This window comes from Manis pentadactyla, chromosome 13 (genome assembly GCF_030020395.1).
Source record: "Manis pentadactyla isolate mManPen7 chromosome 13, mManPen7.hap1, whole genome shotgun sequence".
Taxonomy (NCBI): Eukaryota; Metazoa; Chordata; class Mammalia; order Pholidota; family Manidae; genus Manis; species Manis pentadactyla.
In genome coordinates this window covers 75,786,588-75,858,676 of record NC_080031.1, presented here as the reverse complement: position 1 = coordinate 75,858,676, position 72,089 = coordinate 75,786,588, and the positions used below count along the sequence as shown (strand labels likewise).

General features: G+C 36.4%; 2 pseudogenes; both read right to left on the bottom strand.

Moving 5' to 3' along the window:
* Positions 1-28,998: 28,998 nt before the first annotated feature.
* LOC118928701 (olfactory receptor 5F1-like) lies at positions 28,999-34,910 on the bottom strand (annotated as a pseudogene).
* Positions 34,911-48,611: 13,701 nt separating this feature from the next.
* On the bottom strand, positions 48,612-49,525 carry LOC130680482 (olfactory receptor 2T8-like; annotated as a pseudogene).
* Positions 49,526-72,089: the final 22,564 nt, after the last annotated feature.

Sequence of the window (72,089 nt, the reverse complement as noted above, 5' to 3'; positions counted from 1 at the left end):
CCTATGCTTGAAAGAAGGATTTCCGTTTTCCACTATTAGCTAAGATGTTAGGTACAGGGTTTTTTTAATAGAAACTCTTTAAAGGATTAACAAAACCCCGTTCTGTTATAGTTTGTTGAGAGTGTTTTTGCTGTGACTGTTGTTATTGAAACACAAAGCACTGCTGAAATTTTCATATCCTATATGCTTCTTCCTATTGAGACATTCTTTTTCATTTTTAAGACTTATTTTTGTATGGAAAGTAGCACTGTCTGTTTTCAAATGTTAAACCAGCTTCACATTTCTTGAATATATTTCATCTGGTCATGTTGTATTATCTTTGTGTACTTTGGAATATTTGATATGCTTATGTGTCCATGAGTGAATTTATTTCTTCACAAAAGATATTAATGAAGGCTTCTATATTATTTGTTTTTGATAAGTTTATATGACTGTCTGCTCAAAAAAATGATTTTGAAGGATATTTTATTATTTAGTATATTTCCAAAATATGACCGATCAGTTTTTGTATTTCTTATAGAGGAAATTGTCATGATTTGTGTCTGTTAAGATATTTGTAAATGTCATTTATGTTGTTGGAATTATTGGCAGAGCAGGCTGTAATATTTTTATCTTTTTACTGCCTGATATATTTTACTTAATTCCTGATACTGAAAGTGGTTTTTTTTTTCTTGATTAGTTAGGAAAGAGACTTCTATATTTTGATTTTAATATTTTAGTACCAATTTTTAATTTCATTGACATTCTCTATGTTTTCCCTCTGTATTTCATTGATTTCTGTTCTTATAATTATTTTTTATATTACCCTACTTTGCCTTGATCTGTCCTTATTTCTCTAGTTCCTAAAATATAAGATTCATCTTATAAATTTCATGTCCCTCTATCAGCATTTAAAACTGTATTTCTCTTTTGACAATACATTTGACAAATGTACTAAATATTTATTATGTGTCTGTCATTTCTTCATCTTTATTCATTTTTAAATTTTTCAAAGTATTTGAAGATTCTGACATACATTTCTCTTATGATCTCTGATTTGATTCAATTATACCACAGAAAATGCACCACAGGTTGTTATTTGCATTTACTGAATGTTTTGTTTTGGCTTATATATACTGAAAAAAAAACACTGAAAAAAATAATGTTCATGAATATAAACTGGGTAAATATAGAGGATTCCTTATTTCAAGACTTGAATTTTTTTCTTCTAACCATACTTATGACTAAGATTTCAGTGTCACAATACTTAAACTATATATTTTTCTTTTTTTTCTTATTTTTTCAGATTGTTTCATAGCACAAGTAGCTTAACATTAATTTATTTTTAATTAATGACCACTTCAGAATATCTTGAGTATATTTAAAAAATAACTTTATCACCTGTAACTTTTTATTGGTTATAAAACAAGAGGCACCCCTTTTAAAAACTTTCACAGGGGTAACATACAAGTTCAGCAGAAAAACAAAAACTAAAATTATAAGCCACTATGTTCAGTAACACTGAAAAAACAATCAACCCAGCCATTAATTAAACAAAGACAAAGTATGTGTTGTAATATCTAAAAATGAAACACTGGTTTAACTGTTAAAAATAAGCCATTATTATTAATTATATTACATGTTGAAGAAACAAAAATATGCTAAAACTTACACAGTTTATAAAATATAAAATTCATTTATAAAGAGAGAAAACATTAGAAGTTAAAAACTATAATCTTACAATCACATTATTTAAAGCTACAAAAAACCTAAAGTGTGATGTCAGCAAGGTGGCAGACTAAGCATATCCAAGAGATTTTTCCTTTCAGAAATATTGAAAATTGAGCAGAAACTCTCAGACCAAATGTGATCGTAACTGCAGAAAAATGTCCAGCATTTCCCAGCAACTTAAGAAATGCTGAAATTAGGAAAAAAGCAACTTGCACAGAGTAGGATTATGTACGTTATTTTAAAATTCCCTTATCCCAGCCTCCTCCATGGTACAGTGGTGAATTATTAAATCAGCAACAGTCCAAAGCAGTGATAGACCACATTCCCAATAGGTACCCTAATCACTGGTTCGGGAAGGAACAGAGCAGCTCCAACTCACATATTATCTGTGTGTGTGTATGTATTCAAACCAGTGTGGGAACTATCTGAAAGTGAACCATAAGGGGCTTACCTGTTTTTTCTAACATGGAATGCGGACTGGAAGACTGGTAAACGTTACTCAAAAATATTGCAATGGACACTGACAGACCACAGAAAACTAGGAAAATATTACTGGTAAAACAGAATTAACTACTGAAAGCTTGGGCAAGAAAGCTCTGGAAATTCATTGGAAATCTTGGACATTCACAAGTAGTCATGCATACAGGGCACTGTAGAAATCCATATGAGTGGTCATGGCAACATGTGCTGAGAAAAGACTGGAGAAGATGCAAAGCTTTTAACATAGGCTGGTACCTGCAAGCAGTGCAATGCTGGCACACAGTGGAAGGTGTCCAATAGAAAGCCAGTGTGCGTAGACCAGCAGTGTGCAGCTGTGTGTTTTACTTTTCTTCTCTTTTTCTCTTCTTCCTGGAATTCAACAGAATGTCTGTTAAAATGTGTGCTAAACACAAAGAAAAGTATATTACAGGACAGACTTCAGTGACTTCACACAGGGAAAATTGTTTAAAAGTAGATTGGAATGGTTCCTAAACAAATGAACTATTAGAGATTTCAATAATTTTTTAAAATCAGCCATTTTTGAGGGAAGGTGTGAGAATATGACTTCCAGAGTTACCACATCATAATAAGAAAATGTCCAATAGTCATGTAAACACAAACATACACACACACAAACCTAGGAACTAAAAAAAAAAAAAAGGAAATTATGTCCAAAGGAATAAAATAAATAACAAATATCATTGCTGATGAAGCTCAGTGTTTAAAATGACTGAAGAGAGATTTCCAACAAAGGCAAAAATATGCTCAACTTGATAAAAGTAGCCCTAGACCAAAAATAAAGAAAAACAGGAAAATGATGTGTAAACAAAATATTATTAATGAAATTATTGAAAGTATGGAAATGAACCAAACAAAATTCTATAGCTGAAAAACACAACCAGTGAAAAATTTAGTAGGAAAGGTTAACATCAGATATGAGCACAGAAATAAAAGAACAAACAAACTTGAATATACAACAGTTGAAATTATTGAATCTCATAACAAGAAAGAAAAATAAATGAAGAAAAATGACTAGAGCATAAGGATACTCTGCCATTAAGGAGGCCAGTACACAGAGTGCAAGGTTCTAAGAAGAAAAGAGAATGTGACAATATTTTAAGGAATATTGCACAAAATTCCCTATATTTGATGAAAGACACAATTTTACTCATGAAGCTTAAATAACTTTGAATAGGAAAAACTTAAAGAGATTGACAGCTGAGATTACAAGAAAGGGGTTGAAGGCATAAACAGAGACCCCAAGACAAAGGCTGATTCTTGAAGCAGCCAGTACCACACAGATCCTCACAGACGGGATCCTCTGTGGACAGCAGTAAGTTGCTCATCAGAAAGCAGACAGACGGGATGGAAGGTGGATGATATTTTCAAAATGCTGAAGGAAAGAAAATACTGTCAAACTAGAATTTTATGTCCAGTAACACTGTTCTTTAAACATGAGGAGAAAATAAGCCATTCACAGAAAAATAAAACATGAGAGATGTCACTTGTTGGCTTGTCCTATAAGAAATGCTAAAGTGAATAATTCCAACTGAAATGAAAGGAAACTACAGAATAAATCAATGCCCTGTGAAGAAATTAAAGATTTGATAGTGTTAAATATATGGGAAAAATGTAAATTCAGAATTATTCTTTCTTTAGAGAGTAATTGCATTGTAATTTTCTACATGATTTCAAAAACAAATGCTAAAAATTAATGTCAATGTCCTCACAACTTAAAAAGATGTAATTTGCAACAGCAATAACACAGAAACAGAGCATATAAACAGCTTTATGTTATTGAAATTAAGTTCTCATAAGTTCAAATTTGATTGCTGTAAATTTATAATGGGAAAAATAAACTTCAATGTAACAGTAAATATGTATTACAATATCCAAAAAAAAAGATATAGCAAAGGGAAATAAAACAATTCATTACAAAGTGAATAGAAATTGAATCAGTGTTGGAGGATATAAAAAGTAAAAAAGACATACAAAAAGAATAGCAATTGTCAGGCCTAAGTCCTTTATCAATAATCACTAAAAGTGTAAGTGGTAAACTAATCAAACGTCAAAATTAGTAGAATAAGTGAAACAACGTGATCCTGTTATGGGTCGTCCATTGGATACTTGTTTTAGATACAAATTGACTGAAAATGAAAGGACAGAAAAATACATTTAATGCAAATGGTAACCAACATGGAGTTAGGTTTACTAAACTAACCTTGGAAAAAATAAGCTTATAAGACAAAAAAGTTCAAAAAGTGAAAAACATCTTTATGTTTTGATAGAGTATTAATTCATGAAGATGTAGCAATTATATAAATATTTGAACTACACAACAGAACCCCAAAATGTATAATGCAACTTTTGCCAGAATTGAGAAATAGTCTTATAGTATATTTGGTAAATTAAATATTTCATTTTCAATAGTATATAGAAGATCTAACCATAAAATATTACAGGGCTTGTATAGCACAATAAAACAGATACCTTATAAACATATATAGTGCAGTCTAGCAACAGTGATATAATTCATATTCCTCTCTAGTTCACATGGAATATTCCCTAGGAAAACTATGTGGTAAACACAAAACAAGCCTCAATATATTGAAAATTTTCTGGTATTACATTAATACTTTCTCCAGCCAAAAAGGAATGAAGATGGAAATTTAAAACAGAAGGAAACCAGAAAATACACAAATACATGGAAATTTAACAACACATTCTAAAAAACCATATTGTAAAAAAAAGAAACACAAGGGAAATTATGAGATATTTAGGGGTGAATAAATGAAAACAGAGCATCTCAAAACTTACAGGACACAGTGAAGGCAGTCTTCAGTGGGAAATACATAGCTGTCAATGCCTACGTCAAGACGAAAGATCTCAAATCAACATCATCTATGTCCTCAAATAGAGGATGTTTTTCATCTTCCCTTCAATATGGATTACTTTGCCTTATTTTGTCTTGACTGCTCTACGTCTTTTGGATTCATGTAGCTATAGTACTTATGCTAAAGTTCATTTACAACATCCACTGTTTGCCCACAACGAAACTGAACCTTTAACTTCTTAAGAATTTTTCTAATTTAGTTACCTTTGCTGCTTTTCTTCTCATAAAAGACATTAAATAATAATAGAAATACAATTAATATGCATAAATATACTTGATGGGAATAAATTACATTTGATGACACTAATACATATAAGGCTGTACTATGTAGTATTCAATATCAATTCATAAAACAGAATTAGTAAATAACAGATATTTCCCTATTTTAATTATAGAACCTCAATTTCCAAATGTGAATATTTTTCACATATTTTACCATTCCTTAAAATGAACAGAAAATAGAAAATTAAAAATAGCATAATGTATCCCAATTTCTTTAAAAGGCTGACTACCTTAAGAAGAATGGTAAGCTTTTGAGAGGTGGAAGGATGCCAAATGCAATAATCTAGCACTTTGATCCCTCACACCAGTCCAGTACTTACAGGGGTTTTCCCAAAACTTCTTTCAATAAGATGGCAAATTCCTTCTAATATTTAACAAAACCTCCAAGTCTGGAAATAAATCACAGAGAGTGAACACTTTGACATGATTATTTGGCTTTTGGCTACCAATGAATAATCACCTTGCACTTTTCCCTTGTCCTATCACTCACAGTATTTAAGGTACAGGACCCTAACTGCAGTGCTCAGAAATCACCAAAAATCCAAGATTTCGAGTTGCTTTCCTCTCTGCTTAGAATACCATTCCTCAGACTTTTCCCTGCTTAACATAGCAGTAATTAAATAAATAATTGTGGGAGGGATAGCAGGAGGGAAGAATGGAACGAAGCATGCTTATCAAAATGCTAATAAAATAGAAGCATCCTAGTAACTGTTTGAAATTCAGTTTATGAATATGTTTTGTAATTTGGAAAATATCAATAAAGCTATTCACAAGAAAAAGTGATCCTTTGCGATCACGATTCATAAATGGTCCAAACCAGACAATTAATCATAATTGCTGATTTGTTGAATTTCTTGGGAGTAAATCTCTGGAGCACTTGTTTTCATGTGACATAATCTGCTTTCCAGGGTGAGGCCCGTGCCTACTCTGGTAAGGGAGGGATCTGGCAAACCTTTAAAAGCTGCTGGAGGAACAAAGAGGTGATCTAATACATTACTTTGGACATATTACCCAGAAGAAAAGAGGAAAGTATATGTCTTTCGAATTGAATTTCTTCTCAGTCAACAGTGGATTTCATCATTCATGTAGTAGCTTAACCAAAATTGGTGGGCAAGTTTATCAAGTGAGTTTTTCCTTTTCTCAAGTAAAAGTAAAGCCTTGAAGAAAATAGCCAGAACAAATCACAAGCCTGCCAAGTTGCAAGTTATTCACTCTAAGTTCTCTGAGAATTTATTATAACATTAAGTGTTAATTAAGTTTACTATATTGATATTTGAGGTAATACTCATATTCCTGAATTAACAAGCTTGAAACAATTTCAGGGATAAAATACCATAGACATTGTGTAAGACCACTTATTTACAGGAAAACATGGTGATGATACATTTTATAGAAAATTACTATTTTGACATACTACTAATAAATGCTAATTTTAGTATTGACATCAAAAAAGTGTAAGATTATTTAGTTTTGGGAAAAAAAACACAGTGTACCTTATTTCTGTCTGTCTTATATGAAAGGGAGAATGTGAAGTAATATGTGAAGGCATAATGGAAAGTAAGATATTCTAAAGAATTTGAAATGTGTCAGACTTCAAGAAAATTTTCATGATGGAATTTCTGAGAAATGAATAAGGATGTGTAAGGTGTAGAACACCCCATACTAAAAAGTAAAATGAAGAAATTTAGACTTGATGAAGTAAGTAACAGTCACTTAATGGCCGAGATAAGTTGTATTATCAGGCTATCAGAAATTCTAGAGGTAATTGTGAATATGGCAACTCCTGGAAAGGGAAATGTTTTAAGATTACAGAATATGTTAATGACAGAACTTCATTAAAGCATGATTTACTGCAGCAATAACAGAAACATAATGCTATTATACTCTCAAATTATTCCCATTTCCCATTTTTCTATCTATAAGAGTTGACTTACTATGTTTTGCTAAATATTAATTTGAATGTTCACAAAATTAATTAAATATTCTAGGAAGAGTAGATATATCCCGTAATGAAATATCTCAGTTATTTTATAGAAATTGAACTAAGTTTGCTTTAGAAAAACTCACTTTTGCTCTTATTCATCCTTATTACCTCTTTGATATTTCAGGCTGCCTTTAAATGATAGCTTCATTTTGACTTATTCTGTTGCTCTACCTTATAATCATTATATAGAGAATTGATCCATAACTAGAGTTCAGATGATAACACTGACATTATTTTAATGTGGCCCAAGATTGTATAATCTTGTTGCATATTTTATGACATTGTTCTTTCACAGCGTTTAGTTCATTCTCACTGCATATGTCATATTCTCAACATATATTGAATTCTAATAGCCCCAACATCTTACCCTCAAAAACATGTATGTAAATAAATTTTTAAAAGTAACTATTGAGCAAAAAAGACAGAAAAGAAAATATTAGTCATCATGATACCTATTTCCATGTCATTATGTGAGTTATATATTAAGCAAAAATGAAATGAGCCTTAACTAGTAATGCAATACCCTTTAATTAAGCCTAAATAGGTGAAATAAATTTGGCCATGAGACTCCAATTCATAGGACTGATCCTTTGGGCTCTTTGTTTTCTTAGGACTTTTATCTTAGTGAATTTACTATCCTAATTCTGCAAAACTCACAAACAGACCAGTGGCTTACTACCTGAGATCCGTATACCACCCAGACTGTCATTGATCATATTTGTAAATAAACTGGTTATCATTCTTGTTCACTGTAATTAAGTACAAGGAAATGTAAGGCAAACAGCTGAATCCAAGTAAAAAGAATGTGAAAGTATACATTCCAAGTTGATTATTTACATATTTCTGAATAGATGCTTTGCACAGTATACAAAGGTTTTCCATCTACATGTACATTCACAAGAGCAGAATTGTAGAAAGATTAAAATATATAAGTGGGGATATGATAGGTATTGCATGTAATATATAACCTTTGTTTGCAAGGACTAATGAAAGCACATTTAAATTTTGGGTTATGAAAATATGTCATTGATGATTCTGTATAAGGCTGTCTTTTATTTTCTCAATAAACACATAAAACATGTTTATCTGACAATAGAAAGATATGTAAGAATAAATGTGAAATTACTGGTTGTTAAAGCACACATGTCTGTGTAATTAAGAATATATATAATTGATATCATAAATGAGATGTTGGCTTACCTTGCTAGAATCCTGTTTCTCTTTCCTAACACTGACCTTTCTTTCACCAGCTGGAGGAACCTACACATAGGAAATGGCCAACCTCACTGGTATGACAGACTTCATCCTCATGGAGTTCTCAGAGATTCATGAGATTCAAACCTTACATGCTATCCTATTCTTACTGATCTACATGACTGCTCTCCTGGGTAATATCCTAATCATCACCCTCACCTCGGTGGACCAGTGCCTTTCTACTCCTATGTACTTTTTCCTGAATCAGCTCTCCCTCTTAGATTCTTTATTCATCTCAGTCACTGTACCCAAATCTATCATCAATTCATTAACACACACCAGGACCATCTCTTTCCTAGGCTGTGCCACACAGCTGTTTTTGATCCTCTACCTGGCATTTTCGGAGCTGGTCTGACCCAAAGTGATGGCCTATGACTGCTATGAGGCCATTTGCCATCCCTGGCACTATGAAGCCTTCATGAACAGGGAGGTCTGTGTGTACCTAGCAACAGCTTCTTGGTTCAGTGGGGGCATAGGTGGGGGCATGTACACTTCTAGCACCTTCTCATTAACCTTCTGCAGCTTCCTTATACAACAATTTTTCTGTGATGTTCCTTTCTTACTGGAGACCTCATGCATTGGGACACATATTGCAAAGAATGTCATAACTGCCGTAATTTTTTTCTTGGCTTTGGGGTGCTTTACTTCCATCATAGTATCCTACACTTACATATTTCATACTGTACTGAGAATCCCTTCAGCAAAGGGCAGATCAAAGTCCTTCTCCACCTGCCTTCCTCACCTCTTTGTCACAATCTTATTTTTCTCAATTGGTACTACTCCCTATTTGGTGTCCAAGTCAGATATCTCATCACTGGTGGATGTTCTATTTTCTGTCTTCTATACTGTGATGCCTCTGACTCTGAATCCCATGATCTATAGCTTGAGGAATAAAGACATCAAAGATGACTCAAGAAAGGTAGTTTTTGGCAAAATATCTTTCCATTGTTAATTCTTTCACGTGATCTCTCTCACCTATAAGATATTACAGGAAGAGGGGTAGGTTTTAAACAACATATGTTTGGGGAAATATTGGGTAATTTTAACTGGCTATCTAGCAAGGAAGGGATAGAAATTAAAAAAATAATACTTCCAAGTGATGTTCTCAGAGAGGCTCTGAGAAATCAATAGTTAAGTTTTCTCTAGGGAGCTTCCGAAGCCATGTGTTCACTAGAAAGCCTGCTCAGATGGCTCTGTAAATTGATGGCACAGAACAAGAAAGTTTTGAATTAAACAAATGATGGAGATAGAGCCTTCTGGTGGTGCTGAATGATATGCAACAGTGCCATCCAATAGCCGTCCTTCAGGGTGATAATGTGCCTAAAGTGTTAAAGAAAGTGAGATTTGAATTTCATTTTAATTAATTTAAATGTAGGCTGCTACCTGTGGCAGGTGGCTGCCATATTGGACATTCACAGGTTTAGAGTTTAAATGATTGAGTACAATCCCTAAACCTAAGCTTAAAATATAAAAATCACTAGGTATATTTTTCTATGATGTGTACAACTTTCAGTTTGCAGACATAGGTTTACAGGGAAGAGTTTATGTATGAGATGTTGAGCATCGTATTTGCCTCAGAGAGATAAATCCATTTTCCCAAGAACCTGTTCTTCAGTTGACACCAGGGTTCTTGTTTGTGGAGTCAAAGAATGAACTTAGTAAACACCCAAAGTAGGAGAGCGAGAGAGTGGCTTTTATAGAGACAGACAGTGAGAGGACAGAGCTCCTGGCTCATGCCAGGAGGAGACAAGATAGTCTGAGGTGGTGCGTTGTCTAGGGAATTTATAGGCAGTTGGGGATTTTTGTGAACTGATAAAGGGCTTAGGGTGTGGACTTGTTAAAAGTGGCCTTAGGATGTTTGTCTTTGATGAGATATTAAGTCCATTATAGCATGCTAAAGTGAATCTTACACATGATTACAAACGATTATCATAATAAAAACATGGACTACTTTTATTTATCTCGGGCATATCAACTGTCCTCACTGAAGAATGACTCTAGAGCTTAATGTTTAACATAGAGTTTTGGTAGGGGGCTTCCTTGCATGTAGTTACATTGCTCTGACTGTAAATATCCTGCCTTGCTTTTTCCGGAGGCCCTCACCCTCTTCTGTCTAAACCTTTGGTCCCTGTATCACAGTGACAATTTTAGGAAAGAGAGTGGCGGGAATTTTTTTCAAGGTGACAATTTCATTTAAGGAAAGAGTGAAAGGATTCCTGACTCTTTTAAAGATCTTTATCTGTTAATATATGCTACTCAGAATCATTAGCAGTCACAGAACAAATAAACAACTGAAGCAAAATATTGACCAATTTCAAGGAAAAAACAGAGAAAAGAAATCCCGATTGGCCAGAATTTTTGCATTGTCATCAGAGGCTTTCCAAGTTCTAATGACCTGATAACAGATATGGCTAAAAGAGGGTCGCCCCCAGCACTGAGCCGCGGTAAGTGGGTGGGGCCTTGGCGGGGCGGGGCCTCGGATGGCCGGGCTCCGCCCCGGGGGAGGGGCATCCCGGCATCCGCGCGTCTCTGCGCGGCAGGTGTGTGAGCTCGGTGGTCCGCCAGTCCGCCCGAGCGCCCCAGCCGGGAAGGCAGAGCTGACTGCGCTGTCTCTGCGCAGCTCGCCTCGTTGCCGGCTTTTCCGAGGGGCCCTCGCCGCCGCCGCTCTCCCACGCCGGGGTCCGCACGCCCTCTCTCTTGCCTTCCTGCGTGAGCAGCGCCCACGCTCCCAGGCCCCTGGTTCTCTTAAATGTTTTCTTGGAACCTTAAAAATGGAGATGACTAAAATGACTGGTGTGTCATTGAAGCGTGTGTCCCTTGCTGTTGAAGACGACGAGGAAGCAAAAAGACAGAACGTCTCAGAATGCTGTGTGACCAAAGGGCCAGACGGGCCAGAGAATAACTCTCCACCCCGCAGTGTAGGCCTGCTGGGCCACCTGAGGCTGTGGCGCCGGAGAGGGCATGGAGAACGCTGGGGCTCGGCGGGAAGAAGGGGAAGGGGAGGGGGCAGACCGCCTTTCAGAGGCAGGAGAGGAAGGGAGGACACCGAGAGCTCGGCAGACGTGACGGAGCCCGGCCTCACCGAACTGGACGTGGGCGTCCCCAAGTCTGTAAGCGCCCATCAAGGACTCTCAGGAATCTTACAGGTACTCTGACTTCGTGGTTCGTGAAATACGAAAAGATGGACAAATCATGCATTTGTATAACTTGTCTGTCCCTGTGGATGAGGAGGATCCTTCAGAAGATGTATTTGCAGTTCTGACAGCTGAAGAAGAGCAGCGTTTACAAGAGCTCCAACTTTTTAAAAATAAGGAAACCAGTGTTGCCATCGAGGTTGTTGAGGACACCAGAGAGAAAAGAACCGTCATCCATCAAGCAGTTAGATCTCTGTTTCCAGGATTCGAGACCAAAACAGAGGATATAGAGGGGAAGAAGTACATTGGAGCCTACCACGCAGCCAGAAAGAAAAGGCTCTGGAGAGTCGGTGGGGGAGGCGGCGGCATTTCTTCTGCCTGGGGCTCCTGAGAGGCAGAGCCGCGCCTCGCGCTCCCTGTCCGTTTGTGTCCAAGGGCAACTTGCTGTCGTGTAGAGGAGGATACTGATCATGTCACTCCTTCAAAGAAGGCGAGTAGCAACATCTCAGATGCCAGAGCAGCTCTGTCGGGCAGGGGGCATTCGGTCTTTTAGGTGAGCAGATTTATGGTGGTGCTTGGAGGGGACCTAGGAATGTGATACGTTCCCTGAAGAGCCGAGTGGGCTGGCGGCAATTCCAGAAGAAAATGGAAGGCTATTGCTCATTCTGTGTTCTTAGTGAGGAAAGAAAGCTTTCAGAGCAACAAAAATGCTTGTCAGCTATCACAGTGGCATATTTTCTATACAGTCCTCATGTTGAAAGAGCTGTTGCTTTCCAGCTGCATCTTCACTCACACATAAAAACCGTAGCTTATATAGAAAAATGCTGCGCTTTACCGAAGCTCTCTTTCACTGAATATCATTTATTTGTAATGGGTGGGTTGCAGTAAATCTTTTTGATATTTTTGTTCTTAATATGTTTTCTACAGCCATGACAATTTCTATTTGCATATAACCTTAATAAAAAATAAGATCGGTTTTATTCCTTTACATGTCAAATCAGCAGATAAAATCGTAATGAAAATTATGGTCAGAAAAAGCTATTTCCTCAACAGTGACAGCTTCCACTATAGAAGAGTTATTTTTTTCGGTGTTTGTAAGAGCAAAACTCCAAGACTGTATATAACAAAAAACTTGAGCCCATTAAGGGCTTTGTCAGTAAGTACTCTCTCTGTGAATGGATGAAGCCTTAATTGTTTCTAACTACGGTTCTAGTGAAATGAGAGAGTATAAGAAAAATGGAAGTGGAATTAACGTTTAGCCATGACTGAGAAAATAAAGTGGTAAAAAAAAAAATGGCTACACTAAATAATTAAACACTTAATTTGTTAGAAAAATCCTGATGTAATTAGCTTCTCTCAAAAGAGGGTTTGGCAACACTTTGAAATTTGTTTCTGTAGTGGACAAAATGAGTGAGATTTCTGCTATGATAAAAATGACTAACAGTATACTTCCTTAATTCTGGGAACTTCTTGATTATAGATAATCTTCCGCATCTCACTGTGCTTGTAGCTAGAATAAATAAAGTATAAGTAATGACTCATATATTGAATAGGTCTCATGTGCTCTGTAGAACACAATGATTATATGCACTTAAACCCTAAATGGGATAAGGTATAAAAGTCAACAACCTTAACTTGTTTTCAAAATGACAAAGTAAGTGAATAATAGTTTTGTTTTTAAAAATCTGTAACTCATATATAAGAAAAAATGAATCAAAACTAAGCAACAGAATTTAATTTGACTTTACAAAAGGGATCATGTATATACTTTTGTCTAATGAAATGTTTTGGAGATTTCATTCCTTCCCAAATAAATCAATGAAATCCAAATAAACATGAAACAAGATTTTTCTTGGAGTCATAAAATATTCTGAAATTAATATCATGAGCTGGGGGGATAAAATTATGAGATGGTCATGAATTTTAAGGAATTAACAAAATGTAATACTATGAATTGTGCTTACACAATATCATATCATGTGTAAACAGTAGGACAAAACAAACAGTTGGTGATATGTGACTATTTTTATCAAGCAGAAAATAGCCATTTAATGTTTTTCAATATAATACATGTTGAGGGAGTGGATATAATTTGGTGTAGATGGAGCAAACGTAGCTTTCCTGAACCAGACTGTTAGTTGAAATACAGACATTCAAGATGCCACTGGTGAGAGCTGAGTAATGTTAAACAAAATTCAACTGAATAAATTTTAAAGGTATTATTGGCTCTATTCAGTGATTCATGAGTCAGCATTTAATCTAGCACATTCCAAGGGGCTTTGAAGAGTTTTATAGAAGGCAAGATATTTTATATGCATAAGGGGGAAGGAATGAGGAAACTATAGTGGGAAAAAGAGCAGATTAGGTATTTCAAGGATACTTTCTTTACAGGATAGCTGATATTTATTAGGCAAATTACATAATTAATAACAATCAGGAGATTTCTGTGACTCCTTTAGGATTCCATTCTTGGTGAAACCAAAAATGTAATTAAGTCTCAAGTTAGTGATGTGGGACTTAGCATACGCAACTCCACGCAGGGCCTGTTGTCTTGTTTTTAAGAGAAAGAAGGGACAGCATTATAGAAAACTCCTAAATCACGTTGGAGAAAACCTAATAAATGTAATGTTGGCAGACTGATACCAGAAATCCAGCTGGGAGACTGTTTCTAGGTGAGTTTAGGTGGAAGTGGAATATGTTATTGGGTCCTGGAGTTAGTGGGCTCCGTGGTATGCAGTCACATAAATCTTAGTTAAATTGTGTTCTACAGTTTTTTGGGAAGCAGGACTCAGACGTGTGAACTTGGATATTTCACTGAGGATATTTCCAAGCAATGTGTCGGACCTGCACCTAGGATCCTCTTTGCTTATAATAAACTGAGGAAGTCATAAAATGAGAGAATTAATGTTTAATAAAAGAACTAGAATTTGATTACATGAGAAATGGTCATGCTGTTCTATACCCAGACAAAGAAAAAGAAGCGAAAATTCTCAAATGTCTGCTGAAAGCATTGCACAGAAAAAAAGACTTACTGGATGGCTTTACTACATTCTTCTGAAAGCTTGGGAAGATAGAAACAGAGTATTTAGTCACAAGAGAGGAAGATACTCCTCACAAATCTTTTCAAACTAGAGGCCATGTAGGGTATTTGAGATCTTGTTCCTCAGCCATTTCAACAAAAGCCAAAAATAGAGAAGGAATTATAGCAATTCTTTGTGTATCAATTTTATGTCAATTTGGCTTTTGTGCAGTGGAGTGAATATCCATGAAATTTATACAATCTTCACTTTGTTATTGAAAATTTTGAACCAGGAAAAACTGCCTGCTGACCTTGAACTGAAAGAGAGGAAGAGTATCCTGGAGGGACATGAAATTTATACATATGCAAGTTATGCTCTCTGAAAGCAGGATGGTAGAAATACTCATTTTCAGTTGTTTACCAACATTTAAAGAAGATAAATCTTGGTGGAGCCCAGAGGGCAGAACCATGAGCATAAAGTGTAAAACCAAGAGCTCAAACACAGAGCTGAAAATGGAAGATTTTTAACAATACTTGAACTCAAATTAAGGGATTTTTAATTTTTCTAAATAAAGTTTACAAAAAAGACATAAATAATTTGTTCTAGTTACAATTAATTAATTTCGAAGCAAACAAACAGGTTTTCACTCAGCATAACGATTTAAAGGACTGATAATAACCATCCCAGGTACCTGTCTAAAGCTAGTCTCATGCCTGCAGTTTGAAAGCTAAACTGATGTATTTGAAAGGCAGTTAAAGAGAATCTTTAAGATACAAGGGGTGGATAATGAAATCACCTATTTTGATAATTCTATTTAAATAATTTAAAAAAAATTTTGAGGTTGTGGATTCACATGAATTTGTAGATTTATGTAATACCACATACCCTTTTTGAACATCAAATAACATTTAACAAAACTAAAGTGCAGTATCACAACCAAGATATTGACATTGAAAATACAGAACATTCCCAAGCCACAAGGATTCTTCATGTTGCCATTTAATAGCTACACCACCACCGAAATCCTGGCTAACACTAACATCTTCTATGTATCTACAATTTTGTCATTTTAAGAACGTTTTATAAATGGGATCAGATAATATATAAACTTTTGAGACTGGCCTTTTTCTACTCAGCATAATGCCCCAATCAACCCAGGTTATTGCATGTATTGACAGTTTCTTGTTTTGTATTGTGGAGTATTTCATATTATTCATATATCATTGTATTTTATTTTAATTATTTACCTGTACCAGGGCAGATGAGCTCTTCCCAGGTTTTGGATGTTACAAATAAAGTTCCTGAAAGTCTTCTTGAAGAGATTTTTCTGTGAACAAAAGCAATTTCTCTGGGGTAAATGTCCCAGATGAAATTGCTGCATTGTGTGATAGTTGCTTGTTTATTTTAAGGGCCATGCCAAACTTCTCTCCAGGTTGACTGTCCCATTTTATTTTCACATCAGCAACATGTGAGTTATTTGGTAACTCTGAAGCATTGCCAGTATTTGGTTTTGACATTCTTTTTATTTTAACCAGTCTGATAGATGTCTAGTGATATCTTGTTGTAGATTAATTTTCTTCGCATTTGATTATTTTAGTATAATAGGCATTTCATAAAATGGTCGACATCAAAAATAAAGAAGAAATGATAATTATTTGAATTCAAAAGAAGAATGGGGTTCATATAAAGTTTTTTTTTTAGATAATTATTTTTTATTGAAGGATAGTTGACACACAGTATTACATTAGTTTCAGGTGTACAACACAGTGATTGAACAATTATATACATGATAATTCTAGGTACCAGCTATCACCATACCAAGTTGTTACAATATTTTGACTATATTCCTTATGCTATACAATACATCCTGGTTACTTATTTATTTTACAATTGGAAGTGTGTATATTTTGTTTGTTTTTTTTTTTGTGAGGGCATCTCCCATATTTATTGATCAATGGTTGTTAACAACAAGAAAATTCTATATAGGGGGGGTCAATGCTCAATGCACAATCATAAATCCACCCCAAGCCTAATTTTATTCAGTCTCCAAACTTCTGAAGCATAACGAACAAGTTCTTACATGGAGAACAAATTCTTACATAGTGAATAAGTTACATGGTGAACATTACAAGGGCAGTCATCTCAGAAACTTTCGGTTTTGCTCATGCATTATGAACTATAAACAGTCAGTTCAAATATGAATACTCATTTGAATTTTATACTTGATTTATATGTGGATACCATATTTCTCTATTATTATTATTTTTAATAAAATGCTGAAGTGGCAGGTAGATACGAGATAAAGGTAGAAAACATAGTTTAGTGTTGTAAGAGAGAAAATGTAGATGATCAGGTGTATGCCTGTAGACTATGTGTTAATCCAAGTTAGACAAGGGCAATAAAACATCCACGTATGCAGAAGATTTCTCTCAGAACAGGCTGGGGGCAGGTTCTAAGCCTCACCTCTGTTAATTCCCATTTTCTCACCTGATGGCCCCACTGTGACTGTGCCTGTCTTAGGTTGTTCCTGCCTTGAGGAATCTTACTCGTCTCTGGCTAACCAGTCATCTTCTGGGGCCATTCAGGGGAATGCTAAGATGGTAAGTGAGAGAGAAGCCTTATTGTTTGAAAAGGTTAGCTTTTTACTTCTTTGCATATATATACCTTGTGGCTTCTATGCCCAGCATTTGTCTTGAGGTATCTTTACCACTTGGAAGAATTATGATACTCCGTAAATTCGATATGAGGCATGAATACTATTTAAGCGTTGTAATTAGGAAGGAAGAAGAAAAGCTATAGAAGTAGCAGGTGGAAGAAAACATGGGAAGATTGATTATTTCTTTGACATATCTTCTTTTAGAGTAACATAAGCATGTATAGGTTTAAAACTACTAATTAAATTGCACACATACAGTAACATAATAGGAGTACAGTTACATAACCAAAGCATACCTGTAGTTACCAGCCATCTCCAGTGAAACCAAGAAAACCAGTTAGGCACCTTAGGCATTTGTGAAAACTTATCTATGATATGGTGGATATTGTCCAACTAAACTTGAACAGTCTGACAGACATCATGCAAATTAAAACAACCCATTCCTGGTGACTGTTCACATCCCATATGTTCTTTTAACAGTAAATAGCCCATAGATGTAAGATTTTGGAGCGCTACAATTTGCACTTCTCCTAATTCTTGGTTGAGTTCCAACAGTATAGTTCCAGTCAAATTTGTTGTTTTACTGTATGCACAGGCCAGCTTAGATATCTCCTTCTTCATTCCCATGGCAAGTCCAGGAACTGGTGGGATGAGTGCATCTACTGCTGTGACAGTGCGTGGAACTTTGTTGGGGTTTTTGCTGATCATCTTCTTTCATGAGTCTTCCCGAGAGTGCTGATGTTGGAAGTTCTTCTTCATATAGTATTTTAGTTCATTTTCTGGTAGCCAAATTAGGCTTTGATCGTCTGTATAAACACAAACAGACCCTTCGTGTACACTTTTATATGCCCTTTATATCATTGTGTAGAACTCATTGGAGGTCACCACACAGGAACTGCTTTTTCTTTTTTTTTTATCACTAATCCACACTTACATGACGAATATTTTGTTTACTAGGCTTTCCCCAGTACCAGGTCGCCCCTATATATTCCTTTAAATTCACTGTCCATCAGCGTTGCAAAATATTGTAGAATCACTACTTGTCTTATCTGTTTTGAACAGACCCACTTTCTCCCACCACCCCATGCATGCTAATCTTAATATCCCCCTTTTTCTCCCCACACCTTATATCTCCCTACCCACCCATCCTCCCCAGTCCCTTTCCCTTTGGTACCTGTTAGTCCACTCTTGAGTTGTGTGATTCTGCTGCTGTTTTGTTCCTTCAGTTTTTCCTTTGTTCTTATACTCCACAGATGAGGGAAATCCTTTGGTATTTCTCTTTCACTGCTTGGCTTGTTTCACTGAGCATAATACCCTCCAGCTCCATCCATGTTGCTCCAAGTGGTAGGATTTGCCTTTTCCTTATGGCTGAGTAGTATTCCATTGGGTATATATACCACATCTTCTTTATCCATTCATCTATCGATGGACATTTAGGTTGCTTCCAATTCTTGGCTATTGTAAATAGTGCTGCGATAAACATAGGAGTGCATTGGCCTTTCTCATACTTGATTGCTCCATTCATAGGGTAAATTCCTAGGAGAGCAATCCCTGGGTCAAATGGTATGTCTGTTTTTAGCATTTGATGTGCTTTCATACTGCTTTCCACAATGGGTGAACGAACTTACATTCCCACCAGCAGTGTAGGAGGGTTCCCCTTTCTCCACAGACTCGCCAACATTTGTTGTTGTCTTTTGGATCGCAGCCATCCTTACTGGTGTGACGTAATACCTCACTGTAGTTTTAATTTGCATTTCTCTAATAATTAGTGATGTGGTGCATCTTTTCATGTGTCTGTCTGCCATCTGTATTTCTTTTTTGGAGAACCGTATGTTCAGTTCCTCTGCCCATTTTTTAATTGGGTTATTTGTTTTTGTTTGTTGAGGCGTGTGAGCTCTTCATATATTCTGGATGTGAAGCCTTTATCGGATCTGTCATTTTCAAATATATTCTCCCATACTGTAGGGTTCCTTTTTGTTCTATTGATGGTGTGTTTTGCTGTACAGAAGGTTTTCAGCTTAATATAGTCCCACTTGTTCATTTTTGCTGTTGTTTTCCTTGCCCGGGGAGATATGTTCAAGAAGAGGTCACTCATGTTTATATCTAAGAGGTTTTTGCCTATGTTTTTTTCCAAGGGTTTAATTGTTTCATGACTTACATTCAGTTCTTTGATCCATTTGGAGTTTACTTTTGCATATGGGGTTAGACAATGGTCCAGTTTCATTCTCCTACATGTAGCTGTCCACATTTGCCAGCACCATCTCTTGAAGAGACTGTCATTTTGCGATTGTATGTCCATGGCTCCTTTATCAAATATTAATTGACCATATGTGTCTGGGTTAATGTCTGTATTGTCTAGTCTATTCCATTGGTCTGTGCTCTGCTCTTGTGCCAGTACCAAATTGTCTTGAATTCTATGGCTTTATAGTAGAACTTGAAGTTGGGGAGTGAGATCCCCCATACTTTGTTCTTCTTTCTAAGGTTTGCTTTGGCTATTCAGGGTCTTTGGTGTTTCCATATGAATTTTTGAATTATTTGTTCCAGTTCATTGAAGTATGTTGCTGGTAGTTTCATAAGGATTGCATCAAATCTGTACATTGCTTTGGGCAAGCTGGTCATTTTGATGATATTAATTCTTCCTATCCATGTCCATGGGATGAGTTTCCATTTGTTCTTGTCCCCTTTAGTTTCTCTTGAGTGACTTGTAGTTTCCAGAGTATAAGTCTTTCACTTCTTTGGTTAGGATTATTCCTAGGAATTTTATTTTTTTGAATGCAATTGTGAATGGAGTTGTTTTCCTGATTTCTCTTTCTGTTGGTTCATTTTTAGTGTATAGGAAATCCACAGATTTCCGTGTGCAGATTTTGAATTCTGCAACTTTGTTGTATTTCAATATCAGTTCTACTAGTTTTGCGGTGGAGTTTTTAGGGTTTTTTATTTACAGTATCATGTCATCTGCAAATAGTGACAGTTTAACTTCTTCTTTACCAATCAGTATTCCTTGTACTTTTTTTGTTTTGTCTGATTGCCGTGGCTAGGACCTCCAGTACTCTGTTAAATAACAGTGAGGAGAGTGGGCATCCCTGTCTGGTTCCCAAACTCAGAGGAAAAGCTTTCAGCTTCTCGCTGTTGAATATAATATTGGCTGTGGGTTTTTCATAGATGGCCGTTATTATGTTGAGGTACTTGCCTTCTATTCCCATTTTGCTGAGAGTTTTTATCATGAATCGATGTTGAACTTTGTCAAATGCTTTTCAGCATCTATGGAGATAATCATGTGGTTTTTGTCTTTCTTTTTGTTGATGTGGTGGATGATGTTGATGGACTTTAGAATGTTGTGCCATTCTTGCATCCCTGGGATGAATCCCACTTGGTCATGGTGTATGATCGTTTGATGTATTTTTGAATTCAGTTTGCTAACATTTTGTTCCATATTTTTGCATCTACGTTCATCAGGGTTATTGGTCTGTAGTTTTCTTTTTTGGTGGGGTCTTTGCCTGGTTTTTGTATTAGGGTGATGTTAGCTTCACAGAATGAGTTTGGGAGTATCCACTCCTCTTCTATTTTTTGGAATTCTTTAAGGATAATGGGTATTATGTCTTCCCTGTATGTCTAATAAAATTCCGAGGTAAATGCATCTGGCCCAGGGGTTTTGTTCTCCAGTGGTTTTTTGATTACCACTTCAATTTCGATGCTGGTAATTGGTCTGTTTAGATTTTCTGTTTCTTTCTGGGTCAGTCTTGGAAGGTTGTATTTTTCTGGGAAACTGTCCATTTCTCCTAGGTTTCCCAGCTTGTTAGCATATAGGTTTTCATAGTATTCTCTAATAAATCTATGTATTTCTGTTGGGTCCATCGTGATTTTTCCTTTCTCGTTTCTGATACTGTTCATTTGTGTTGACTCTCTTTTCCTCTTAGTAAGTCTGGCTAGAGGCTTATCTATTTTGTTTACTTTCTCAAAGAACCAGCTCTTGGTTTCATTGATTTTTGCTACTGTTTTATTCTTCTCAATTTTATTTATTTCTTCTCTGATCTTTATTATGTCCCTCCTTCTGCTGACCTTAGGCCTCATTTGTTCTTCTTTTTCCAATTTCGATGATTGTGACATTAGACCATTCATTTGGGATTTGTGTTCCTTTTTTAAATATGCTTGGACTGCTATATACTTTCCTCTTCAGACTGCTTTTGCTGTATCCCACAGAAGTTGGGGCTTAGTGTTTTTGTTATTTGTTTCCATATATTGGTGCATCTCCATTTTTATTTGGTCATTGATCCATTGATTATTTAGGTGCGTGTTGTTAAGCCTACATGTGTTTGTGGGCCTTTTTGCTTTCTTTCTACAGTTTATTTCTAGTTTTATGCCTTTGTGGTCGGAAATGTTGTTTGGTTGGATTTCAATATTTTGGAATTTTCTGAGGCTCTTTTTGTGGCCTAGAATGTCGTCTATTCTGGAGAATGTTCCATGTACACTTGAGGAGAATGTTTATCCTGTTGCTTTTGAATGTAGAGTTTTTTAGATGTCTATTGGACCATCTGTCCTACTGTGTTGTTCAGTGCCTCTGTGTCCTTACTTATTTTCTGTATGGTGGATCTGTCCTTTGGAGTGAGTGCTGTGTTGAAGTCTCCTATAATGAATGCATTGGATTCTATTTCATCCTTTAGGTCTGTTAGTATTTGTTTCAGGTATTTTTGTGCTCCTGTATAGGGTGCATATATATTTATAATGGTTATGTCTTCTTTTTGGACTGAGCCCTTTATCATTATGTAATGTCCTTTGTCTTTTGTTTCTTTCTTTATTTTGAAGTCTGTTTTGTCTGATACCAGAATTGCAACACCTGCCTTCTCTCTGTTGTTTGCATGAAATATCTTTTTCCATCCCTTCACTTTAACTCTGTGCATGTCTTTGGGTTTGAGGTGAGTATCTTGTAAGCATCATATGGATTGGTCTTGCTTTTTTATCCATTCTATTACTCTGTGTCTTTTGATTGGTGCATTCAGTCCTTTTACATTTATGGTGATTATCAAAAGGTATGAACTTATTACCATTGCAGGCTTTAAGTTTGTGGTTACCAAAGTTTCAGGTTTAGCTTCTTTACTGTCTTACTGTGTAACTGAACTCGCTTGTTGAGCTATTATAAACGCTGACTGATGATTCTTTATTTCACTCCCTTCTTATTCCTCCTCCTCCCTTCTTCATATATTATGTGTGTTGTTCTGTGCTCTTTTTAGGAGTGCTCCCATCTAGAGTAGTCCTTGTAGGATGCCCTGTAGAGGTTGTTTGTGGGAGGAAAATTCCCTCAACTTTTGCTTGCCTGGGAATTGTTTAATTCATCCTTCATATTTAAATGATATTCGTGCTGGATACAGTAGTCTTGGTTCGAGGCCCTTCTGTTTCATTGCATTAAGTATATCATGCCATCCTCTTCTGGCCTGTAGGGTTTCTGTTGAGAAGTCTGATGATAGCCTGATGGGTTTTCCTTTGTAGGTGACCTTTTATTTCTCTCTGGCTTCTTTTAATACTTTGTCCTTGTCTTTGATCTTTGCCAGTTTAATTATTATTTCTCTTGTTGTTGCCCTCCTTGGATCCCTTGTCATGGGAGTTCTGTGTACCTCTGTGGTCTGAGATGCCATTTCCTCCTCTAGTTTGGGGATGTTTTCAGCAATTATTTCTTCAAAGACTCTTTCTATCCCTTTTTCTCTCTCTTCTTCTTCTGGTACCCCTATTACTCGGATATTGTTCCATTTCCATTGGTCACACAGTTCTCTTAAAATTATTCCATTCCTGGAGATCCTTTCATCTCTCTCTGCATCAGTTTCTCTGCATTCCTGTTCTCTGTTTTCTAGTCCTCTAATCATCTCTTGCATCTCTTCAATTCTTTTTTGAAGTCCTTCCAGAGCTTGTTTTATTTCTGTATTCTCCTGCCTTAGTTCTTGCATATTTCTCTGCAAGTCCATCAGCATGGTTATGACTTTTGTTTTGAATTCTTTTTCAGGAAGACTGGTTAAATCTATCTCCCCAGGTTCCTTCTCAGGGAAGATGTAGCAGATGCCAAGATGTCTGGGTTAGTCTTCTCTGGATCTTATTTTTTTCCCTTTCCTTGTTGACAGGTGCTATTGACTGTCAGCTGGGAGGGCCAAACTTTTCACTTGCTACTGGCCTTTCTTTACTGGGACAACTGCTACACGTAGTGGCTTATATTGGGTAATTGCATTTAGGCTGGTTCTTTGTGTCTTGCCCAGCCGAAGTGTAGGAATTTTCTTTCTCTTGGCGTGGTTTACCTTAGGCTGTTTCTCTGCTTTGGCAGCGCCCGGAGGGGTAATGGACGGGGGGCTGTTTGGCTGTTTAACTCCGTGAGGGTTCTTGAGCTGTTGCCCAGGGTGTTAGTGTGCCCCATTTTCCCTGTAATTTCCAGACACTGGGCTGTGACCTGTGTTGTTTCCTTCTAGCTGTTAAATCCCTGTCCCTTTATGACTTACAAAAAGCACTCACTTTTCTTTGTCACAGGGTCATCAGCTTCGGCACTGGCTCAGAGGTCTTGCTTCCCTATTTCCCTAGTTTCCAGCCCTCCACGCATGCACTGTGTCTGCGCTCTTGTGCAGGTGGATGGGGCTGGGTGTTTAGCAGTGCTGGGCTCCCTCTTCCTCCCGCCGGGAGCTGAGGAGAGGTGTGCTCATGTTCCGCCATGACGGGGTTTGTATCTTACCCCTTTCACCAGGTTCTGGGTTTTCGCACATGTGGATGTAGTCAGGCTGTTTTCCTGTGTCTTCTGGTCTCTCTTTTAGGATTTGTTGTATCTTCAAAAACAAAGATGTTTTTGGGAGGAGATTCCCACTGTCCTACTCATGCCACCATGTTGGCTCTGCCCTCTTCATATACAGTTTTGACATGAAAGTGATCACAGATGGAAATAATGTAACATTTTTGTATATTGGGTAAAACAAGAAACAGCTTAGTAATGCCAATTATATAAAACTATTTGAATTTTAAAAGTGCAAGTAACTTTGGGGAGTCTATAAAATCAGGCTTCATATGCAATATGCTGATCAACCAAACACAGCCAATAAGCAGTCCATGAAAATATATTTTCATCACTAAGGGTCAACAGATCCTTTAAAAGTTTCAGCTCCTATAACCTGCCATCTTGGATACGAGGCTGCCATGCAATTTCTATATATTCAGGTCTCTGCTGTGATCAGAGTCTGTGACTTACATGTGCAGCTCTTCCTCAATAAGCTATAAATTTAACTTAATGAGCAGAAAACTAAAGTTGTTTTAAACACCTCCTTTGGTACTTCATATGGAAGGTTATTAATTGTCTGACGAATGAATATCTCCTCTTCTAAATACCTACTTATGGCATGTATGATGATCTTATTGGTCATTTACAGTAGTAGGATCAACATCAGTGGGTCTCTATGATGGCTTTAGGGGATAATTTTATCCCTAGGGTACATTTCACAAGGTCCGAAGAGATTTTTCATTATCATGACTGAAGGGAGAGGAGGGCTACTAGAACCTAGTAGGTAGAGGATGGAATGGTGCTAAACGTCCTAGAATGTAGTGGACATGCCTTCCACAGTGAAGAATTATACAACCAAAATAACAATAGCACTATCTATGGGAAGCCCTGAAATCAACACATTGTGATTCTAATTTGCATTTCCTTAATGGGTAATAAATGTAAATTTTTTTATCAATTGCTTATTGCCATGCGTACATCTTCAGTTAAATAACTCTTCATGTATTTTTCTTATGTCTTAATTGGATTTTAATTTTTGCTTTATTATTGAGTTTAGATATTTATTCTAAAATACTCTGTTGATTATATGTTTTGCAATTGTTTTATACATTTGGTAGCTACACATTTTATGCTCCTACCATTGTCCTTTCAAAGAGCATAAAATTTTGATGGTTGTCGAATTAGAGTGTATTTTCATGTGCCTTTTAGCTATCTGTATTTTTTCTTTGAAAATGTCTGTTCATGAAAATCAAACCCACAATGAGTTATCGCCTCACACCAGTCAGAATAATCACTCTCCAAAAGGCAAGAAATAACAGGTGCTGGCATGGATGTGGAGAAGGAAACCCTCCTGCACTTTAGGTGGGAGTGTACATTGGTGCAGGTACCATGGAAAGCTGTATGGAGTTTCCTCAAAACACTAAAAATAGAAATACTCTATGACCCCTTATTTATACTTCTAGGAATTTACCTGAAGAAAACAAAACCCTCTGATTCAAAAATATATGCACCCCTATGTTTATTGCCAGATTAACTGCAGTAGCCAAGATGTGGAAAAATTCAGTCTCTATCAATAGATGAATGGATAATGATGCATCCCATAAATATAGTGGAATATTACTCAGCCATAAAAACAGAGAGAATACCTGCTTTTTTCATGGACATGGAAAGACCTTGAGGGTTTATTCTATGTGAAATAAGTAAAGCAAAGACGAATTGCATATGATTTCACTAATATGTGGAATCTTAAAAAAAATGAGCAAAACAAGCAGTAGTCTCATAGACACAGAGGTGACTGGTGATTATTGTGGGAGAGGGGTCAGGGTGGGTCAGTGAAATAGGTAAAGTGGGTAAAGAGGCACAAAATCTCAATTATAAATTAGTCATGGAAATGAAAGTGCATCATATATAATGTAGTCAGTAACTCTAACATCTTATGATGACATAATAATGTCACTAGTTAGGTGAGCATTTAATGCTATAAAGAGCTATTGAATCACTATATTGTGAACTTGAAACCAATAAAATATTGTATCTCATTTATACTTCAATGAAAATGAAATAGTAAAATATTTTTTATTCCTCGATAATTATTTTTTATTGAAGGGTAGTTGTCACACAGTATTACATTAGTTTCAGGTGTACAACACAGTGATTCAACATTTATATACATGATAATTCTAGGTATCAGCTATCACCATACCAAGTTGTTACAGTATTTTGACTATATTCCTTATGCTATACATTACATCCCGGTTACTTATTTATTTTACAATTGGAAGTGTGTTTATATATATATATATATGTATATATATATATACATATATATATATATTTTGTGAGGATATCTCTCATATTTATTGATCAAATGGTTGTTAACAACAATAAAATTCTGTACAGGGGGGTCAATTCTCAATGCACAATCATTAATCCACCCCAAGTCTAATTTTCGTCAGTCACCAATTTTCTGATGCATAACGAACAAGATCTTACATGGAGAACAAATTCTTACCTAGTGAATAAGTTACATGGTGAACCTTACAAGGGCAGTCATCTCAGAAACTTTCGGTTTTGCTCATGCATTATGAACTATAAACAGTCAGTTCAAATATGAATACACATTTGATTTTTATACTTGATTTATATGTGGATACCACATTTCTCTCTCTATTATTATTATTTTTAATAAAATGCTGAAGTGGTAGGTAGATACAAGATAAAGGTAGAAAACATAGTTTAGTGTTGTAAGAGAGCAAATGTAGATGATCAGGTGTATGCCTGTAGACTATGTGTTAATCAAAGCTAGACAAGGGCAATAAAACATCCACGTATGCAGAAGATTTCTCTCAGAACAGGCTGGGGCCATTTTCTAAGCCTCACCTCTGTTGATTCCCATTTTCTCACCTGATGGCCCCCCTGCAACTGTGCCTGTCTTAGGTTGTTCCTCCCTTGAGGAATCTTACCCGTCTCTGGCTAATCAGTCTTCTTCCTAGGCCATACAGGGAAATGTTAAGTTGGTAAGTGAGAGAGAAGCCTTATTGTTTGAAAAGGTTAGCTTTAACTAAAATATTTTATTAATGCATATGAACTTTTGATTCCACTTACTTCTCTGGGTCTTCATTTTCCTTTAGAAAATTTCTATGTGGACATGAAAATATTAAATATAGCTAACATGCCGTTTTCCTGTTAATCTTTCTAATGAGTGCTTTATACTTAGGCTCATGCACAATACCCAAAAAGGATGAAAGCCTTTTCTTTCCTACCCTACCGTGGGATGGCATACAGAAGTAACTGTACTGCTACAGAAAGTTTTGCTCATGTTGTGAACATCTATATATAATTTTTGATATGCTGATAGAAATGGAAGATTTAGGAAAAAAATGTTGATTATGACTTGTTTCACATTTACATGTAAATGTAATTTTGACAAGTTTCCACGCATGCATACTGCTTTAAAAATGAAAACTAATTAGGCATTCAGAAAAATACGCAATTCTAATTTATTCCAGAAAATAAGAGTTCAGATTTAAACAAAGACATACTTAAACATTGGCACATGCAGCAAATTCTTTGTTTTTTGATGAAATTGTTTGTGGTGTATGAAACAATATTCCCATATTTTAGTGTACAGTTCGATGAATTTTGATATACATATACAATCATGTAAGCATCATTCAGATGAAGATATTAAACTTTTTCTCACTAATTTTTCCCCTTTCATATATTTTACCCATTCAACCATCTCCTTCCACTATGGCATCCACCAGTCTGTTCTCTGATTTCTCTATATTCTCCTCCCATTAAAATTGAATTGTTTAGAATCTTGGGTGTTTAAAATAGTGTTTTTTTCATGATTTAATATGCATATCAAATCAATGAACTGTGTATCTTGTAACTATGTAAATTCTCATTCTCTAAGCCTCCTAGGTTATTCTGACTCTGCTCATCCACTGGCCATACTTTGAATAAGGAGATTTGGTGAGGCAATCTAGTGGAAAATTCATACTTAAAAAGCTTTGATGGTACCTTTTCTTTCATCACCATTACCATACCTGTAGATTCTTAACTGTACTGAAAATTATAGAACTTCCTTATTCACATGGGAGAGTGATACACTATAATGGAAAAGTAGTTGTCCATCCTTTTTTTGCCTCTTACTCTGAATTGAATTAGTATATAGTAAAATGAGTGTGTCTTTGACTATTATAATAAAATCTAAGAGAGTCGATGCTTGCTTTTCCATATTAGATATCCAATTCTTGTACTGTCCAGTTCAAATTTTTCCCATTTTCTCCCCCTCAAATTATTGATCTTGTTACATATGATAATATTTTCAAATTCAGTTATATTAGTCATAAAAATGGTAATTAGAGAGTAATTTCTAGTTTATAATCTAATTTTTATTTTTATATTCATAATTAAATCGACTTCAATGCCTTAGAATAATACTGAATCATCATGTGTTTTTTAATGTACATAGTAACAAACTTATATTAATCCATTTACCAGATGGAATTAAAACATTTCTCCCTTTAACAGGGACATATTTTGACCCATAGTTACTGTTAAGGTACATATTATTAGAACATTTAACTGAAATATTATATGGCACTAAGCCAGCCTTTTTTCCTATTCTGAATGGTTTATGGACTGGAAACTTGTAACTTTGGCATTAAGCTAAAACATTCTTAAATACATTAATTACAGGATAACTAGTTCAAGAAGATACAAATCAATATGAAAAGTGAGAGAAGTGTCCGTAATAGGTGGTATCAATTTCCTAATGTACATTTCAATTCTTACTGTTTGCAATTGTGGTATGGGATTCCATTCTAAATTACTTATTTTAATTGGTCTCCCAAATCCCCTGCATGAGCAATCTCTTTTGGGCTAGAAACTTTCTGAAGGCTTTCTTCACATCTTTGTTTCTCAGAGTGTATATGAGAGGATTTACCAATGGGGTGACCACACAGTAGAACATGGAGACCACTTTACCAATGGTGAAGTTGTACTTGGCTGGAGGGCAGACATAGGCAAAGATGATGGTGCCATTATAGATGGTGACCACAGTGAGGTGGGTGATGCAGGTGGAGAAAGCTTTTCTCCAATCTTCCTGGGAAAACAGTCTGATTGCTGTGACCACAATGTGTCCATAGGAGGACATGGTGAGAAGAAAAGAACTGAGAAACACAACAGAGCTACATGTGTTGCTCAAGTCCTCCACCAAGAATGTATCTGAGCAAGAGAGTTTATAGATGGGGTCTGAGTCACAAAAGAAATGGCTGATCTTCTGGCGGCCGCAGAAGTTCAGATGCGAGATAAGTATGGTAGATAGAAGAGGGCAAATGAAGCCCTCAATCCAAGATCCAGCAGAGAACTACTGGCTCACTGGAGTACTCATGAGCAGTGAGTATCTTAGAGGATTGTAGATGGCCAGGTACCGGTCACAGGCCATCACTGCCAGGAGGATACACTCGGAAGCTCCCATGGAGAAAAAGTAGTACTGGGCTATACAGCCAGACACAGAGATGGTGACACCCTGTGACAGGAAGGTGGCCAGCAGTTTAGGTACTGTGACTGTGGTGTACCAGATCTCCAGGAAGGACAGATTTCCTAAGAAAATGTACATGGGTGTCTGGTGTGTGGACTCCATCACAACAGTGAATATGATGAGGGTGTTTGCCATGAGGGACAGCAGATACACAGTGAGAAACATCACAAACAACGTGAGTCTCAGGTAGAGAATACCAGGAAACCCAAGAAAAATGAACTCAGTCACTGTGGTCTGGTTTATCACCTCCACAGCTCATCCTCTCTGATATGGAACCAAAAAAGCCCGGGTGATAGATGAGCAAGAATGGGATATATTTGTAATCATTTTTTAATGATGATAATAGACTTCTAGTATTTGTAAAAATTAAATTTTACACATGGATAAGCTCACTCAATTTTGAAAAGTAATATCCATGGTAAATATTCAAAGAATCTAAAACTTCAAATGAAGAAACTGGGGAGTGATTTTCCTACACTTATATCACTTTAAATAGTGGGGCATGTTTTGAACTCAGCAGGTTGATTTTAATGGTGAGTCCACACCAATAAATAAAATATGTTTCTATTATTGTCCCATCACTGAGGAATTTACATCCTGGAGACTAGAGGATGGTGATGAAATATGCAGACAGCTCATTTCCAAAGCCAGAAGATCATGGGAGTGGTTGTTATGCCTCACAGAATGGAGATTCTAGGCCATACTATTTGCTAATCAACACAGAATATTTTTTACAATGATATCTTGAAGATCCCTAATTTAATCCATCAATTATGGTTTGTTGGAATATTGGGACATGAGCAAACACTATCTGAGAGAAAACAGTAGCACAGAGTAGGATTTAAAATCTATATGGAAAATATTTAGTTTATAAATATTAATATTCATAATCCTTGGTTTGTTTGTTTTTAGAATCATTGCATTCATCTCTTTTCCTACATTTAGGTGAAATAGTCAAACAAATAAATTTTAACAGACAGTGTGATAGTTAGTATATCTTGGTTACTGTGAAAGAACAGAACATGAGATCTACCCACTTTCCAAATATTTAAGTGTACTTTATAACATTGCAAACCGTTGTTCTGTTGTGTTACCACAATAAAAAATAATTAGAAATCTTGTCTTTAAAGAGAAAAGGATTCCAATGGGTACAGTAAGGTATAAATGTGCTTTAGTGTCAAGTATCAAGATGATAAATGCAAAGTATAGCAGAAGAAATTCTTAGGGCTCATAATTAAAGCTTTCTTCTATATGTAAAATATAATTTTAATATTTTAAAAAATTATCTGACATAAAGATACTGACTTGATATGTCCTATATCACAATAAAAAATATGTTGAGTGAAATGTAGAGACAATTGTGTTCATATATGTGTATTTCTGTGAGCAAATCTTTCTGGGATTTTCAACCATAAAACTCTATTTAAAAATATGTATATGTGTTATGTCACAGTATTAATGGTCCAATGTAGTGTACAGCTGATACAGAAGAGAATATTTCAAGATATATATGTCATAAAAATTATTAGATGTGGTTAAAGTAACATCTGTATGATCAGGAGATATTTTATTTGCCCCACTACATCAACCTTCAGATTTTAATTTCCTAAAAATGCTACTTTTGGTGTTTACTCTAACATAATATAACATTTACTTTTTTTCAGGGTTTATAACTATTCAAAGTATTTTAAAAAATATTATGAGTAGTGAACACACAGAATTTATCAATTTAAGAAAACTATTTCAAAGAAAGAATTGGGATCAATATTTAAAAATGTATTTCCTGATTCCATAAGACCAATATTACAATTAATATTGTCACTTTAATATAAATGTTTCAACGTTTCTACATTGCTTTTATGAAAAGGGTATTGCATGGCTCTCTTTCTGCTGACACTACCAAAGCAAATTCTGTAATTTGAGAAAAATAGCAGTAGAGTTTTTGCAACAATCAGGTGAACATCATGCCAAAGAGAACATTTATTTTCTTTTTCTTAAAGATATTATGGGTAATACTGCCTTTAGCAAAAATAAGGTTATACCCCCTTTAAATATATATTAACTTTGAAGGGAACTGGACCTGCCAAAGGTGTATTACATGTGATTACAGAAGGATCCAAATTATAAAAGTACTATTACGCAGATCCATTATTTTCTACCCAAGTAAAAACATGGATTATATCCCCCCAGATATACTCATAGCCTGTAGTCAATTTGGTTATTTTTTAGGAATGGAATGTTATTACATTTTCTTTAAGCTTTCCTCTCAGAAGGTTACAGTATTAAAGGACACTACATTCAATTGGACCATAAGGGGAAGAAACAGAAATATCTCTTCACCGCTATATCATTGGCTCACCCCAACCATCTATGTTATAGATAAACACGAATTCCCTTTTTTTTTCCAGAGCTTTTTTTTTCCTTGTGAGCAGGATGTACAGAAAGTCCCGGTCCGTGATCACCTTGTGGGAATTAGTATTATATGTTCAGCCAGGGGCCTTGGAGACGTGCCTTTCAACGTGGGACATCCACAATGTTTCCCTGAAGATTTTCCTCGGATGAGAGTCGTAATTGTCTCACATTAGCAATTATGAAAGAACAAAGGAAGTGTGGGAAGTAGCAGAAATGTTTCTACAGGAACTGAAGGAATAGTCTCCTAATTGGCTTTATAATGCCACTGCCCATGGCATTCACCTGTCATCCATGTGTACAGATTTGCACCCTTCCATATTTCATCCATAACAAGCATACCCAGAAGATCACACTGCCTAGCATACAGAGCACACACTGGATCTGTACTTAAAAGACTTCCTTTACAGTAATAGCACAAACAAACATGCAAAACAAAACAATGCTGGTGTGACATTCTCTTCATATCAAAAACCTCAACTCTCAATATTTACCGAGCATATGTGGAAACAACACTGCCCAACTGAGTAGATACCAAAGTTAAGTCATTTCACACACCCACACACACACACACATTGTTATAGCAGCATAGTAAATATGTATAGAGGGTATGAAAGACTGACAATCTACAAGGACAAAAGAAGGAAAAAATGACAATGTATGTGTCTGAATAAGATAAATCTAGATTATTTCTACATATGAATGGCAAAAGAGAAGTAAGAATATGTGTGAGCTTGTTGACATTAAGTTCATGTTGCCAAGGAAAATGTTTTCTTAAATACATGGTTTCTGAAAATTAGCCCATATGTAAATATTTTAAAAATAAATCCTTATAAATAAAAGTCAAGCCAATCAAACATTTAAGCATTAAAGAAACAAACTGTACATCAATTGTTATCACTGAGAAAGTAGGAAGTACCAGGAGGTATGTATTTGAAACTACATACAGGTCGCTTGTTGAAAGTAACATGAGATATTGGGGGCATGATTTAATATGAGAATGAACAATGCTCATTATTTAGGGTTGTCAAATGCCCTACCAAAGATATTAATAGTGGTCCCACTAAGAATCACTATCTAAAGACAATAGAAGATAATTTTTAAAATGAACTTTTTGAGCTAAAACTGACATACTATAAGATACAGCCAATATAAGGATAGAGTTTAAGTTTTGATAAATGTATACAACTGTAACCACAACTGCAATCAAGAAACAGAGCATGCAGAAAGAGTCCTCTTGACCCATGCATTCAATTATTTTCTCCACTTAGACACAAGAAATTGCTGCTTTCTGTTTAGTCACTGTAACTCTGGGGGTGGGGGAATATGTTCCCAGCCCAGGGAAAATTACCTTTGAAGGTAAAATCAGTCCAAGGGAAAAAGAAAGTGGGATAAACCTGTTTATTGCTTACAAGCAGTTGTCCACTTCTGCTCACCAGTGTCTCTCCCAACCGGGCTGCAAATGACCCAACCAACCTCTCCAGTAAAGATAAGGCCTCACTCTTGTGATCATCTATTGATATGGAGATAGACTACTCTCCACAGCCTGGAAAACCTATTGATATGGAGATGCAATAAGACCAACCCAGAGAGTCTGGAAAAAGTGAAATTTTACCCACAGCCCACCCCTCCAAAAATCTCACAACACAATGTACTCAATCCCCATCTTGCATAATGGCCCCTGTGTGAGAAAACTGGAGCACTGTAACCAGACTCATAACATGCAATAACTACAGCTATAAAATCATGAAAATCCTCAAGCTGGAGAATTCTGCTAGGCTCACCCATACCACAGGTGACAGCAGCTAAAGGAGTTCAGAGCAATCATCATGCAGCAGCTGCAGCCAATGGGCACATCCAGGTCATGGGGAATGTAGAAGAAAATAACCTTAAGTGCAATAAGATACATGTTCTAATGACACCAGCATAGGCAAATCTTGTCCATCTGATAGGATGTATGCAAGAGAGTGTTCCTGTGATAGGACACTGGCAGGAATGGGATCTCGTCCTGGTCTGGTACACCAGACTTTCACCCCCTCCCTGTGGGAGTTACAGATGGGTTATTATATAGGGCTACAGGAGGCACATGCCCTGGTCATAAAGATAAAACAAAACTTCCTGGTAAGAAGCTCTTACTCCGCAGACACTTTGGGTATACTACCATGATCTTTGGGGTCCACCCTCCTGTTACTCCTGGTACATTCACAAGGCCAGCTTCCAGGGATTATCCCCAAGGTGCCAGAAGGGCCAGCCACCACTGGTCTGTGTGTTGGAATGTGCAGGGCCACGTCCACTCAACAGTCTCCAGGGTTTAAAGCAGTTGGGACCGGCAGCAGGATGTTGCTCTGCTGGTCATATCCTGGCTTCAGTAATTCCTCTTTGGTTTGCACATACATGTGTAGGAGAGGCATCACTGTGTGTTGGCATATCCACAGGGTGCAAAGCTCTTTTCTGGGACTTCTCATTCAAATGTCATACCATCATCCAGAAGTGAACTGACCAGCCCTGTAGCCTATTAGTGTCCGACTTCAGGCCAGATTTCAACAAAAAATTTTACCTCTCTGTCATTCCTGCCCCAGTAGGGTTATATAGTACCTTAAACTTCCATTTTATTCCTAATTGCTATACCCATTCTTGTAATGCATGTCAAGTAAAGTGGATACCTTGATCGCTCTCAATCCCCTGTGGCCAGCCAAAGGCTGCAAAGAGATGCTCTGGGTCCCTCTTGCTGGTTTGCTGACCTGCACAAAATGCAGGAAAAGCAACCAAGAGTCCAGTAGCTGTGTCCACACAGTCATGGTGTACCGATATCCTTCTCATATGTGCAGAGGCCCAGTATAGTCTATTTGTCACCTGACAAGGGGTATTGGCCCCCTTGCTATTGTCCCATGTTGCTGCAGGACTCAGCGTAAGTTTCTCAGAGACCACACAAGGAACTCCTTCCAGGCACTTCTGACTTCTTTAAAGGTCAATGTTAAGTGCATCCGACAGTCCACAGCCCACCATGTCTTTTGCCCCATGTGCAACAAACACTAATGTAACCATTGGGCTTCATCAGAGGCAGGCTCTCCTTCTAGCCAGTGCTCCTGGACCAATATGATTGCTTCATCATTCTCTGGGATGCCAAATTCAAATGGCCAGTCACATGATATATGGTAATTGTCTTAGTCTGAGCAGAGACCCATAGGGTTTTGCCACAGCCCTTGTCCCCAAAGGGGCCAGTGACCAACCATCCAATGGCATGGTACCATGTCAGTAGCCATAGGGTCAAGCCCTGATAGATGGCCCAGCTGTCAGTGCAGACAACTATAGGGGAAGGCTCCTGGATGATCATGAGCCATACTGCCTGCAACTCAGTCCACTGACTGCCCTCCCCCTCTTGATCCTAAATCCATATTGTCTCAGTCTTAGGATGGAAAGTCACATCCCTCCACTTTGGAGGCTGCCCACATCTGGAGCTGTCTGTATACTAAGCATCTTCAGACATAGGGGCTTTTCCCTCCTGATAAGCAGCACTCTTGGCTACCGATGGCTCAAAAGCAAGTTCTTCCTGCTTTTCCACTGGTAAGCATCACTGGCCCCAATAAGCACTGGAGTTCTCCACTTAAGGGGCTATTGGAAAGAGTGTTAATTGACTGTGAATATATGCCCCATTTGGCTAGTGTAGGCATCTGTGCCACAGCACTCCATGGCCTTTGGGTCCAGTCTTGCACCCACCCTGCAATGGGATAGGTGGTTTTTACCAAGGTCAGAGCTGTTCTGGTGATGGGCTCCATGGTCAGAAAGGTATGGTACCCAGCATCCGGTTGCTTCACTGTCAAAGTATACTGGACCTCTGTTCCTTTCCATAGTTGTGTCCAGAATGCAATAGGTTGGCAGATTAGTTCAAGCTGCTGCCAAAGGTAACATCCATAACCATCTTTATTTACATGAACATCTAGCTCATAGGGCTTTGATGAGTCCATTACATTGAAGGCATGAATGACAATACCCAATCATCATCCTGTGGTGGTGAGGGCCCAGGTAGAGTCTTTGTATTGTCCCCCAGGAAGTCCTGCAGGAGACACAGACAGAGCATGTGATTTTTGCCTCTCTCTTCCATGTCCTGGACCTCAGTAAGTGGAACTATTCCTCTGGCTTAGTTGTTCCCACAGTTATGACATCATCTTATTGGGTTGCCCATCAAGTTTTTCTTTCACTACCCCAGCCTTTATCCAATCAACCCACATCTGAGTCCTCGAGTCATTCATGGGGCCCTTTGCACGTCTCTTTTCAACTGTAGCCTGTACTTCCTTCCATTTTCTTATTGTTTCATCCTCCCCCAGATCTGCTAAAGTATGAGTAGCCTCATTTATGGTTTGCTTTATGTGGAGGGCAAGAATAGTCACTAGGGACCCAAGGAGAGAGGGGGTTGCTATATGGAGCACCGTATTTCTCATTCCTAAAGTGAACAACTCTTCACTGGGGCACTGAGTGTCCATATTATAGATGATATTTTTCATGCCCATCTTGCATAACACCTGTTGTAGCTGTGCATACATTTTCCCGCTAGTGGTGAGTATGGTAAATCTCCCTGATTAGATCAAAGTGCCCTGATGGCTACTGCCAGGCAATCCTGAAGTGACTGATGCCCTGAGGTGTGATGGGCACTTTACAACTGTTGCCAGAAGGAAGGATGAGTTGTCAGGGAAGCCAGTCTACTCATCTCAGTACCTGACGTAACAATGTTTTCCACCTGCATATCCCAGAGATGTAAAAGCCATGTAGGCAGAGATTCCAATGGCTTCCCCTATACCAGATGCTTATGTCCACCAGCTCATTCTGGGTATAGGGACGGAGTACAGAGTGCTCCACAAATTAGGGAGGAGGCAGCTCGTACCCCTGAAGAGTCCACAGTTGTTGTGTTTTTATTTTTTTAATTAAAACTCACAAAACTTTAATATGGGAGAGAGGTTGGTGCCTTGGACAGTGACCTTGGCAACAGATCAGCCCCTCACCCCACCCCCTCTTCCCCTCCTGATTACTCCTCTGCCATCTCCAGGGATGAAGGTACCACTCGTCCCTCTAAATGTTCAGATTGTTTCTAATTTAGAGTTATTAAGAATAAAACTACAATGAACCTTACACATACAAATCCTTGTATGAAGATATGCTTGCTTATGCTTGAATAAGTAGCTAAGATGATAATTTGTATGTATAGTGTTAAGTACTAAACTTAGTAAGAAATTATTACCAAAATAGCCAGATTTGTTGGAACACTTCGCATTCCAGTGAGGAGTGACGAGTGCCCCACTGTCCATATCCACACCAACACTTAATACTGTTCTCTTTCATTTAAGCTATTCTGGTGGGTATGTAGTGTACTTCATGTCTCAGTTTGTGCTTTTCTTACAACTAATGACAGTGAGCATGTTTTCATGTGTTCACTGGCCAATCTTATGATACTTTATTCAAGTGTTCAAATGCTGGCATTTTAAATTGGATAGTTTATTCTCATATATTTATTTTTTATTATATATGTGTGTGTATTTTAATCCCAATTTTTACTTGATTTTCCATAACCTTAGTAATGATTTCTAAATAGTAAGAGTTTAAATTTCATTGGGATTTACCTCTATTATCATTTGTATCTTTCATATTTCATGGTTTATGATTTTTGGCATGTGTCTTATAAGACTTCTATTTTTGTAATTTTTTGAAGACAGTTTTCTCTATTTTCTTCTATAAAATGTAGTTTTACATCTTATATTTAGGTCAATCATCTTTTTCTAGTGAATTTGTGTATGGCCTGAAATAACATATGAGATTCTATGTTTTTCCTATACTGTTTTTCTACACCATTTTATAATCCTTTCCTTATTAAATTTTCATAGCCCATTAGAAAAAAAGTTCAGAGTAAGCCTGTGTAACAATTTCTAAAGTCTTATCTGATTCATTTTTTTATATTTATGCTAATAACAGTTCTGATTAACGTACCTGTATAGTCATTCTGAAAATCATGTGGTAAAATTGGACAATATGGTTTCCTATTTCCAAAACTGTTGATTTTCTAAACCTTTGGACTCCATGTACATTTCAGAAAGAGTTAATCAACTTACACACACACACACACACACACACAACCTTCTGAAAACATATGTGGAATCTAAAAACAAAACAAAATGAATAAAACGGCAGTAGACTCACAAACACAGGTATATCTGGTGGTTGCCATGAGGAGGTGTTGAAGTGGGCTGTTGACATATGTGAAGGGAATAAAGAGGCAGAATATCTCAATCATAATATGAATTAGTTATGAGGATGAAAGTACAGCCTAGAGAATGTAGTCAATATCTCTTTAATATGTTTCTATTCTGACAGATAGTAACTGCACTATTTGTGGTACACATTTAGTAATGTATATAACTTTTGAATCACTATGTTATATGTTCAAATAAATATAATATATACACTATAATTAAAATATATAAAAAGAAAAAAGATGTTTCATCAAACATCCATAGTGAAAATGTATTTTTAAACATCACTAACAGCATAGATATCAGCTGCATTGTAATTCTAAATTTGAAAAATAAATTACTAAATATTGTAGAAGAAAACACATGCGAGCATAGGTGTATGTAACACTTATCTGTTTGATGCAACATTCATATTTGACCTTTTTGCTACCAGCTTAAAACTCTTTTGTGGGTTTCCATTTTTTGTTATTATATAGAATATTATGAGGAATATAGATAGTACTTATCCACTGTCTATACTGGATATTCTGTTTCATACTCATCAATCTTGACCCCTTTGCAATCTCATCACTGGGATATGAGACCCTTAGTGTTAGTACAATTATGATGGACAGTTTATTTCTCAAAATTACAGGTATTTTGCAGTGGGGGTGTGAGGGTTGCAGAGTGGGCATGACACCATGAAGATCAAGTTTTAGGCATGTGTTGTCAGGATTCAGCCAAGACTATTAAGCACAATTTATTTCTGTTGCTTACATATGTGCAAGGATGTGATATGAGGACATTTGGGACAACCGAACCAGCATATTTTGGAGTAAGAAGTGCCTTTTATCCTCACATGTATTAAAGCCATAGAGCAAGGGAGAAAACTTACATGACCAAATTTTTAGACATTGAAAGGTATATGACATATTTAACACGTATTGCTGACCACTGTCCTTCTTTACCCCAAGTAAACACACATACACAACACAGATGCACACACAAACCAAAGGAAAATGGAAATTAGTTTAATATATATAGAGAGAAAATAGAAAATTATATATATATATAGTCACTAGAGTATAAAATTTATATATGTAAAATAAAGTAATTATATACATTATATATATATATAAAAACACATTCCAGCATCTTAAAAACATGATAAAACTGAAAATAAACAAGTTGAAAATAAAAACATGGTAAATTGAAAGTAAATAAAAAAGGATGCCCACTACACTTGCTTTTTTTATATGTATTAGAGTTTATTACCAATGCAATTCACATAAATTATACTGAAAAAATAATGAATATTGGAAATTAATTGATGAATATATTTCTATTTACAATGATTTGACTTTATACTTAGAATATCCAAAAGAATCTACCTAAATACAATCAGAACTAATAGCAAATAAGTATAATTATTCCCTTTTGAATAATGTTATTACACAATATTTAATCATATCCAATAGAATAAATTTTAGAATAACCATATTTGACATTTTAGGAATAGCCAGGTTTGTAGAAATCTTAGGAATTAGAAATTTTTTTCTAAAGCAACTACAATATTTATGATACTCAGGTTTATGTACTTTAAAAATTGTATGCCAACAGTTGTATTAAGATATAATTCATAAATTGGCATAAACAAATAATATAATTTACTGAAGAAACTATAAGTAAGCCTTACAGTCACAAAATGCAGATGAAAATGGGAACATTTAATAAAATTATTGACTCATTTGTATTTTCACCTGAAAAGTCCCCACACCTTGAAATATATCATATAAACAAATTCTTTTGGATGGTTTTCCTAAGAACTCCTGTCAGATTACTATTCCTTAGACTATAGATAAAAGGGTTTAACAAGGGAGTGATCACAGTGTACATTACAGCTGCTGTTCTGTCTGTTTCAGCTGTGTGGAAGGTGGAGGGACATATATAAACACCAATTATTGCACCAAAAAACAAGAGTACCACACACATGAGAGAAGAACACATGGGGAATGCTTTAAACTTCCCTGTGGTTGATGGTATTCTGACTATAACACAACGAATGAGTATGTAAGAAACTAAAATACAGGTAAAGCTCACCACCACTACAAGTCCCCCCTCAATAAAAATAAATAACTCATTGACGTGGGTATCTGAACAGGACAACTTTAGCAATGGATGAATATCACAGAAGAACTGAGGAATTTTGTTATCCTTACAGAATGGTAATTGCACCAAAAAGGTGGTGTGTATCTGTGCACTCAAGACTGCAAAGATCCAGGAGCTGCTCCCAGATAGGCACAAAATTTGGGAGTCATGACGGATAAATAGGACAAAAGGACGCAGAGGGTCACAAAATGGTCATAGGACATGATAGGGAGAAGCAATGTTTCCAACCCTGAAAAGCAGATAAACAGGTACATTTGCATCATGCAGCTATTGAAAGAGATGGTGGAATTTCCTGTCTGGATGTCTACAAGAATTTTGGGAACTCTAGTGGAAGACAAAGAGAGATCAATCAAGGACAAATTGCTAAGGAAGAAATACATGGGGGAGTGAAAACAAGTATTTGAGATGATTGTTAGGATGATCACAAGGTTTCCAACCATGGTGGTCAGATAAATGCAGAGGAGCAGGGAAAACAGGAGCGGCTGTTTAGCTGGGTCATCAGAAAAACCCTTGAGAAGGAACTCCACAACACTGGTCTGGTTTAGCCTCTTCAAAAATTCCATCACATGCATCACCTGCATGTAGATCTTGTGGTTTACAGAAGCAGGAATCTCAGAAACCAGATTTAATCAGGCCATCAATCCATATTGGATATTTTTTCTGTGAAAATATAGTAAATACAATTTATTTGGGGTGTGGTGTAATCATATTGGTTCAATTGATTCATTGCCATCAAATTAGTTTAAGAATAATTAAGTTCTATATTAAAACAAAATCATTTTATCACACCCAAACTAAACTATGTCATACATTCTCTAATTCATTTACATTCAATTCCCCTGGAAATCATATTATCTGTTTACCAATGAATATGCTGAGATTCATAAGATGTTAAGTCTTTCCTGTGATTTATCATATACTTATAAGTAAGTGAAACTATTATTTCAACACAGATTTTCTGACTGTTCTTTTGCAATTCATATGAGGTGTAATTTCACCATGAAAATGCCAAATGTAAAATTATTGAAACACTCTTGTTTTTTTACTATTAAGAGTAGTAGTTATAATCTATATTTCACTTTGTTTTGGCTTTACAACCTCCCTAAGACTCATTCCAGCTAATTTTGGGTGTGTGTCCCAGAGCCCTTTATTTTTATCAGAACAATTAAGCTATAGCAATTCAATTGCTCCTTAATTTATGTATTTTCAAATTAACCTGCAAAGCCCTTAAATAATAGCGTCTATGTCATGTTTACTCTTGTATCACATCTTCTAATAGTTCAGACTTAGATAATATAATAATTACATGAATGAAAAATTATCAAAACCAAATAATACATTTCAGGAAACTTTGGCTAATACAGCATCTGGCAAGATAGGGAATGGTTCACCTATTTTCACAACAAAGAGCCTATGTGTTCCCACTTGCAAAAAGTAAGGAATAAATGATTTTTAAGAATTAATTGTAGCAATTCACAATTTTCCTTTGTCTCTATCTGTGAGGTTACACTCATATCAGGGAATTTTTGAATAGCAAAATAAATTATTTGAATTACATGAATCAAAATTATGTAATTCTAAGTGAATGAACCGGGACAGAAAAGGATTCGAAGCTTATTAGCTTTGTAGCTCTGATATGAAAATTTGTTACTAAAAGTTTCCTGGTTTATATAATAATGAAAACAATTGCTTTACTTTAAAGAAAACCTTTATCTGTTTGAAGTAATAACAAAAGAAATATAATGAATATACAACTAGTCTAATGTGTTTGGAGAATAATAGCTGAATTGAATGAAATGGAGATGACATTTCCAGTAGCAGACTATGACAATGATTGCATAGAGGGAGTATTAAGATTGACATCCTTCCTTTGTTTTATTTATGTCATCTGTGCCTATTTTGTTGAAAGTTTAAACTCATCTTGAAATTCAATGTGAGTTTTCAGTTTAGAGTCAGGCTAATGCTCTTGAAGTGGATAAAAGCTAAGTTTTCAATTAAAATTAATTCCAAGGAACAGTGATGTGTATGGTTTTTTTAAGCATCATGTTATCAAAAAATCTCTTATGGAAAACAAATGCAACCAGTACCTCAGTTTTTCTCATTTCGCCCTGGGCATATTCCTTTGTCGTAGATTGCTGGTCCACAGGGCTCCTCCAAGTATAGCCACTTAAAAAGATCTATTGAAACTTACCTGGCTTCTAAAAGAGGAAAAGCCAAGAATTCAGAATAGGTGACAAAATTAAGAAGCAAGAGCCTAACTCTCATACATTAGAGATAAATAAAACTCTCAAGTGTAGAATACTTAAAGAATATTAATTGAAAATTGTGCTCAAGGCATCCATGGAATTTATCATAATTTCTGACTATGTGTGGCCCAGAACAATCATGTTCTCTTTAGTAACAAATGCTTGGATGGAGTTGTTCTTTCTCAAATACCACATTCTACCCCTGGTGTAGACAAAATATTTATTGTGGCAGATCATGTGTATAATATAAACATCTAGAAAAGTCACACTAGAACCAAATCTTCTATGTGTTGGCTGCATAGTTGTGTTTAATGATATCAACATATTATTTGAAGGTTGAATTTACCACATTGACTGAATTTTTATTTTTTGGAAAATTTATAGTCTCATCAACATAAAATCAGAGACCAACTTATCTCATGCTGGAAAGAACACAGAAATTCAGAAGTGTGTAATATTTATTTCTACAACATATATGTGAGACAAACCCTTAGGCAGTGATATCAAGGAAAAGAAAGACAAGACAAACATAGAGAAAAGATCAGAAATGTAAAAAGAAGTTACCACTGACACAGAGAAACTAAAACAGTTATAAGAAAATTACATGGGAAATGATATGCCAATAAATTTGACAAACAAAAAAAAAATGTATAAATTCCTAGAAACATACAATCTTTCAAGAATTACCCAGGAATAAACTGAAAACCTGAACAGATCAATTACTTCTAACAAGATTGAATTGGTCATCAAAAAATTCCCAATAAACAAAATTCCACAACCAGACAGCTTCATGGGTGAACTATACCAAAATTTTAAAGAGCTAATACTCTTTTGAAACTATGCCAGAAAAATGGAAGAGGAAGAAATAATTCTAAACTCATTCTAGGAGGCCAAACTACAAAAACTAGACAAATATGAAAAAAGGAAACTACAAACCATAATTCAACATTAACTGAATTGTCATGGTTTGGACATTTTATAGTCTCATCAGCATAAAATCAAGGACCAGCTTATATTATATGGAAGAGAAATTCAGAAATGTGTAATGACATATACTTTTAAATATTTCTAAAACAGCTTTGGAAATGGAGCTGTTGGAAGAGTTTTCATCCTAAAAGTCATTTAAAAATATGGACTATAAACCATAGCTATAGTTTTCAGATACTAAATAACATCAATACCTCTTAGCCTTATTATTTGGGTTGACATCTGTATACTAAATCTCTCAGAAAAACTTTCTTTGAGAGCAGGGACTACTACATCTATAAAACTAAAAGATGCCCTTGTAGCCATTCTATGTATCACAGTCTGCCAGCAAAGGGGCTTTTGTAAAAAACTGGAAATAACTTACATAAATAAATATTTTTATTTGGGTATTTTTTCACTGCTGTCATTACGGTTTCTTCTCATGAACAAAGTGGGCTTAATTGATCCACCATTTTCATCTCCAGCAGCAATGATAAAGCATGTGCATGATGAATTCGTGGTTGGTCATAATTATTTAACCAAAGGATATGGGGTTGAAAGAGGTAAACAAGGAAGCATGAAGAACATGAATGTGCTCTTAGGTGGCCTCCAAGGTACAATCTATTCAGTTTCTCAGGAGAAAGGGATACAAAGCAGGTAGTCAACATCAAGTGTGTACCCCAGAGACATTTTCTCTGGAGACAAATAAAGATTTATAAGGTTATCCCTTCTTTTGGTAATACAGCAATCCAATTATGGCATTTTTGCACCGCAGAAATTAGTAAGTTGTTACATTTCCAAGAAGTTTCTGTTAACACTCTCTAAAGTAAAATCTCAGGCATGAACTTATGGTAATATCACCTGACAGTCTGAACTCTACTGTATTTAATTGGTTCCCTTATCAATAAACAAGTATCCTTCATCTAAACTGTTGTGTTTAAAACATAGAGCTGTGTTACTTTCTTTTTGTCTACCACATTGTATGACATAACTTATTTATTCAGGAGTCTGTACACCTCTTATAGCACTTATTACTTTTCACCTAAAATTGTATAATCTTTATGCTAAAAACCTCTTCAATACAGACTACACATGTTATTTAGATCAGGATTTCCCAGACTTTGTGGAAAATTAGAAAACTTTTCCTTTACTAAGGTATGCAACTCTGTGAAGTAAAATGATAAATAATGCATCAAAACCGTAAAGATATACTTGAAAAGTACTTTATTGTGTGCTAGATATCTAAAACTTAGAATAATGTGAGTACCACCCTACCTTGTCTATCACCTCACTTAAACAGTTAGTGAATATTGGCATCAGCAAGCATAATACCTTCAAATATTTTTATTTTGTCATTATTTCTATTTTCTTCTAAACGTGGCTGTTAGTTGATAACACAGACATAAAAGCCTTAAGGGATTACTTTTTTTGTATCCATTAAATTTTCCCATGTGTAATTTTAAGGGTGAATTTCTCATTGTTATGTTATAAGCTGCCAATTATAAATGACTGTTGTGAACAGATATTAAAGCAGGTATAAGAAATGTACAAAACATTAATGTTGATTTACATGACTGTATTATTATATTTAGTATATTTTTCTAGTTTTATTGTGACATAATTGATGTACAACATTGAGTTTAAGGTGCACAATGTGATGATTTGATACATTTATATATTACAAAATGATTACCACAATGATGTTAATTCATACATACATCACCTCACAGAATTACCTCATGTGCGTGTGAGACTGTGGCAATATATTTAAGATTTACAGTCTCAGCACCTTTCAACTCCATAACACAATATTGATACCTCTAGTCAGGCTGCTTACAATAAATACCTAGAACTTATTCCTATTAAAATTGGAAGATTGATCCCTTTGATCAACATCTGCTATATATTCCAAAACCCCAGCTCCTGACTACCACTCTGTTTCTATGAACTTGCCTTACTTACATTCCACTTATAAGTGATACTATACAGTATTCATCTTCATCTTGACTATCTAACTCATTTCACTTAGAATAATTTCCTTAAGGTTAATCTATTTTGATGCCAGAGAAGGATATCCTCTATTGTATTACCTTTACTCATTCATTTTTCAATAGACACAGGCTGTTTTAATGTTTTGTTTTGACTTTTGTGACTAATACTGCAATGAACATAGACATGGAGCTGTCTTTTCAAAACAGGTCATATGACTCCTTTGTCAAATATTAGATAGTTTAATGTACATGCATGAGTTTTATCTCTGGAATGTTGATTTGGTTCCATTGGTCTATGAGTCTGCTTTCATGCCCGTTGTCATATTGTTTTAATTACAATATCTTTGTAATGTAGTTTGAAATCACAAACTGTGAAGCCTCCAATTTTGTTCATCTCTTTAAGAATTTCTTTGGCTTCTAGGGCATTTCTATGCTTCTATATGACTTTCAAAATTGTTTTGTATTTCTGTGAAAACTGCCTTTACTGTTTTGATAAAGACTGCATTTAATCTATAAACAGCTCTGGATAATTTTGGCATTATGACAATATTAATTTTTCCAATCCATAGATATGATACATATTTTCACTTATTTGTATTTTATTCAATTTCTTTAATCAATGTTTTACAATTCAGAGCACAGATCTTTAATCTCATTTGAACTTCTTGCTGGATATTTTATTAATTTTGAAGGTATTATATATGAAATTGTTTTATTTATTTTCATATAATTCATTTTTCTGTTTAGAAACAAGTGATTGTGTATGCTGATTGTATATTATAGAAATTTACTTTGTTATTTCTAACAGTTTTTTATGGAGTTCTTGGGATTTTCTATATAAAAGATTATTTTGCAAACAAAGACAATTTAATTATTCATTTCCAATTTGAATATATTTCACATGCTTTACTTAATTGTCTAATTGATTAGTTAAGATTTTCAGCACCTTACTGAAAAGAACTGGAGGGAGTGGGCACACATGCCTTGTTACTCATATTGGAGGAAATTATTTGATCTTTTAATCATTGATTATAATGTTAGTTGTGAGATTCTCATGTATCTCCTTGAACAAGGACACATGAAACTGAGAAACAGAGAGAAAAACGGATCTCTAGGAATGAAAGAATGATAAGAGAGTTGTATGATACTCCAAATGAATCAATATTTGTGTAATAGGGATACCAGAAGGACAAGATAGAGATAAAGGGTTAGAAACACTCTTTGAGGAAATAACTGTTGAAAACTTCTGGGAAACTTTTCTTTGGGGAAGAAAATAGACACTCAGGTCAAGGAAGGCCAGAGATCCTCTAACAAAGGAACCCCAGGAGGACACCACCAAGACATACAATAATTAAAATGGTGGAGATTAAGGATAAGGAGAGAGTATTGAAAGCAGCCAGAGAGAGAACAAAGATTAATTCTAATGGAAACCCCATGAAGCTTCCATCAGACTTCTCAGCAGAGACTTTCTAGGCCAGAAGGGAGGGGCATGAATAATTTGATGTACTGAAACAGAAGGACCTCCGACCAAGAATCTCAATCGAGCAAGATTTTCATTCAAATTTGAAGCAGAGATTAAACATTTCCCAGGTAAATGAAGGCCTAAGGAATTTATAATCACTAAACTAGAATTACAGAACACATTAAAAGGACTGCTGTAGACAGAAATGTTCCTTAGCCTGAAGAGATTTCACCAGTGAAAATAAATGCACATTAAAGGTAGTAGACCAATTAATTATCAAGCACACACAAAATTAAAACAAAACAGAGGTAGTAAAGTTAACTACATAAGATGGCTCAAAGGATACCCCAAAAAATGCAGATTATGACATCTAATACATAAAGTGCGGAGGAGGAAAAAGAACACAAAAGCACTTTTAGATTTTGTGTGAAATGAAGCAATCATCCACTTAATATAGGCTGTCATGTACTTCAGAAGCTATCCTTGAACCTTATGATAACCACAAACCTAAAGCCTGTAAAAGACACACAAAAAAGTAAAAAAGGGACATCCAACCACACAACACTAAAGAAAACCATCAACAAGGGAGGAAGAAAGGAACAGAGAGGAACCACAAAAGAAACAGAAAACAGTTGATAAACTGGTGATAATATATACCTACCAATAATTACATTAAACGTAAGTGGACTGAATGCACCAATCAAAAGACATGAGTGGCAGAATAGATAAAGAAACAAGACCAATATATATGCTGTCTACAGGAGATTCATTTCAGACCCAAAGACATGCACAAATTAAAAGTGAAGGGATAGAAAAATATGTTTCATGTAAATAATGGGAGGAAGATGATTCTAGTCCATGCTTTCTCTTCTGTGGATGGAAGTTACACCCCATCCTAAATTTCAAATTTATTTGTAGTTCAGGAAGTCCTAAGGTAAACTCCATAGAATAGTTGTTATATATATATATAATAATATGATTTCTTTGTTTAGAGTATTTTGTAAAGAATGGAGTATATAAGAGAGGAAGTTATTATAGGTTGAAAGGAACATTAGTTTGATAATCACTGATATAAAGATGGTGGCAAAATAAAATACCCAATTTGTGGCAACACATGCCTTGCTAAATTTCTTTTATAAACAAATTTTGGCAATAATTTAAACACATATCAAATGCATAGCTCCAGTAGAACCGTTCAGTAAGAGCGTAAGACAGCCAGCTAGGCGAAAGCAGCCAAGTTAATTCATTGAATAAATTTGTGGGGTTCGGTGTGGAAACACTGTAATAAGGATTTGTGATCAACAGACTTTTTACATCCACAATTTATTCTTGATGACAATATAATAGACAATCCCAATGTATGGAGGTCCATCTGTATTTCAAAGAAAAAGAGAAATAACCATTATAGATATAATGCATATATAACTTCTCTCTAGGAATCTTATCCTCAGTCATTATTTAAGGCAGGACACTGGACCATAAACCTTGTCAGGGCTCCCTTGACCTCATTGTTCCTCAGATTGTATGTGAGGCTTTATAATACAGGGGTTAAGATAGTATAAAATGCTGACACAACCTGGTCATAGTTAGCTGACCTATAGGCTTTGGATCTCATGTAAGTAAAAATGCCTGCTCCATAAAACAGTCACACCACAGCCAAATGTGATAAGCAGTTGGCAAAAGCCTTTCTGTGGGCTTCTGTAGAACGCATCCGGAGAATAGCAGCCAGGGTGAGACTATAGGAAATCTGGATGATGGAAAGTGGGAACAGGAGCATTAACACACAGCAGTTGTACACGTCAGCACTAGTCAAATGCACCAGAGTGAGCATGTCACCGAAGAAATGGTCAGTTTCATGAGCCCTGCAAAACAGGAAGCCCAGGGTGGCAGCAGCCTGCATGAGCCCATCAGCTGCTCCCAGGAACCAGGACCCCCAGGTCATTAGCAGGCAAAATCTTCAGTTCATGAGGATGGGGTATCTCAGGGGGTGGCAAATAGCCACATAGCGGTCATAGAACATGGCCACCAGGAGGAAGCACCCACCTTCTCCTAATGTGAGGAAGAAGATCTGCACCCCACAGCCAGTTTGGGAGATGGACTTTCTCCCTGTCACGTAGTGAGCAGCCATCTTGGGCACAATAGTGCAGACAAGCACCCGGTCCGTGAGGGAGAGCTGGCTCAGCAGGAGGTACATGGGCGTGTGCAGCCGGGGGTCCCGGTGAATCAGCAGGATCATGAGGGCGTTCCCCACGAGGGAGGGGAAGGCAACTGTCGGAGCCATCACAAATAGAACGGGTGGACTCCTGAGTGGTTAAAGAGTCCTAGGATAATGAACTCTGAGGTGCTGTTCCCACTTTACATGATTTCAACAGGATTGACTCTGAAAACAGCGAAATAGATGAGTTTTCATCAGTCACAATGCTCCATTTAATTATACTTTTCATGAAAAGAACTGAAAATAACAAAACTTATTTCAAATACTGTATCTGCCAGTTGCAAAATCTTTTAAACAGGGCATAAAATTAATTCCAGTATTTTCTTGTTTTCAAGGTTTGAATTTTAAGTACTTCTCAGTTTAGTTTGTTTAATTGGCACAGTGAATGAGAATTCATCATAAATCCAATTTGCTTTGTAAGTGTATCTTTACGCTGTATGATAGCAACACAAATGGACAAGATATTAATTACATAATTTATAAAATATTTGTTCTAGCCTTGTATCAAACAGTAATATTCTTGGAAGCTGAATTAAATCGATGGATTTAACTGTGTTAAAGCTAAGTACTTGATAGTGGAGTTATATCTATGTAACATTTCAAAACTTATTGAAACTTACCTAAATCAGATAATTTTTCCTAATGTTGAGTAATCTTCGAAGGCATTCTTTCCTTTCCAAACAACATAGCTTATTTCCTCTGGTCTAGGAACTGACAGGCCTGAGTCTGCAGAAGGAAACACAACTACTTGGAATTGGAAGTGCCTTTAGCTTGAATGTATCACGTTATACACTGAAAACAAGAGTGACCTTCTTTGAATGCTTTCTCCCAAAGCAAGACTGTACTGCTTAGTGCGCTCTCATTTACTATATAAAGACACTCATGTCGTCATGACACTATTTCCCTTCAAATTCACAGGAATGTAGTATCTTCTGATAAAGAAGAAAAAATAAAGAGTCACCGTTTCTCAGCCAACAGAGGTAAATGACTTTCTTCCTTGGTGCCAAGAGAACACACATATTTAAGGGCAATTTCATTTCTTATCTGCTGGTACTGGAACTATTTTCTCTTTTTAAATAAATATGTCTACAGGATAAAAGGTGTTGATAGGCTTTCAGAAGACTATGATTACTAGTTCCCTTGAGGCTTGTCAGAAGTACAACTTTGCCCTCCAGAGATGGATCACCAAATAATTCAGATAAGCCCAGTGCTTATTTCTCCATATGGTTTATAATAAAAATATGGCTCTGTGAAAGGACTTTCTGGATCGTGTTCATTGAAGAACAACTTAATGGTATTGGACTTGACATCAGTGTGTCTGCCTGAGTGATGTGCAAAATAGAGAGCTCCTATCTCCGTCCTCAGGTATGACTGTGATCTTATTGCTCATTTTTTTATGGGGATATAATTTAGTTTTTGTATCTCATTGAAGAAAACTGTAAAATCTCCGATGTATAGTAATAACATTCAAAGTCATTACCATTTTTGTGTTTTCCTGTGTCCTGAATCTTTCACATTATCAATTACTAAGCACTCTACAATGTATAAATTTATATGAGTTGTCTGCAGAGGTTGACATACTTTCCTTCCACTCTGTAGGTCTAATGGTTGGATCTCATAAAGAAACTGACAGCAGTTCACTTAACAGAGGAAAACACATACACATTTATTAATATTTAAAATTTAAATGCAGACAGATATCACAGAAAAAAGTCAACACCCAAAAAAATGTTGGTATTTGTGAGCTTTTATGCCATCTCTTCATAAGCATCTTTAACTTCAGTAAACCATGGTATATGAAAATCTTATCGCTTATGAGGATCATTTACCTCTGTTTCCATTTTTTTAACATCATGTTTTGACTTTATGCATCAACTACAGGTCCGTGCAGCATGCTGGCAGGTGCAGAGAACCCCACCATCTTCACAGAGTCCCTCCTCATGGACATCTCCAGTTCCAGAGAACTCCAAGTATTGCAAGGTTTAATATTTCAGTGACTGATATGGGTACCCTGGCTGGAAATCTTGTGACCTTCACTGTCATTGTGATGGATCAATGTTTTCATTTCCCTATGTACTTCTTTATAGGCAATTTATCTCTGTTAGACTTTGGTTACATCTCAGTTACTCTTTCCAAATCCATCATAAATTCCCTCATTGGTAGTAAACTGATTTCTCTCACAGAATGTGCTGTTCAGACTTTCTTACTTATAATATTTGGATCCACAGATTTCTTCTTTCCTGTGGTCATGTCCTATGACTGCTATGTTGCCATTTTCCTCCCTCTGCACTATGGACTCATCATGACCCCACATCAGTGCACATAGGTAGCAGGTGTCTCATGGGCAAGTGGGCTGGTCTATTCTGCTGTCCACACAGGGACCATGTTCAGGCTTCCCTTCACAAAGTCTAATGTGATTCACCAATTTTTCTGTGACATCCCTCAAGTCCTCAGCATCTCATCTCATGATGTGCAGTTTTCTGAGTCAGTGGCCCTGGCTCTGAGCGCCTGCATTATCTTATTCTGCTTTGTCATGTTATTCACCTTATATGTTCACATCTTTTCAACTGTGCTCCACATGCATTATGTGGAAGCCTTGGCAACCTGTATCCCCCACATCGCTGCTTTCATTCTGTTTGTAATTTCTGGATTGTTTGCTGACCCAATTGTATTGGGTCCTGTTGAGACAGGGACCATGGGTGTAGTCAGAGTAGGGTGAGAGCCTCCAGGAAATGCAGGATGGAATATTTACGGTCAGAACAATGTGACAATGGGAAAAGAAGTCCCTATTGAAACTCTATGCTAAACATTAAGTTCTGGAACCATTCTTCAGTGAGGACAGTTAATATTCCCCAGATGGGGAAGAGTGGCACATGTTCAGTTATGCTAATCTTTTGTAGCCATGTGTAATATTCACTTTAACATACTAAAAGGCCCAGGCCTATGTGCTGTCTTTCCTCCTTCAGATCTGAGGAAGTGATTTTGCAAACTGAGCAACTAACTTAGCATGCAGACCCAGCTGTAGACAACGTGGTGAAAGGCAGGAAGAATTTCATCTTAAAGATAAGATTGCATTTAATATGCAGAAAGTTCAAGAGGCAGGATTCTTTAACAAATAGACAACCTCAGCCCACTTTGGGGGCTGGGTGGGAAGCCTTTTGATGTGCTCCCAGACAAAGGCGCCAGTGTCCTAGAAAGAAATCAAGGCAGGAAACTCATTATGTTAAGTTAATCTTTAGTATTAAGGGGCCACTTAACAAGTCCACACCCCAAAGTTTTTTACCATGTTCTCGAAAAATCCTCAACTGCCTATAAAACCCTTAGACAACGCACCACGACGTGCTGCTCTCTTGACCCCTCCTTTCATGAGCCAGGAGCTCTATTCCCTCACTTTATTTCTAAATGAAAGCCTCTACCTTGCTCCCCTACCTTGAGTGTTTGTGAAGCTCAGTCTTCGGCTTCGTGAACAAGAACCCCAGCATCACTGATTCAGATGAATCAACCATTCAAACTCTGCTCATGGCCATGTTCTATCCCATGATCCCACCCTGTATAAATCCCTTTATTTTCAGCCTGAGGAACAGGGAGATAAAGAATGCTCTAGGCAGTATGTTCGAAAGCACTTTCAATTGCAGTTAAAGAGGTATTTTTGTTTGACTTGGAGAATTATTTCAGAAACCAAAGTGGATAAAAAGAGTGCCCATAAAATATTATCCCCAAATTAAGGTAAATTTATAATTTTAGTTATATTTTTATTTGGTACAGTAAGGTATATATAAATAGGCTACAGTTAATCAAATGAAGAGAATGTTTCCTTGAGCAAATTGAAGTATTTATTGTATGCATTGTGCTCTTTTTGAGTGCTCACATTAGTAGTAAAGAGTGAATTTTTCTTTTGTCTCACCATACTCATTTTGTTATAAATAAACTAAGGCCTGGAAAGATGATTAATTTCTCCATGTACATGTTGATTTCAGTAGCAGAGGTAGGATTAAAACAGTCCTCTTTAACTCTGAAATACCCCATAACTCTTCTCTTTTCCAATATGTAATATAATCTTATTGCTTATTTTTCCATATTTCTACAAAAAATGTATTTAAATAAATATATATATTCACACAAAAATAAAAACCTACACGTATAAACAGGTCCAATCATATCATTATAATACACAACATAAAGTCTGATTTGTAGTGTCTATGAATAAGCCAGCAAGCCATGGGAAGGAAAGGATGATTTATACAGCACAGGAGGAACTCAGAAGTAACTGACTTGCATCCAAAAAACAGATGGAGATTATCTATAAATTCATTTTTTAAAACTATAATCTCATCATTTTGAAAAACAAAGAGTAAGAAGATGGCCATTAGGTTGCTGCCTCCAGCCATTTCTATTCCTGTCCAGGGGACATGGATGAGGTACAGGAAATACAAAAGTTGTCCCAGGAGAAGCTAGTAATAATGCAGAGAGGACATGAAAGCACTGATTTGGACACACAATGCATGATACTTTTCAGAGATAAAATAGATTTTGTTTTAAATACTCTTTAAAACTTCACAGGCATGTACTGCTTCTATAATGTTTTATTCAGTGTATAGTTGAATAGTATTATTCAAGGAATGGCACACGAATTTACTCTTAAGATAAAAAGCTGTTTCTATTTCCATGATGTCCAAATATACAGATAACAATAGTCTATTGTAAGAACGAAATCTTTCACTGAACAACATATGATAGACACGATTCAAGGTCCTGATTGATTAAACTCACAAGCAGTTCTACATCAAATATAATTGTTGCATAAGAAGTCATTTTTTTTTAGTTGTCATGAAAATGTTTTACTGATTTTTAATAATAAAGATGGAAAGGAATTAAACTGAAGTGTTATTTCTCTCCATGTTATGCAATGAAGACAGTTTTTCTGCTTTATAACTTTGATTTATTTGAAAAATTAATAAACTTTTGCATCTATAATTTGACTGTTAGGCAGAAAAATAGATATGAGCAGGGTGGAAATTTCATTCCTTCCCAAATAAATCAATGAAATCCAAATAAACATGAAACAAGATTTTTCTTGGAGTCATACAATGTTCTGAAATTACTATCATGAGCTGGGGGGGATAAAATTATGAGATGGTCATGAATTTTAAGGAATTAACAAAATGTAATACTATGAATTGTGCTTACACAATATCATATCATGTGTAAACAGTAGGACAAAACAAACAGTTGGTGATATGTGACTATTTTTATCAAGCAGAAAATAGCCATTTAATGTTTTTCAATATAATACATGTTGAGGGAGTGGATATAATTTGGTGTAGATGGAGCAAACGTAGCTTTCCTGAACCAGACTGTTAGTTGAAATACAGACATTCAAGATGCCACTGGTGAGAGCTGAGTAATGTTAAACAAAATTCAACTGAATAAATTTTAAAGGTATTATTGGCTCTATTCAGTGATTCATGAGTCAGCATTTAATCTAGCACATTCCAAGGGGCTTTGAAGAGTTTTATAGAAGGCAAGATATTTTATATGCATAAGGGGGAAGGAATGAGGAAACTATAGTGGGAAAAAGAGCAGATTAGGTATTTCAAGGATACTTTCTTTACAGGATAGCTGATATTTATTAGGCAAATTACATAATTAATAACAATCAGGAGATTTCTGTGACTCCTTTAGGATTCCATTCTTGGTGAAACCAAAAATGTAATTAAGTCTCAAGTTAGTGATGTGGGACTTAGCATACGCAACTCCACGCAGGGCCTGTTGTCTTGTTTTTAAGAGAAAGAAGGGACAGCATTATAGAAAACTCCTAAATCACGTTGGAGAAAACCTAATAAATGTAATGTTGGCAGACTGATACCAGAAATCCAGCTGGGAGACTGTTTCTAGGTGAGTTTAGGTGGAAGTGGAATATGTTATTGGGTTCTGGAGTTAGTGGTCTCCGTGGTATGCAGTCACATAAATCTTAGTTAAATTGTGTTCTACAGTTTTGTGGGAAGCAGGACTCAGACATGTGAACTTGGATATTTCGCTGAGGATATTTCCAAGCAATGTGTCAGACCTGCACCTAGGAACCTCTTTGCTTATAATAAACTGGGGAAGTCATAAAATGAGAGAATTAATGTTTAATAAAAGAACTAGAATTTAAATACATAAGAAATGGTCATGCTGTTCCATACCCAGACAAAGAAAAAGAAGTGAAAATTCTGAAATGTCTGCTGAAAGCATTGCACAGAAAAAAAGACTTACTGGATGGCTTTACTACACTCTTCTGGAAGCTTGGGAAGAAAGAAACAGAGTATTTAGTCACAAGAGAGGAAGGATACTCCTCACAAATCTTTTCAAACTAGAGGCCATGTAAGGTATTTAAGAGCCTGTTCCTCAGCCATTTCAACAAAAGCCAAAAATAGAGAAGGAATTATAGCAATTCTTTGTGTATCAATTTTATATCAATTTGGCTTTTGTGCAGTGGAGTGAATATCCATGAAATTTATGCAATCTTTACTCTGTTATTGACAATTTTGAATCAGAAAAAACTGCCTGCTGAGCTTGAACTGAAAGAGAGAAAGAGTATCCTGGAGGGACATGAAATTTATACATATGCAAATTATGCTCTCTGTAAGCAGGATGGTAGAAATACTCATTTTCAGTTGTTTACCAATATTTAAAGAAGATAAATCTTTGTGGAGCCCAGATGGCAGAACCATGAGCATAAAGTGTAAAACCAAGAGCTCAAACACAGAGCTGAAAATGGAAGATTTTTAACAATACTTGAACTCAAATTAAGGGATTTTTAATTTTTCTAAATAAAGTTTACAAAAAAAACATAAATAATTTGTTCTAGTTACAATTAATTAATTTCAAAGCAAACAAACAGGTTTTCACTCAGCCTAAAAATTTAAAGGACTGATAATAACCATCCCAAGTATCTGTCTAAAGCTAGTCTCATGCCTACAGTTTGAATGCTAAACTGATGTATTTGAAAGGCAGTTAAAGAGTATCTTTAAGATACAAGGGGTGGATAATGAAATCACCTATTTTGATAATTCTATTTAATTCATTAAAAAAATTTTTTAAGGTGTGGATTCACATGAATTTGTAGATTTATGTAATACCACATATCCTTTTTGAACATCAAATAACATTTAACAAAACTAAAGTGCAGTATCACAACCAAGATATTGACATTGAAGATGCAGAACATTCCCAAGCCACAAGGATTCTTCATGTTGCCATTTAATAGCTACACCACCACCGAAATCCTGGCTAACACTAACATCTTCTATGTATCTACAATTTTGTCATTTTAAGAACGTTTTATAAATGGGATCATATAATATATGAACTTTTGAGACTGGCCTTTTTCTACTCAGCGTAATTCCCCAATCAACCCAGGTTATTGCATGGATTTACAGTTTGTTGTTTTGTGTTGTGGAGTATTTCATATTATTCATATATCATTGTATTTTGTTTTAATTATTTACCTGTACCAGACCAAACGAGCCCTTCCCAGGTTTTGGCTGTTACAAATAAAGCTCCTGTAAGTCTTCTTGAAGAGATTTTTCTGTGAACAAAAGCAATTTCTCTGGGGTAAATGCCCCAGGTGAAATTGCTGGATTGTGTGATAGTTGCTTGTTTATTTTAAGGGACATGCCAAACTACTCTTCCAAATGGGTTGACTGTCCCATTTTATATTCACATCAGCAACATGTGAGTTACTAGGTAACTCTGAAGTATTGCCAGTATTTGGTGTTGACATTCTTTTTATTTTAACAGGTCTGATTGATGTTTAGTGATATCACGTTGTAGTTTAATTTTCTTCACATTTGATTATTTAAGTATAATAGGCATTTCCTAAAATAGTCGACATCAAAAATAAAGAAGAAATGATAATTATTTAAATTCAAAAGAAGAATGGGGTTCATATACAGTTTTATATTTTTTAGATAATTATTTTTTATTGAAGTGTAGTTGACACACAGTATTACATTATTTTCAGGTGTACAACACAGTGATTCAACATTTATATACATGACAATTCTAGGTACCAGCTATCACCATAGCGCGTTCTTACAATAATTTGACTATATTCCTTATGCTATACATTATAAATTGGTTACTTATTTATTTTACAATTGGAAGTGTGTATTTTTTTGTTTTGTTTTGTTTTGTTTTGTGAGGGAAAATCTCATATTTATTGATCAATGTTTGTTAACAACAATAAAATTCTGCATAGGGGGCTCAATGCTCAATGCACAATCATAAATCCACCCCAAGCCTAATTTTCATCAGTCTCCAATCTTCTGGAGCATAACGAACAAGTTCTTACATGGAGAACAAATTCTTACATAGTGAATAAGTTACATGGTGAACATTACAAGGGCAGTCACTTCAGAAACTTCCGGTTTTGATCATGCATTATGAACTATACACAGTCAGTTCAAATATGAATACTCATATGATTTTTATACTTGATTTTTATGTGGATACCACATTTCTCTGTTTATTATTATTATTTTTAATAAAATGCTGAAGTGGTAGGTAGATACAAGATAAAGGTAGAAAACATAGTTTAGTGTTGTAAGAGAGAAAATGTAGATGATCAGGTATGTGTCTGTAGACTATGTGTTAATCCAAGATAGACAAGGGCAATAAAACATCCACATATGCAGAAGATTTCTCTCAGAACAGGGGGGGTGAGATTCTAAGCCTCACCTCTGTTGATCCCCATTTTCTCACCTGATGGCCCCCCTGCGACTGTGCCTGTCTTAGGTTGTTCCTCCCTTGAGGAATCTTGCCCGTCTCTGGCTAAACAGTCATCTTCCGGGGCCATACAGGGAAATGTAAAGTTGGTAAGTGAGAGAGAAGCCTTATTGTTCGCAAAGGTTAGCTTTTTACTTCTTTGCATATTTATGCCCTGTGGCTTCTATGCCCAGCATTTGTCTTGAGGTATCTTTACCACTTGGGAGAATTATGATACTCGGTAAATACGATATGAGGCATGAATTCCAATTTAGCGTTGTAATTAGGAAGGAAGAAGAAAAGCTATGGAAGTAGCAGGCAGAAGAAAACCTGGGAAGATTGATTATTTTTTTGACATATCTTCTTGTAGAGTAACTTCAGCATGGATAGGTTTAAAACTACTAATTAAATTGCACACACACATTAACATAATAGGAGTACAGTTACGTAACCAAAGCATACCTGTAATTACCAGTCATCTCCAGTGAAACCAAGAAAACCAGTTAGGCACCTTAGGCATTTGTGAAAACTTATCTATGATATGGTGGATATTGTCCAACTGAACTTGAACAATCTGAGAGAAATCAGACAAATTAAAACAACCTATTCCTGGGGACTGTTCACATCCCATATGTTCTTTTAACAGTAGATAGTCTGTATTTGTAAGACTTTGGAGCGCTACAATTTGCACTTCTCCAAATTCTTGGATGAGTTCCAACAGTATAGATCCAGTCAAATTTGTTGTTTTACTGTATGCACAGGCCAGCTTAGATATCTCCTTCTTCATTCCAATGCAAGTCCACGAACTGGTTGGATGAGTGCATCTACAGCTGTAGCAGTGCGTGGATCTTTCTGGGGGTTTTTTGATGATCATCTTCTGGCATGAGTCTTCTAGAGAGTGCTGATGTTGGAAGGTCTTTTTCTTATCGTGTCTTAGTTCATTTTCGGGGTAGCCAAATTAGGCTTTGATCCTCTGTATAAACACAAACATACCCTTCACTTTCACATTTATATGCCCTTTATATCATTGTGTAGAACTCATTGGAGGTCACCACACAGGAACTGCTTTTTTTCTTTATAATTAATCTACACTTATACGATGAATATTTTGTTTACTAGGCTTTCCCCAGTACCAGGTCACCCCAATATACCACTTTACATTCACTGTCCATCAGCGTAGCAAAATGTTGTAGAATCACTACTTCTCTTCTCTGTGTTGTACAGCCCTCCCCATTGTACCACACCCCCATGCATGCTAATCTTAATACCCCCCTTTATCTCCCCACCCCTTATCCCACCCTACCCACCCATCCTCCCCAGTCCCTTTCCCTTTGGTACCTGTTAGTATATTCTTGATTTCTGTGATTCTGCTGCTGTTTGTTCCTTCAGTTTTTCCTTTGTTCTTATACTCCACAGATGAGGGAAATCCTTTGGTATTTCTCTTTCACCGCTTGGCTTGTTTCACTGAGCATAATACCCTTCAGCTCCATCCATGTTGCTGCAAATGCTAGGATTTGCCCTTTCCTTATGGCTGAGTAGTATTCCATTGTGTATATGTACCACATCTTCTTTATCCATTCATCTATCAATGGACATTTAGGTTGCTTCCAATTCTTGGCTTTGTAAATAGTGCTGTGATAAACATAGGAGTGCATTAGTCTTTCTCATACTTGATTGCTGCATTCGTAGGATAAATTCCTAGGAGTGCAATACCTGGGTCAAATTGTATGTCTGTTCTGAGCATTTTGATGTACCTCCATACTGCTGTCCACAATGGTTGAACTAACTTACATTCTGAGCAGCGTGTAGGAAGGTCCCCTTTCTCCACAGCCTCTCCAACATTTGTTGTCTTTTGGATCGCAGCCATCCTTACTGTTGTGAGGTGATACCTCATTGTAGTTTTAATTTGCATTTCTCTGATAATTAGTGATGTGGAGCATCTTTTCATGTGTCCGTCAGCCATCTGTATTTCTTTTTTGGAGAACTGTATGTTCAGTTCCTCTGCCCATTTTTTAATTGGGTTATTTGTTTTTTGTTTGTTGAGGCGTGTGAGCTCTTTATATATTCTGGACGTCAAGCCTTTATCGGATATGTCATTTTCAAATATATTCTTCCAAAATGTAGGGTTCCTTTTTGTTCTATTGATGGTGTCTTTTACTGTACAGAAGCTTTTCAGCTTAATATAGTCCCACTTGTTCATTTTTGCTGTTGTTTTCCTTGCCCAGGGAGATATGTTCAAGAAGAGGTCAATCATGCTTATGTCTAAGAGGTTTTTGCCTATGTTTTCTTCCATGAGTTTAATGGTTTCATAACTCACATTCAGGTCTTTGATCCATTTTGAGTTTACTTTTGCATATGAAGTTAGTCAATGGTCCAGTTTCATTCTCCTACATGTAGCTGTACAGTTTTGCCAGCACCATCTGTTGAAGAGACTGTCATTTCGCCATTTTATGTCCATGGCTCCTTTATCAAATATTAATTGAACATCTATGTCTGGGTTAATGTCTGGATTCTCTAGTCTGTTCCATTGGTCTGTGGCTCTGTTCTTGTGTCAGTACCAATTTGTCTTGATTACTATGGCTTTATAGTATAGCTTGAAGTTGGGGAGTGAGATCCCCCCTACTTTATTCTTCTTTCTCAGGATTGCTTTGGCTATTCCGGGTTTTTGGTGGTTCCATATGAATTTTTGAATTATTTGTTCCATTTCATTGAAGAATGTTGCAGGTAGTTTCATAGGGATTGCATCAAATCTGTACATTGCTTTGGGCAAGATGGCCATTTTGACGATATTAATTCTTCCTAGTCATGAGCATGGGATGAGTTCCCATTTGTTAGTGTCCCCTTTAATTTCTCTTAAGAGTGACTTGTAGTTTTCAGAGTATATGTCTTTCACTTCTTTGGTTAGGATTATTCCTAGGTATTTTAGTTTTTTGATGCAATTGTGAATGGAGTTGTTTTCCTGATTTCTCTTTCTGTTGGTTCATTTTTAGTGTATAGGAAATCCACAGATTTCTGTGTGTTGATTTTGAATTCTGCAACTATGCTGTATTTTGATATCAGTTCTAGTAGTTTTGGGGTTGAGACTTTAGGGTTTTTTATTTACAGTATCATGTCATCTGAAAATAGTGACAGTTTAACTTCTTTACCAATCTGTATTCCTTGTATTTTTTTGTTTTGTCTGATTGCCATGGCTAGGACCTGCAGTAATATGTTAAATAACAGAAGGGAGAGTGGGCATCCCAGTCTGGTTCCCGATCTCAGATGAAAAGCTTTCAGCTTCTCGCTCTTCAATATAATGTTGCCTGTGGGCTTTTCATAGATAGCCTTTATTATGTTGAGGAACTTGCCCTCTATTCCCATTTTGCTGAGAGTTTTTATTATGAATGGATGTTGAACTTTGTCAAATGATTTTTCAGCATCTATGGATATGATCATGTGGTTTTTGTCTTTCTTTTGGTTGATGTGTTGGATGATGTTGATGGACTTTCGAATGTTGTGCCATCCTTGCATCCCTGGGATGAATCCCACTTGGTCATGCTGTATGATCTTTTTGAAGTATTTTTGAATTCGGTTTGCAAATATTTTGTTCAGTATTTTTGCATCTACGTTCATCAGGGATATTGGTCTGTAGTTTTCTTTTTTGGTGGAGTATTTGCCTGGTTTTAGTATTAGGGTGATGTTAGCTTCATAGAATGAGTTTGGGAGTATCCACTCCTCTTCTATTTTTTGGAATACTTTTAGGAGAATTGGTTTTATGTCTTCCCTGTATGTCTGATAAAATTCCGAGGTAAATCCATCTGGCCCAGGGGTTTGTTCTTCGGTTGTTTTTTTTTTTTTTTTTTTTATAATAATTATTTTTTTATTGAAGGGTAGTTGACGCACAGTATTACATTACATTAGTTTCAAGTGTACAACACAGTGGTAGAACATTTATATACATAATTCGAGGTTCCAGCTATCACCCTACCAAGCTGTTACAATATCTTGACTATATTCCTTATGCTATACATTACATCCCGGTTACTTATTTATTTTACCATTGGAAGTCTGTCCTTTTTTTTTTTTTTTTTTTTTGTGAGGGCATCTCTCATATTTATTGATCAAATGATTGTTAACGACAATAAAATTCTGTATAGGGGAGTCAATGCTCAATGCACAATCATTAATCCACCCCAAGCCTAATTTTCATCAGTCTCCAATCTTCTGAGGCATAACAAACAAGTTCTTACATGGAGAACAAATTCTTACATAATGAATAAGTTACATAGTGAACAGTACAAGGGCAGTCATCACAGAAACTTTCAGTTTTGCTCATGCATTATGAACTCTAAACAGTCAGTTCAAATATGAATACTCATTTGGTTTTTATACTTGATTTATGTGTGGATACTACATTTCTCACTTTATTATTATTATTTTTAATAAAATGCTGAAGTGGTAGGTAGATACAAAATAAAGGTAGAAAACATAGTTTAGTGTTGTAAGAGAGCAAATGTAGATGATCAGGTGTGTGCCTGTAGACTATGTGTTAATCCAAGCTAGACCAGGGCAATAAAACATCCACGTATGCAGAAGATTTCTCTCAGAACAGGGGGGGTGAGGTTCTAAGCCTCACCTCTGTTGATCCCCAATTTCTCACCTGATGGCCCCCCTGCGACTGTGCCTGTCTTAGGTTGTTCCTCCCATGAGGAATCTTACCCGTCTCTGGCTAACCAGTCATCTTCCGGGGCCATACAGGGAAATGTGAAGTTGGTAAGTGAGAGAGAAGCCTTATTGTTTGAAAAGGTTAGCTTTTTACATCTTTGCATATTTATGCCCTGTGGCTTCTATGCCCAGCATTTGTCTTGAGGTATCTTTAACACTTGGAAGAATTATGATACTCGATAAATTTGATACGAGGCATGAATTCTATTTAAGGGTTGTAATTAGGAAGGAAGAAGAAAAGCTGTAGAAGTAGCAGGCGGAAGAAAACATGGGAAGATTGATTATTTCTTTGGCATATCTTCTTGTAGAGTACTTCAGCATGAATAGGTTTTAAGCTACTACTTAAATTGCGCACACACATTAACATAATAGGAGTATAGTTACATAACCAAAGCATATCTGTAATTACCAGCCATCTCCAGTGAAACCAAGAAAACCAGTTAGGCACCTTAGGCATTTGTGAAAACTTATCTATGACATGGTGGATATTGTCCAACTGAACTTGAACAGTCTGAGAGAAATCAGACAAATTAAAACAACCCATTCCTGGGGACTGTTCACATGCCATATGTTCTTTTAACAGTAAATAGTCTGTATTTGTAAGACTTTGGAGCGCTACAATTTGCACTTCTCCAAATTCTTGGTTGAGTTCCAACAGTATAGATCCAGTCAAATTTGTTGTTTTACTGTATGCACAGGCCAGTTTAGATATCTCCTTCCTCATTCCCATGGCAAGTCCAGGAACGGGTGGGATGAGTGCATCTACAGCTGTAGCAGTGCGTTAATCTTTGTTGGGGTTTTTTGATGATCATCTTCTGGCATGAGTCTTCCAGAGAGTGCTGATGTTGGAAGTTCTTTTTCATATCGTATCTTAGTTCATTTTTGGGGTAGCCCAATTAGGCTTTGATCCTCTGTATAAACACAAACAGACCCTTTGCCTACACTTTTATATGCCCTTTATACCCTTGTGTAGAACTCGTTGGAGGTTACCACACAGGAACTGCCCTTTTTTTTTTTTTTTCTTTGTTTTTGGTATCACTAATCTACACTTACATGACGAATATTATGCTTACTAGGCTCTCCCGTATACCAGGTCTCCCCTATAAACCCCTTTACAGTCATTGTCCATCAGCATAGCAAAATGTTGTAGAATCACTACTTGCCTTCTCTGTGTTGTACAGCCCTCCCTTTTCTCCTACCCCCCCTTGCATGTTAATCTTAATACCCCCCTATTTCTCCCCCTCTTATCCCTCCCTACCCACCCATCCTCCCCAGTCCCTTTCCCTTTGGTAACTGTTAGTCCATTCTTGAGTTCTGTGATTCTGCTGCTGTTTTGTTCCTTCAGTTTTTCCTTTGTTCTTATATTCCACAGATAAGTGAAATCATTTGGTATTTCTCTTTCTCCGCTAGGCTTGTTTCACTGAGCATAATACCCTCCAGCTCCATCCATGTTGCTGCAAAAGATTGGATTTTCCCTTTTCTTATGGCTGAGTAGTATTCCATTGTGTATATGTACCACTTCTTCTTTATCCATTCATCTATCGATGGACATTTAGGTTGCTTCCAATTTTTGGCTTTGTAAATAGTGCTGCAATAAACATAGGGGTGCATCTGTCTTTCTCAAACTTGATTGCTGCGTTCTTAGGGTAAATTCCTAGGAGTGCAATTCCTGGGTCAAATGGTAAGTCTGTTTTGAGCATTTTGATGTACCTCCATACTGCTTTCCACAATGGTTGAACTAACTTACATTCCCACCAGCAGTGTAGGAGGGTTCCCCTTTCTCCACAGCCTCGCCAACATTTGTTGTTGTTTGTCTTTTGGATGGCAGCCATCCTTACTGGTGTGAGGTGATACCTCATTGTAGTTTTAATTTGCATTTCTCTGATAATTAGCGATGTGGAGCATCTTTTCATGTGTCTGTTGGCCATCTGTATTTCTTTTTTGGAGAACTGTCTGTTCAGTTCCTCTGCCCATTTTTTAATTGGGTTCTTTGTTTTTTGTTTGTTGAGGCGTGTGAGCTCCTTATATATTCTGGACGTCAAGCCTTTATCGGATGTGTCATTTTCAAATATATTCTCCCATACTGTAGGGATCCTTCTTGTTCTATTGATGGTGTCTTTTGCTGTACAGAAGCTTTTCAGCTTAATATAGTCCCACTTGTTCATATTTGCTGTTGTTTTCCTTGCCCGGGGAGATATGTTCAAGAAGAGGTCACTCATGTTTATGTCTAAGAGGTATTTGCCTATGTTTTCTTCCAAGAGTTTAATGGTTTCATGGCTTACATTCAGGTCTTTGATCCATTTTGAGTTTACTTTTGTATATGGGGTTAGACAATGGTCCAGTTTCATTCTCCTACATGTAGCTGTCCAGTTTTGCCAGCACCACCTGTTGAAGAGACTGTCATTTCGCCATTGTATGTCCATGGCTCCTTTATCAAATATTAATTGACCATATATGTCTGGGTTAATGTCTGGATTCTCTAGTCTGTTCCATTGGTCTGTGGCTCTGCTCTTGTGCCAGTACCAAATTGTCTTGATTACTATGGCTTTATAGTAGAGCTTGAATTTGGGGAGTGAGATCCCCCCTACTTTATTCTTCTTTCTCAGGATTGCTTTGGCTATTCGGGGTCTTTTGTGTTTCCATATGAATTTTTGAATTATTTGTTCCAGTTCATTGAAGAATGTTGCTGGTAGTTTCATAGGGATTGCATCAAATCTGTATATTGCTTTGGGCAGGATGGCCATTTTGACGATATTAATTCTTCCTAGCCACGAGCATGGGATGAGTTTCCATCTGTTAGTGTCCCCTTTAATTTCTCTTAAGAGTGACTTGTAGTTTTCAGAGTATAAGTCTTTCACTTCTTTGGTTAGGTTTAATTCTAGGTATTTTATTTTTTTTGATGCAATTGTGAATGGAGTTGTTTTCCTGATTTCTCTTTATGTTGGTTCATTGTTAGTATACAGGAAAGCCACAGATTTCTGTGTGTTGATTTTGTATCCTGCAACTTTGCTGTATTCCGATATCAGTTATAGTAGTTTTGGGGTGGAGTCTTTAAGGTTTTTTATGTACAGTATCATGTCATCTGCAAATAGTGACAGTTTAACTTCTTCTTTACCAATCTGGATTCCTTGTATTTCTTTATTTTGTCTGATTGCCGTGGCTAGGACCTCCAGTACTATGTTAAATAACAGTGGAGAGAGTGGGCATCCCTGTCTAGTTCCTGATCTCAGAGGAAATGCTTTCAGCTTCTTGCTGTTCAATATAATGTTGGCTGTGGGTTTATCATAGATGGCCTTTATTATGTTGAGGTACTTGCCCTCTATTCCCATTTTGCTGAGAGATTTTAACATGAATGGATGTTGAACTTTGTCAAATGCTTTTTCAACATCTATGGAGATGATCATGTGGTTTTTGTCTTTCTTTTTGTTGATTTGGTGGATGATGTTGATGGACTTTCGAATGTTGTACCATCCTTGCATCCCTGGGATGAATCCCACTTGGTCATGGTGTATGATCCTTTTGATGTATTTTTGAATTCGGTTTGCTAATATTTTGTTGAGTATTTTTGCATCTACGTTCATCAGGGATATTGGTCTGTAGTTTTCTTTTTTGGTGGGGTCTTTGCCTGGTTTTGGTATTAGGGTGATGTTAGCTTCATTGAATGAGTTTGGGAGTATCCCCTCCTCCTCTATTTTTTGGAAAACTCTAAGGAGAATGGGTATTATGTCTTCCCTGTATGTCTGATAAAATTCCGAGGTAAATCCATCTGGCCCGGGAGTTTTTTTCTTTGGTAGTTTTTTGATTACCGCTTCAATTTCGTTGCTGGTAATTGGTCTGTTTAGATTTTCTGTTTCTTCCTGGGTCAATCTTGGAAGGTTATATTTTTCTAGGAAGTTGTCCATTTCTCCTAGGTTTCCCAGCTTGTTAGCATATAGGTTTTCATAGTATTCTCCAATAATTCTTTGCATTTCTGTGGGGTCCTTCGTGATTTTTCCTTTCTCGTTTCTGATACTGTTGATTTGTGTTGACTCTCTTTTCTTCTTAATAAGTCTGGCTAGAGGCTTATCTATTTTGTTTATTTTCTCAAAGAACCAGCTCTTGGTTTCATTGATTTTTGCTATTGTTTTAGTCTTCTCAATTTTATTTATTTCTTCTCTGATCTTTATTATGTCCCTCCATCTGCTGACCTTAGGCCTCATCTGTTCTTCTTTTTCCAATTTCGATAATTGTGACATTAGACCATTCATTTGGGATTGCTCTTCCTTTTTTAAAATATGCTTGGATTGCTAAATACTTTCCTCTTAAGACTGCTTTTGCTGTATCTCACAGAAGTTGGATCTTAGTGTTGTTGTTATTTGTTTCCATATATTGGTGGATCTCCATTTTGATTTGGTCATTGATCCATTGATTATTTAGGAGCGTGTTGTTAAGCCTCCATGTGTTTGTGGGCCTTTTTGCTTTCTTTGTACAGTTTATTTCTAGTTTTATGCCTTTGTGGTCTGAAAAGTTGGTTGGTAGGATTTCAATCTTTTGGAATTTACTGAGGCTCTTATTGTGGCCTAGTATGTGGTCTATTGTGGAGAATGTTCCATGTGCACTTGAGAAGAATGTGCATCCTGTTGCTTTTGGATGTAGAGTTCTGTAGATGTCTATTAGGTCCATCTGTTATAGTGTGTTGTTCAGTGCCTCTGTTTCCTTACTTATTTTCTGTCTGGTGGATCTGTCCTTTGGAGTGAGTGGTGTGCTGAAATCTCCTATAATGAATGCATTGCATTCTATTTCCTCCTTTAGATCTGTTAGTATTTGTTTCAGGTATGTTGGTGCTCCTGTATTGGGTGCATGTATATTTATAATGGTTATATCTTCTTGTTGGACTGAGACCTTTTTCATTATGTAATGTCCTTTGTCTTTTGTTTCTTTCTTTATTTTGAAGTCTGTTTTGTCTGATACCAGAATTGCAACACCTGCTTTCTTCTCTCTGTTGTTTGCATGAAATATCTTTTTCAATCCTTTGACTTTAAGTCTGTGCATGTCTTTGGGTTTGAGGTGATTCTCTTGTAAGCAGAATATGGATGGATCTTGCTTTTTTATCCATTCTATCACTCTGTGTCTTTTGATTGGTGCATTCAGTCCATTTACATTTAGGGTGATTACTGAAAGGTATAACTTAATGCCATTACAGGCTTTAAGTTTGTGGTTACCAGAAGTTCAGGGTTAGCTTCTTTACTGTCTTACTCTCTAACTTAACTCACTTGTTGAACTATTATAAATGCGGTATAATGATTCTTTATTTCTCTCCCTTCTTGTTCCTCCTCCTCCCTTCTTCATATATTGTGTGTTTTGTTCTGTGCTCTTTTTAGGAGTGCGCCCATCTAGAGCAGTCCCTGTAGGATGCCCTGTAGAGGTGTTTGTTAAAGGCTAATTCCCTCAAATTTTGCTTTTCTGGGAATTGTTTAATCCCTCGTTCATATTTAAATGATATTCGTGGTGGATACAGTAGTCTTGGTTTGAGGCCCTTCTGTTTCATTGCATTAAGTGTATCATGCCATTCTCTTCTGGCCTGTAGGGTTTCTGTTGAGAAGTCTGATGATAGCCTGATGAGTTTTCCTTTGTAGATGACCTTTTTTCTCTCTCTGGCTGTCTTTAATACTTTGTCCTTGTCTTTGATCTTTGCCAGTTTAATTATGTGTCTTGGTGTTGCCCTCCTTGGATCCCTTGTCATGGTAGTTCTGTGTACCTCTGTGGTCTGAGACGCTATTTCCTTCTCTATTTTGGGGTAGTTTTCAGCAATTATTTCTTCAAAGAGTCTTTCTATCCCTTTTTCTCTCTCTTCTTCTTCTGGTACTCCTATAATACGCATATTGTTCCATTTCCATTGGTCCCACAGTTCTCTTAAAATTATTTTATTCCTGGAGATCCTTTTATCTCTCTGCATCAGTTCCTCTGCATTCCTGTTCTCTGTTTTCTAGTCCATTAATTGTCTTTTGCATCTCTTCAATTCTTTTTGGAGTCCTTCCAGTATTTGTTTTATTTCTGTATTCTCCTTCCTTAGTTCTTGCATATTTCTCTGCAAGTCCATCAGCATGGTTATGACTTTTGTTTTGAATTCTTTTTTAGGAAGACTGGTTAAATCTATCTCCCCAGGTTCCTTCTCAGGGAAGATGTAGCAGATGCCAAAGCTGTCTGGGTTAGTCCTTTTCTGGATCATATTTTTTTGCCTTTTCTTGTTGACAGGTGCTATTGACTGTCAGCTGGGAGGGCCAAACTTTTCACTTGCTACTGGCATTTCTTTAATGGGACAACTGCTACCCATAGTGGCTTATGTTGCATAATTGCATATAGGCTGGGTATTTCTGTCGTGCCCGGCCGAAGTGTAGGAATTTTCCTTTCCGTGGGCGTGGTTTGCCTTAGGCTGTTTCTCTGCTTTGGCAGCACCCAGATGGGTAATTGACAGGGGGGGCTGTTTCGCTGTTTACCTCCATGAGGGTTCTCAGAGCTGTTGCCCAGGGGTTTAGTATGCCCCATTTTCCCTGTAATTTCCAGACACTGGGCTGTGACCTGTGTTGTTTCCTTCTAGCTGTTAAATCCCTGTCCCTTTAAGACTTTCTAAAAGCACTCACTTTTCTTTGTCACAGGGTCATCAGCTTCGGCACTGGCTCAGAGGTCTTGTTGCCCTATTTCTCTAGTTTCCAGCCCTCCACGCATGCACTGTGTCTGCGCTCTGGTGCGGGTGGCTGGGGCTGGGTGTTTAGCAGTCCTGGGCTCCTTCTCTCTCCCTCTGGGAGCTGTGGGGAGGTGTGCTCGTGTCCTGCCAGGCCGGGCTTTGTATCTTACCCCTTTAACCAGGTGTTGGGCTCTCGCTCGTGTGGATATAGTCAGGCTGTTTTCCTGTGTCTTCTGGTCTGTCTTTTAGCATTAGTTGTATTTGTTGTATTTTCAAAAATATATATGTTTTTAGGAGGGGATTCCCACTGTCCTACTCACGCCACCATGTTGGCTCTGCCCTCTTCATATACAGTTTTAACATTAAAGTTATCACAGATGGAAATAATGTAACATTTTTGTATATTGGATAAAACAATAAACAGCTTAGTAATGCCAATCATATAAAACTATTTGAATTTTAAAAGTGCAAGTAACTTTGGGGACACTATAAAATCAGACTGCATATGCAATACGGAGATTGATAAAACACAGCCAAAAAGCAGTCCATGAAAATATATTTTCATCACTAAGGGTCAACTGATCCTTTAAAGTTTCAGCTTCTATAACCTGCCATCTTGGATACAAGGCTGCCATGCAATTCAGGCCTCTGCTGTGATCAGAGTCTGTGACTTACATGTGCAGCTCTTCTTCAATAAGCTATAAATTTAACTTAATGAGCAGAAAACTAAAGTTGTTTTAAACGCCTCCTTTGGTACTTCATATGGAAGGTTATTAATTGTCTGACAACTGAATATCTCTTCTTCTTAATACCTACTTATGGCATGTATGATTAACTCATTGGTCATTTACAGTAGTAGGATCAACATCAGTGTGTCTCTGTGATGGCTTTAGGGGATAATTTTATACCTAGGGTACATTTCACAAGGTCAGAAGAGATTTTTCATTATCATGACTGAAGAGAGAGGAGGGCTACTAGAATCTAGTAGGTAGAGGATGGAATGGTGCTAAACGTCCTAGAATGTACTGGACATGTCCTCCACAGTGAAGAATTATACAACCAAAATATCAATAGCACTATCTATGGGAAGCCCTGAAATCAACACATTGTGATTCTAATTTGCATTTCCTTAATGTGTAATAAATGTAAATTTTTTTATCAATTGCTTATTGCCATGCATACATCTTCAGTGAAATAACACTTCATGTATTTTTCTTATGTCTTAATTGGATTTTTATTTTTGCTTTATTGTTGAGTTTAGGTATTTATTCTAAAATACTCTGTTGATTATATGTTTTGCAATTGTTTTATACATTTGGTAGCTACACATTTCATGCTCCTACCATTGTCCTTTCAAAGAGCATAAAATTTTGATGGTTATCAAATTGTAGTGTATTTTCATGTGCCTTTTAGTCATCTGAATTTCTTCTTTGAAAATGTCTGTTCATGCAAATCAAACCCACAATGAGTTATCGCCTCACACCAGTCAGAATAATCACTCTCAGAAAGGCAAGAAATAACAGGTGCTGGCAAGGATGTGGAGATGGAAACCCTCCTGCACTTTAGGTGGGAGTGTACATTGGTGCAGGTACCATGGAAAGCTATATGGAGGTTCCTCAAAACACTAAAAATAGAAGTACTCTATGACCCCTTATTTCTACTTCTAGGAATTTATCTGAAGAAAACAAAACCCTCTGATTCAAAAATATATGCACCCCTATGTTTATTGGCAGATTAACTGCAGTAGCCAAGATGTGGAAACAATCAGTCTCTATCAATAGATGAATGGATAATGATGCATCCCATAAATATAGTGGAATATTACTTAGCCATAAAAACAGAGAGAACACCTGCTATTTTAATGGACATGGAAAGACCTTGAGGGTTTATTCCAAGTGAAATATGTAAAGCAGAGAAAGACAAATTACATATGATTTCACTAATATATGGAATCTTTAAAAAAATGAGCAAAACAAGCAGTAGTCTCTTAGACACAGAGGTGACTGGTGATTATTGTGGGAGAGGGGTCAGGGTAGGTCAGTGAAATAGGTAAAGTGGGTAAAGAGGCACAAAATCTCAATTATAAATTAGTCATGGAAATGAAAGTGCATCATATATAATGTAGTCAGTAACTCTAACACCTTATGATGACATAATAACGTCACTAGTTGGGTGAGCATTTAATGCTATGTAGAGCCATTGAATCACTATATTGTGAAATTGAAACCAATAAAATATTGTATGTCATTTATACTTCAATGAAAATGAATTAGTAAAATATTTTTTTAATGCATATGAACTTTTGATTCCACTTACTTCTCTGGGTCTTCATTTTCCTTTAGAAAATTTCTATGTGGACATGAAAATCTTAAATATAGCTAACATGCCGTTTTCCTGTTAATCTGTCTAATGAGTGCTTTATACTTAGGCTCATGCATAATACCCAAAAAGGATGAAAGCCTTTTCTTTCCTCCCCTACCGTGGATGGCATACAGAAGTAACTGTACTGCTACAGAAAGTTTTGCTCATGTTGTGAACATCTATATATAATTTTTCATATGCTGATAGAAATGGAAGATTTAGGAAAAAAATGT